The 72,089-nt window shown below is 40.4% G+C and overlaps 1 protein-coding gene, 1 long non-coding RNA gene and 1 pseudogene across 2 annotated transcripts; 1 reads left to right on the top strand and 2 right to left on the bottom strand.

Annotated features, from left to right (window-relative positions):
• Nucleotides 1–38,398: 38,398 nt before the first annotated feature.
• Nucleotides 38,399–39,119, bottom strand: LOC121976176. The gene is made up of 2 exons (XR_006110564.1): nt 38,900–39,119; nt 38,399–38,792 (listed from the first exon to the last, which is right to left on the bottom strand). It is a non-coding gene; the product is annotated as an uncharacterized LOC121976176 (long non-coding RNA).
• Nucleotides 39,120–39,527: 408 nt separating this feature from the next.
• On the top strand, nt 39,528–39,671 carry LOC121994951 (annotated as a pseudogene).
• Nucleotides 39,672–43,634: 3,963 nt separating this feature from the next.
• On the bottom strand, nt 43,635–47,448 carry LOC122039607 (LRR receptor-like serine/threonine-protein kinase GSO1). The gene is made up of 2 exons (XM_042599149.1): nt 44,130–47,448; nt 43,635–44,042 (listed from the first exon to the last, which is right to left on the bottom strand). The coding sequence occupies exons 1-2, from the start codon at nt 47,446–47,448 to the stop codon at nt 43,681–43,683; spliced, it is 3,681 nt and encodes a 1,226-aa protein (XP_042455083.1). The 3' UTR covers nt 43,635–43,680.
• Nucleotides 47,449–72,089: the final 24,641 nt, after the last annotated feature.

Raw genomic sequence — 72,089 nt, 5'->3', positions numbered from 1 at the left:
TTGGGTCACTTCATGACAATCTCTATCTGTGATTACTTTCAAGCTAAAAGTATATAGCAAACATATTGTTTTAAGGGGAAAGTAGCATCCACATCCTACGAATTACAATTGCTTTGCCTGTATATAGCCCACATGCCTAATGATGTACTTCGCCTAACCATCACTTAGGCTAAAGGATGATGAAATGTAGAGACAAGTGTATTAAGGAAAGATCGTCTGTTTAAGGCAGTTTTTTATCTTACAACATAAATCAATATCAATTTCAAATTTCTCCATGCATAGATATAAATATGAACCATTAATGAAAAAAATAAAAAATAAATAAATAAAATGTGTCAAATTGTAAGAACCATTGACATACAACTAACCGAAAACACATACTCTCAAAGGTTGACACTAAACACCTGACTCCCTCTGTTGGGCGTTACACTTGGCAGACGAAAGGGTTCGTCCCTTTCGCTGCTGCAAACGCCAGGGAGACGAAGGGACGTTCTTTCCCCTTCGTCTTCCTCAGCCTTCTTATAAGAGGCGTCCAAGGCAATCAGAGGAGTGTGAGGATAGCTTCTGGCGATCAGAGGTGTGCAGAAGAGCAGTGGATGTGATCGTGTGAGCAAAGGGAGAACATCCGTAGGGACGGGATTTGGTTTGTGGAAGAGTTCGAGAAGGTTCCGTGTGGTGATCTTCTCGGCGACAGCAGAGCGACGTCTCCGGCGGTTCATCGGCGACTTCATCGACCGGCGTCTTCGGTTGCGGTTCTTCGGGAGATCAATGTGAGTGTTTATGGTTTCCGCATTATTATTTTAATTACTTCGTTTAAGTTTTCATGCTCTCAAAACTACCAACAATGGTATCAGAGCATGTATAGTTTTGACAGTATGGAAATCGACGCGATAAAGTTCGCGTTTTTTCTTCTTCTATCGCGAAGAAGAAGATGAACAGTAACACTGTTCATCGATTGAATCGATTGATTAATCGATTCAAAATCACGAACAGTGCGCAATTTTTTGTTTTAAATCGATTGTTCAATCGATTCAAATATTTGAATCGATTGAATATGGAATTGAATCGATTCAATTGACGGCACAGTTCTTTACTCATGTGTCGAATCGATTCGTCAATCGATTGAAAAAAATTCACGCACAGTTATTTGATCGATCGAAGAATCTCAATCGATTCAAACAAAAACCTCATGCACAGTAGTTTAATCGATTGTTCAATCGATTAAAGAAAAAACGGTATGAACAGTGTTGACGAATCACAGTACGTTCGTTTTCTTGCATGCTGGAACACTTGTGCACAGTAAAAAAAAAAAAACGTGTATAAAATGAAGAAAAAGGTGCATATTTTTTTTCCTCATGTACATGAACAGTAGTCATATTTGATTAAATATTTTTATTAATTAATTAAATACATATAGTAAATGTGTTATTAATTAATAAATAAATATTTAATTAAATTATGGTTCAATTTACAGAAAATAGAACCCTACCAACTTGATCAATCAAACCCAGGTCTAGTTTAAATTATTAATTGATTTAGGTAGACCAATTTGATTCATCGATACCTAAAGCTGGTTTAAATTATTTGTTGGTTTAACCAGTCCGGTTTATTATTGAATTAATTGGGTATTCTTGATTACAGAAGTTGGGCTGATCAAATATGACCGGATTAGTTCCGTTGTGTCAAATTTGATCAGAAACATTGGATTTATTCTAATGAGTCAGACTTAATTCAATGGGCAATTGAATAAATCAAACGGACCTGAGTTTGATTAATAAGTCTGTGATTGACTCAAATGGGCTTAAACGAAAACAGAACATAGGTCCAATTAGATTAGTTCTAATAAGGACAATAGATTAAGCTTAAGATTCGGATTTATGATCGACCAATCCAATATGTCAGTCATATAAGACTCCCCAAAATAAGGAAATTTGTTTTTCTTAATTGCTTGTGTATATTGTATATTTTGTTCTATATGTGGGAATTGAATTTGACCGGTTTTGTACTGGTCAGTCGGTTTTGTACTGACATCATGTTTTTCAATTCCATATATAAAGAACGATATACACGATGACTGGTCGCTATGAACGACAACATGAGCTGTGGGAGGAGATCAAGAAGCTGGAATATGACCCGAATCACGGAGTCGGTAGGCTTATTGGTCGGCTCGATTGGTTGTTCTGGAATCTCGAGCAAGAAGGGTATCCCGTTCAGGAAACAGAAAGAAGATTTTCTCTGGTTTATTCATTATCGGAACATCTGAGGCAGATAACATTCCAACTTTGGGATGATTCTGATGGGCACATCTCATACTCAGAGATGTGCAGACAGCTACTTCATCTGCAATGGGGTCCTGATGAATCTGAAGAGGATCCAGAAATGGAATCTGAATATTTAGAGGAGGATCCGAATCCTGTAGAATCTAAAGATGATCCTGAAATGAACCTTGAAGAATTTGAAGAGGATCCAAAAATGGATCCTGAAGATTCTGAGGAAGATCCAGAGATGGATTCCGAGGACGATCCAGAGATGGATCCTGAGGAGGATCTAGAGATGGATCCTGAAGGATCAGAGGAGGATCCTCAGGAGTGTGTAGAAGATCCAGAGATGGATCTGATGGATACATCTGAGGCTGATCCACCTATCATAGAATCTGGGATAAACGGGATGTAATTACCCACTGCTATAACATTTATCCTAGTGGGAGTAGTACTAGCTTATCTAGTTTATTAGTGTTCTGTTACTATCGTTATGTACGAACAGTGTAAGCTCATCTAGTTTTTGAGTCATGTAATAATTTCTGTTGTTTTGTACGAACAGAATTATATAATAAAAGTTAAGTTATATGTTAACTAACTTGGAAATGATTAGTTCATTTCATGATATGATTAGTTCATATAAATATGATTCGTTCATATAAAATGATTTGTTCATTAGTTGGGATATGTGTAATATAATTGATCAGTGTTGATTAGATTAGAACATACAAATGATGAGTGGAAACAATGTTATCACTTGATTTTGTAAACTAACTCTAATTTACACTAAGTCAATAAATAGTTGCACATATATGAATTACACTGAAATAATAAATAATTTGTTTATTTATGTAGATCATGGCAACTAAAAACATCATAGCTGAACTCAATAAGGGTGAAAAATTATATGGGGATAACTACAAAATCTGGCACCTCAAGAATCAATATGTTCTTGAGGAACAAGAAGTTCTGGAGGCTGTAAACCAAATCATGGAGGAACCGGTTGAGGGTTCCACAGCACAGCACAGACGTGACCTTGATGCCTATAAGACATGGAAAAGGAAGGACTCCATTGCTAAGGGCATATTGATTAGTTCAATGATAGATGACCTAGTATTTGAGTATGAGCCATTACCATCAGCTCATGCTGTCTGGGTAGCCCTTAGAGAGAAGTACAGTGGAGTCAGTCTGAGTAAGCTCCGTCAGTTAACTATCAAGTTTAATAGTTGTAAGAAGCGCTCGAATGTTACCATGGCCCAACATCTCAGGGAGATGGGTAACATGATTCGAGAGCTGAAGACTGCAGGTTATACGTTGACCGATGAACAACAGGTTCAGGCAGTTATCCGTTCCCTTCCTGATTCTTGGGAAACGATGAAACAGAACCTGACCCATAGTGAGAGTATCAAGACTTTCACTGATGTCTCAGCCATGTGGAACTAGAGGCGGAGAGGATTGAATCCGCAAGGATTTCGGGTCAAGCTTTTGTAGCTGAAGGTTCTGGTTCCAAGAATAAGAACAAGTGGTTCAAGAAAGGAAAGGGGAAAGGAAAGGAGGTTAATGTTGTTGCTGCGAAAAACCAAATCAAGAAGAAAGGAAAGAAAAATGGACAAAAACCTAGGAGCAAGTTGACCTGCTTCAACTGTGGCAAGAAGGGCCATTTTGCTCGGGATTGTACTGAGCCTAAAAAGGTAAATCCATTTTTATCTTCTTTCCACGAGCAATATGTTGCAAGTACAGTGTTGTTAGCTGATTCGTATCCTTTGTGGATTGTAGATTCAGGAGCAACGAACCACGTAGCTCGTGATCGAGCTACATATGTGGAGTACCGTCGGGTACCAGCTGGCAACATATAGGAAACAATGCAAGAATAGAAGTCAAAGGAATTGGCACTTGCAAGCTCAACCTACGTGGTGGAGGCACCTTGTTTCTACATGATGTCCTGTACGCTCCTGAGATTCGACGGAATCTGGTTTCCGTTATTTGTCTTCTTGATTTAGGTTACAATGTAAATTTTTATAGCCATTGTGTGGAACTTCGAATTAACTCTGTGTTAATTGGATATGGTTATGTAACAAATGGTTTTATGGTTCTTGATGTAGAATCAAATAATAATAGTTGTTTTTCAAACATTGCTCTTACTAGTAATGCTGATGTTAATGATGAAATTTGGCATGCTAGATTGGGACATATAAGACAAGAACGAATGAATAGATTAGCTAAGGAGGGCCTATTAGGCACTCATGCTAAGATTAACTTGTCTATATGTGAGCATTGTCTTGCTGGAAAGGCGACTAGGAAACCATTTGGTAAGGCTATTAGGGCTGATTCACCATTGCAATTAATTCATTCGGATATTTATGGTCCAATGAATGTGAAGGCTAGAAATGGGAGTTCTTATTTCATTACATTTATCGATGACTTCACACGTTTTGGTCATGTGTATTTGATTTCTCACAAATCTGAAGCATTGGATTGCTTTATTTGTTACTTGAACGAAGTTTAGAATCAATTGGAACGTAAGGTTAAAACCTTGTGCACTGACCGTGGAGGAGAATATTTGTCTGATCAGTTCAAGACAATGTGTAATGAGAAAGGGATTATTAGACAGCTAACTATCCCTGGAACTCCACAGCAAAATGGAGTTGCTGAAAGAAGAAATAGGACTCTTCTTGAAATGGTTAGGTCTATGATGGCGCAAGCTAATTTGCCAATCTCCTATTGGGGAGATGCATTACTAGTAGCGACCTATATACTTAACAAAGTGCCTTCAAAGTCAGTTCCATCTACCCCACATGAACGTTGGACAGGCAGAAAGCCGGATCTGAGTAATCTGAGACCTTGGGGGTCAGCTGCCTACGTTCATGATAAGACTCACGAATATGGAAAACTAGGACCCAGAGGTAAGAAGTGTATCTTTATAAGGTACTCTGAGACCTCTAAAGGTTATGTTTTTATTGGTGAGCGACAAGATGGAACCATCTCTGAAATAGAGTCAAGAGATGTTACTTTTCTAGAAACTGAGTTCCCAACACGAGGTGAAGTTGATAAGACAATTCCTCTATATGAGATAGAGGAGGAGGATAATGTTCCTTTATCAACAAATCAGGAGATTCCTGAATCTAGTCAACCGAGTGGGAGTAATTTGCCACTGAATGAGTCAGTTTCTCAACAGTCTAACCTTCGAAGAAGTAGTCGTCAGATTATTCCACGAAGAAGGTTTGATATTGAGAATGAGGCATTAATGGTTCTCCCAGTTGACGATGAGGAACGTCGAACAGTTGATGAAGCTTTGAGCAGCTCAGTTAGAAAAGAATGGAAAGTTGCAATGGATGAAGAAATGGAGTCAATGAGAAAGAATCAAGTTTGGGATTTAGTCGATCTTCCTCCGGGCCGAAGGGCTATTGGGAATAAGTGGATTCTCAAAGTAAAGAGGAAAGCAGATGGATCGATTAATCGATACAAAGCTCGATTAGTTGCAAAAGGGTATTGATTTTGAAGAGACATTCTCCCCAGTTGTAAAGTTTGTGTCAATACGTGTCATCCTAGCTATAGTAGCACACTATGACATGGAATTACATCAGATGGATGTAAAAACGGCTTTCCTTAATGGTAATCTTGACGAAGAAATCTATATGGTACAACCAGAAGGTTATGTTGCTGAAGGCCAAGAGAAAAGAGTATGTAGACTTCGGAAGTCTATATATGGGCTAAAGCAAGCGTCAAGACAATGGAACATAAGATTTAATGAAGTAATATTATCTTATGGTTTCGAAATGATCAATGAGGATCATTGTGTTTACCTAAGAAAGGAAAAAGGAAAGCTTGTCATTTTATCATTATATGTTGATGATATGCTAATAGCTGGAAGTGACATAAAGTGTGTGATAGAAGTCAAAAGTTGGCTTTCATCACAATTTGACATAATAGATATGGGAGAAGCAGAGTACATCTTAGGAGTGAAGATCGTTAGAGACCGATCAAAGAGGCTTTTGGGTTTGTCTCAAGAAGCTTATATCACTAAGATGCTACAACACTTCAATATGTCAGATTGCAACATTGAACAGACGCCTATTGCGAAAGGTACTATCTTGAGCAAAAGTATGTATCCCAAGACTCCTGAGGAAATAGCCGAAATGAAGAAGAAACCATATGCCAGTGCTATTGGTAGTTTGATGTACACTATGTTGTGTACTCGTCCCAATATAAGCTATGTTGTTGGCTTAGTTAGTCATTTCCAGTCAAACCCAGGATCGAGACACTGGAAAGCGGTGAAGAGGATATTCAGATATCTTAAAGGAACAGCTGATTATTGCCTCTGTTTCCAAGGATCGAATATGAGCAGGGGACCTTGATGACAGAAAATCCACATCCGGCTATGTCTTCTTGCTGAATGATGGCGCCATCTCATGGAACAGTAAGAAGCAGGCTTGTGTAGCCTTGTCGACAATGGAAGCCGAGTATGTGTGCAGCGGTTGTGCAAGAGGCTGTATGGTTAAGAAGGTTCCTGAAGCATCTGAGGATTCTTGAGGATAGTGGGAGTCTGTTCTGTGTATTATAACAGTCAACTGCGATAGCTTTTTCCAAGGATCCCAAATATCACAGCAAAGGCAAGCATATAGAAATTAAGTATAATTTTGTAAGGGATATTGTTGACAAGAAAAAGATTATTCTTGAGTACATCCCTACACGAAATATGCTTGCTGATCCTTTTACTAAGCCATTGACTAAAGAGTCATTTCATGGGCATATGAAGTCTTTGGGACTTCGAAGAATGTAACAATTGTAAAGACATTTTGATAAATGAAAAATTCCATGATCTATTCAGTGTATATGTCTTGGTTACATTCGAATAAAAGTCTCGATAAGCATGTTGGCAGATTGGGATTGGTCCACTCACATGGACAATCATCTCTATTTGTTAAGTACGAATAGAGGTAAGACCGTTGCTTATGGGACAGCTTTTGTAGCTGTGAATAGAGACATACCCATAAGTTAAGGTCGCCTTGATATTTGTGTCAAGATGAGATCATTTGTATAATGATTGGAGTAAATGCACCCACCATTTACTGAATCTGCTTGAAGCCAGATTAGAATTCATATGTTGAATTCAGGATTAGACATTGGGAATGTCTAGATCGAAATCTGTACGATGTTAAAATTGAAAAAAACATGCGCTCTTTTTGATAAAGAGAATAACATCGTAGCATGTGATTCATACCACATGTGCTATGGCGACAAGAAGGGTTGTAGGAGAATGGATCCCTGCTTCTCTACTATGTGAGACCCTTGAGATTATAAGTTAATCTCGATTTTACCCTAAGTGACTATTTAGCTGTCTACTTGAAGTTCTGATCAGTGTCTGCTACTTTAGCATGTTTCCTATTGGCTATGGATGATTCGGTCTATGGAGCATAACTAGGAAAGCAACTGATTAGAGTGAATGGATTCTAGCTAAAAAGGAAGATTAAGATTGATTTACATCTGCGACATTTATTCACTGGTACCGGTTACATTTTTAGTTCAGTACATAAAATGTAATTGTGAATAATTTGTTTGATTGGAGATGTTGAACATGCTCTTGACATATGGTCAATATGAGGGATTAGAGATGTTCATGATGATGTAAATAATTTAATCTGGGGTAAAAGCAAGTCATTTATATCTTTGATTCGTTCTATGGACATTTGTGTCTCTGATTTGTTCTATGGAGTAGCTAAGTAAGGTGTGACAATCTTCTTAGCAATTAAATGCTCACTGTGCTTGCTGTCGCACGAACCATTTTCCCTAATGTATGGAATGGATGTTCTGATCTAGTCTTTGTGACTTGATTCTTATAAAGTCTGTGTGACTTATTTGGTTTTTGTGACTAAATTTTGCTCTGGTTTTCGTGACTTGATCCTCATAAAGTCTTCGTGACTTATTTGGTCTTTCTGACTAAATTTTGCTCTGGTCCTCGTGACTTAATCCTCATAAAGTCTTCGTGACTTATTTGGTCTTTGTGACTAATTTCGCTCCGGTCTTCGTGACTTGATCACCTTGTAGTCTATGTGACTAACATGGTCTATGTGACCATATGGATTGACTTGGATGAGTGGGAGATGTTGGGCGTTACACTTGGCAGACGAAAGGGTTCGTCCCTTTCGCTGCTGCAAACGCCAGGGAGACGAAGGGGCGTCCTTTCCCCTTCGTCTTCCTCAGCCTTCTTATAAGAGGCGTCCAAGGCAATCAGAGGAGTGTGAGGATAGCTTCTGGCGATCAGAGGTGTGCAGAAGAGCAGTGGATGTGATCGTGTGAGCAAAGGGAGAACATCCGTAGGGACGGGATTTGGTTTGTGGAAGAGTTCGAGAAGGTTCCGTGTGGTGATCTTCTCGGCGACAGCAGAGCGACGTCTCCGGCGGTTCATCGGCGACTTCATCGACCGGCGTCTTCGGTTGCGGTTCTTCGGGAGATCAATGTGAGTGTTTATGGTTTCCGCATTATTATTTTAATTACTTCGTTTAAATTTTCATGCTCTCAAAACTACCAACACCCTCATCTCATCATCTTCACACAATTCATCAACTTTGTTCTTCTCCCTGTAATGTTTATAGAATTCTTGCAAACGAACAATGTCCTGACCATGATCTATTGATCGACCATCCCTCTTGGCAAGTTTTTGTTGAAAAATTTAAGACCAAAATATATGTTAAATGGAATCAAATATCTAATTGTTCACAAGTAGACAATCAACATACAATAACTAGTACAAGAAGCCAATTTCAGAGTCACAACATGACAATTGGACATGGGGAAGTGCAGATGAAATTGGCTAAGCATCCGAAATTGAAAACTGAAAAAACAAAGCAGACCAATTGAAACCAAACTGAAAAAACTCAATTTATCAGTTTATTATGTTCAGGTCAAGTTTGGAAACTATGAAATATTTCAATTTGAGTCTGGAGAGATGGTAGACTGATACGATCCAAGCAAACATAAAGGATATATATGTATATTCATGAATAAATTAGATATACAGATATAGATAAATATGCATACATGCAAATATAAATACATAATTTATACAAGCATGTATATATAAAGTTTCAGTTTAAAAATTTCTCTAATAAACTAAAGCTTATCAGTTTCAGTTCAATTTGAAGTTTCACTAATAAACCTATGAAAAAGTCCTGCTCGCTCCAACAAGTGATAGCTGGTCCAGATGTACTACAAGGTAGGTAAAGCCTATTGTGAGGAAATTCTAATGAGTTGCGGAAAAAATAGCATGTTAAAAGTTGTACCATTATGACTGACATCAAGCCAGTTTTGGACTGTAGCACACCTCTACCCTCACTGTTAGGATCCAAGTTTTGTGCCAAGGAATATGCATGCTCACATACTGCAGCAGATGCACACCAAAGTCAAAATAGGCAATGTCATCCCTGTCATGTTACTAAGATACAAACAAGTAAAAAATCTCATGATAAAATATTTTAATTCCTAGACAACGAAAATACTATATTGTTCAAAAGATTATTACAAAAGGTTACAACCACTTGAGTAAGATGTGAATTAGTGAAATGGATGATTGATCAGTATGTATTTCGCCATTGGAACATGCATCTTCATTGAAGAATAGAAGAAAGACAAGGCAGGGGAAGAGGAGATGGGTTAAATGATGACCAAAACAGGTGATGCCAATATTGTGTGTCAGTATGATTTGGTACTGGGCTAACAGTCCAGAATGCCAAGATTACTTAGTAATGGTTGCGGTATAACACCTCAGAAAAAAGTAGGGGCTTGAACAAGTTGATATGCAGAGGAGTCGTTCTAAATAAGGGACGAGGATACCCATAGAATTCATCATGAACATATCAATAGCTCAACCAAGTCATAATTGCATCAAAATCATTTAACATAATCAAATATTTTCAACAAAGTATTGTGATCCTGCTCCGAGGTTCTCCGGGAGGACTCGCCGGTGTGTTGGCAAAAGAGTTGACGTCGCCGGGCAATGCGTAGGTTAATCAAATTAGAGAAGAGAAATGATCCTCTATCCCCTTGCCTTTTTCTTATTACTATCCTTTTATACACTTTTCCCTCAAACCTTTCACCTTCCTCATTAATGAGGTTGTATTTATTACAAGAGAGTAATGAACCAATTATTGGTTCATTAATTCCAGGAGATCTTTCGTTTCCTTCCAAACTTTTAATGAGGCTATGATTGATGAGGACATAGTAAATGCACATGACTATTAATTTGCTTCTTCTGTCTGTCCCCTTTCTCACATATCTATGAGCCCATAATGAATACTGAATATAAAAGGCGTTGGGGATTTAATGTAGGTCATAATAACGTATCGAGTTAATGTAATAATTCTACTGATCGGTGACTCAGTAATTTGCCTCCTGAGTAGTAGGATGCACGAGTTATGACACGATTTCCTAAAGCATAGAAAGGGTACCTGAGCGCCAGGCGGTGACTCTACTCTAAACCCGCTCGGTAAGGCTTAGAAACAATTAGGGCTTTCCTAGTGAATGAATTGCCCACCCTCGATCAGTTTGATCATTACCTGAGCAGTGTATCTCCCCTCCTCGACCTTGACTTTAACTGTCACCTCACTTGCTACATTGACTTCTTGATGCCACATGACACCTCCTGTGGACCGCCAAGTCATAAGCCTCCCCCTTTAGTTCAGTCGAAGGAAGTGTACCGATTGGAGATATGGCTTAGTTAAAAGTTGATTATCGCTACCATGTGGAGAGAGAGAAGGAAGCCTTCTGCATTTATTTAATGTAGAAGAATCTGAGAGATTTGTTTATTTATAAGTCGTGACGCCCATTAATGTGACGTGCCATGATTGGTGACATGCCATCGTCAACGAACCAATAACCTTACGAGTCGCCATTTACCGAAATGAGATCGCATCATGGTCACATCAAGTGATGACCCACGTTGAGGAATCAATGCTATATTAGAGTTTCTAAACATTTCGTCTTCTTTGCCGCCTCTATCTGAGTCTCCAACATCTCTATTCATCGTCTAAACTCCCTTATTCTCGTGTAAGTCCTCACTTTCTTTTGGCTCTCTTTGTTTGTTAAGTCTCTTTCTCAAAAACTTCCAATGGCTTTCATCCCATGGTATGAGACCATGCATTCCTCTCCAGGGAATTAAGGGGGGAACTTAGGTTAGACTATGACATTCCTCCTGATTATGTGATTCGGGTACCTAAAGGGGACCACGTGCCCTCGATGCCTCCTCCCGGTTTCACCACATTGCTTTATAGCCAGGTAGAGAGCGGCCTTTACTTCCCTGTTACCGAGTTTTTCAGAGACGTGTGTACATATTTTGGGATTTCTCTTCATCAACTGGCACTGAATCCTATTAGAATTCTGTGTGGGGTGGCTATGATTTTCCGATTATATGACATCCCGCTCACCCTTACTTTCTTCCGCTACTTCTTTCATGTGAAGCGAGTTGAGTTAGGAGCCTTTCATTTTATGTCCTGAGCAAGATGTAAGTTTTTAGAAGGCAACCCCTCGTCTCACAAAGGTTGGAAGAACAAACTTTTCTATTTGAAACCGTCGACCCCTTTCAACTTCCCGACCAGCTGGAGAGGAGAGCTCCCAGAACCACCGCCGCTCGGAAAGTATAAGAAGAATCCCGAGTATCAACGAGCGTTAGAGACACTAGTCGGCATGTGCTTCAATTGCACTGCCATCATTCAAAATGAAGGTCTTCTCTATCGGGCTCGTTTAAGTCCTAACGCAGCTGATCTGGAGAAGTCACTCGGTAAGCGTTTCCTAGTCTTCTTTCATCTTCTATGAGAACAAACTTACTTTTCATGTCGACCTGCTGAGGATACAATGTTGGGTGCTTCGATGTGCAAGCTCCTGAAGGCCAACCAAGCAGACTTTCAGGCTCTAGCGACTCCAGAAGTTTCATCGGATGCCGCTGGTGCTGCTTCAAGCGAGGCCGACCTACCTCCCCCTCGAGAACCCTTGGGCATGGGCGTTGAGATCACCTTGTCCAGCTGAGAGCCACCACCTCTAAGGCGGATTCCGAAGCACCGCCACCTGTGGCTAAGCGAGTAAAAGATATTGTTCACTCGGTCCCTCGACCAATTGCGGATCTAGCTCCCCAAATCAGTAGAGTGACCCTTTCCCCGATCGACAAGGAGATCGAAGCGCCGGCTTCCCCTCTAAGAATTAGGAGGGGCAAGCGCCCTGAGCCTCCAAGCCGAGCGGCGGCCTCACTTGAGAGACGTTCATCCTGACCAAGAATAAGTATTACGATTAGGGAGCCTTTTGGAGAACCCTTAATTAGTTCTCTAGTCACCAGTTCTGTGTCCTCTGTATCTGAGACACCGCCTATCGTTCTAGCAAGCCGATCGAAAGCGACTTCGTACTCGAGCTAGAAGCTTCCTCGAGCCTTGTCTTTCCTCGAATTCCTCCCAGACCTTGTCGATTGGAAGAGATGGCACCAGGTTGGTATGCTACAACTGTTGAAGACGGGTGATTATGCCAAGTCTTTAGAAAAAATGGATCTGCTAGAAGTTCGCCGCCACACTAATGGTACCATGCTTAAGGTACACATTTTACATTTGTAGCCTTTGCTTCCTTACGTGGTTAATTAAGGTAGATAGAAATTCTTCGTGTAGCTATGGTCAGAACACATTCACATCCATAGCCACATTCCCGCGTTGGTTAAGCAGATCGATCAACTGCTACAACAAATCACCGATTTGGAAGCGTGTATTGAAGAACCTACCCGAGCGACTGAAGAGGCTAAAGCAGAAGCCGCTCGGGCAAAAGAAGAATGCCTCCTCCATAGAAACTCAGTTGCTGGGCTCCGCGAGAAACTCGAACTTTCCAGGGCACAAGTATTTTCCCTCCAAGCCGATCTAGATGAAGCAATTTAGAGGGAAAAATCATTGCAGCCCCAAGTTATATCGCTGGAGGTTGGTCGGGTCGAGCTTACTTCTTGACTCATCGAACAGGAGGTCCGACTCGCTGCCTTGGATAAACATGTAGCTAATCTGTAAGGTCAGCTAACACAGGCTGATGGAGAAGTTACCACCCTTCGCGAGCAGATGGCTAACATTATTTAGAGCGAGGCGAAGGTGGTGACTTTGCTGGAGGAAGTTCAATCAGAGATGACTTCTTACAAAGCCCAAGAAGGAGAGTGTCGAACTGCTTTCAAAGCAGATTTTTTAAAATCCGAAGAATATTTCGATCTACTAGCCACTTAAATTTTAAAGAGACTGAAGCAAGGTTTTAAAGGAGCTTCCCAACAATTTTTAAAGCGGGATTGGTTCCCCCGACACCAACCTAGATTTTCTAGACTTAGAAAAAGTGTGGGAGGAGTTACTTGAGTCTGAAAAGACTCTATAAGTAATTTGTAGCTTAGTTAATCTTTGTACAGTTTTCGAGCTTCTGAAGTTTTTAGAGCTTATATAAATCCTTGCCTTGCTTAAATCTGTTCTAATTATACAGACTTGTGTCTCTAAGCTTTGATCGAGGAGAGAATAATGTGTGTCGAATAGGTTGTGGCTGTTAGTGCAACCTTAGGTCAAGGTTGACCTGGTTGACCTGACTCGAGTTGACCTGACTCGAGTTATATTTTGATGTTTGACTTAGGAAGATTGTTGGTGCAACCTTAGGTCAAGGTTGACCTAGTTGAGTTGTATTTTGATGTTTGACACTCGTGGAAGAGTTGTATTCTTGATATGGGACAAGAATAGATGTTTGGGAGATTATTGGTGCAACCGTAGGTCAAGGTTGACCTGGTTGACCTGATTCGGGAAAAAGTCCAAGTATGGAGACTTGGCAACGGAAAAGTCCAAGCAGGGAGCTTGGCACTAGAAAAGTCCAAGTATGGAGACTTGGCTTGGAAAAGTCCGAGGGAGCTTGGCACGGAAAAGTCCAAGTATGGAGACTTGGTATGGAAAAGTCCAAGCGGGGAGCTTGGCACGAGGGAAAGTCCTAACTGGGATGTTAGGCGGTTGGAAAGTCCCGTGAGTGAAGCTAGCAGTGAGAAAGTCCTAACTGGGATGTTAGGCGGTGTGGAAAGTCCCGGTGAGTGAAACCAGGCGGTGGGAAAGTCCTAAGCGGGATGTTAGGCGGTGGGAAAGTCCTAACTGGATGTTAGGCGGTTGGAAAGTCCGGTGAGTGAAACCAGGCAGGGAAAATCCAGATGGATCGGGGATGATCGGACTACGGTGTTGAAAAGTCTAAGTGGGTCAAGGATTGACCGGACACTTAGCGGGAGTGCTAGCGGTCAAGGTGGCGGATGCTAGGCATGATGTACCAACAGGTCAAGGTTGACCGGATGTTGGTATGGAAGCCTTAGGTTTAGGGTGAAAAGTTTGGATCGGTGAGACCGATCCAATGATCATAGCTCATCGATCGGTCCGGTGACCGATCGGTGACGTCGATATGCTGCGTGGTTATCGATCGATGCTGGAGACCGATCGGAGGAGATCGATGGCGGCGGAGAAAGAGCTGATCGAGAGGCCCGATCAGAGGTTCTGATCGGTGCGTGGACCGATCGGAGGTTTCTGATCGGTCCATGGACCGATCGGGGAACGAGAAGCGCATAGGCTTCTTTCACGGTTGATGTCGACCGTCAGGATGTTACTGATCGGTCCACGAGACCGTCGAGGCTTCGATCGCGACACGATCGGTGCGGGCCGATCGAGGGTTCTGCCGTTATGACGCAACGGCTAGTTTCTCTTGTCTTCTTCGCGGTATAAAGGGTCGAGCTGCTCGCAGAAAATTTCTTCCTCTTCTCTTCTGCTAAAGAGCTGCTGTTCTTGTGCTTGAGCTTTGTTGAGCTCTTCTTCGCAAGCTTCGCGTGAGCTTCTCGACTGGGATATCCTGCTGTTGTAGGTGTTCTGAGGAGCTGCTGCTTCAACGAAATCCAGTCGACAAGGAGGCAAGAAAACCTGTGTTTTTACATTCATTGTTCTTGTCTTCTTGTATTTCTTGTTGTATTCCTTTCTTGCTGTTGCAAGAATATTGTGGCGAGGTTTCTCCACCCACAAGGAGTATATTGTATTAGCCGGTTTTCCGGGGACTCATCCACCGACGGATTGATAGGCTTCGTCCACCTTACGGACACGCCGAGGAGTAGGAGTTTCATCTCCGAACCTCGTTACATCCTTGTGTTAAGGTTTGGTATTCTTCCTTTCGTTTCTATTTGTATTTTCCGCTGCACTAACCTAATCGTAGGAAGAAACGAGTAATTTGGGGTCGGCTATTCACACCCCCCTCTCTAGCCGCGTACGAAGGATCCTAACAAGTGGTATCAGAGCGAGGACGCTCTTCGTCGGATCAACACCCGTGGGAGCAAAGCTAGAGATGGATCAATTCGGAGAAGACATCACGATTCCACCCTTCTACAACGACAACTTCACATATTGGAAGGTAAGGATGATGTATTTTCTTAGGACTAATATGTTGAACTGGTTTTGTGTACAAGAAGGGTTTTCTCCTCCAATGGATAAAGAAGGAGAGCCTCTAGAGAAGAACAAGTGGACGAAGGAACAAGTCCACCAATCCACGATCAACAATGAGGTAACTAAAACAATTGAATTTTCATTACCTACTAATATTTTGTGTAAGATAGGTAAATACAACAATGCCAAGGAATTGTGGGATAACTTGGCCAAGTACCATGAGGAGAGCTCCACTTCAAGCCATGAAGAGGAGCCTAGTGAGCCAAGTAGCTCACATCATGGAGGGAGCAAATTGGGAGTTGAGGGCTACTCAACATCCAAGGAAGAAGAGGAGGAGAGTTCCTCTTGCTCAAGTTCGGAGCAAGAAGAAGAAGTTTCCACCTCCGGAAGGGTTGAAGAAGAAAGCTCATCTCCATCCACAACCCTAGGTAACTCAAACACTGTGATTTCAAGCAAATTACACATAATGTGTTTTGAGTGTAGGAAACATGGGCACTACAAGAGTAAGTGTCCAAGGAGGTTAGGAAGACTCCACCGGCACCAAAAGTCAAGGGAGCCGGAGTCCCGACACGCAAAGGCAAGGAGCACGTGGTATGCTTCCAATGCAAGCGAAGGGGACATTATCGGAGTCAATGTCCAAGGGGGAGGCAACCTCACAAGGACAAGGGATGCACATCGATAGGGGGAGCTAAGGCAAACCCTAAGGTACCTTTTAAGGCACACTATTGCAATTCAAATAAGAAACATGCTAGTAGTTTTATTGCTATTGCAAATAATGATGAGCATGTTAACACTAGAAATCAACACATGTGCTTAGGTGCTAAACATATTAGCCTAGGTAAGGATAACACTAGAAATACCAACCCTAGGTTTAACGCTTCTAAAGTTAAGGAAAACCTAGGTAGAAATCCCAAGAAGACTAGACACATGCCTAGGAATATCTCAAGAGAAAATGACAAATTAAAACTTGAGGTATTAGAAAGGGAAAATCAAGTCTTGAGGTCAAGACTTGATAATTTAGAAAAGGCTCTTAAAAACATGGAGAAGTCATCTCTAGGGTTTAAGGGTCAAAACCAATGTCCAAGGACAAAAAGGGTTTGGGTCACAAACCTAAGTCCCAAATGGTCAAGCCCACTTATCACAATGTTCCATTCGATTATGGAACAAAACCTAGGGCTAGGAAGACCATTACCAAGGTTACAAGGGGAGTCACCCCTATAGTTGACCTTGATGAGACCCAAATGACCAAGGCTTCAAAGCCTAAGAGGGTCATTAGGAGGGTTGCTAGGGAAGTTATCCCTAGTGAATATTTAGTGAACCCAATGAGCTCTAATAGGTATTGGGTTCCTAGGAGCATTTTCTCTACCCCATAGATGGGTTAGAGAGTGTCAACTCCAATTAGAAGGGTAGTTAACCCAACTTTGAGGAAATTGACACTCAAGGAGCATTTTCAAGGTTTTGATAACCTTTGAAAATGAAAAAGAATTATTATTTACTCCTTAAAGAGTAAATTGTGCCATATTTGAAAAATATCGATTTCAATCTTATTTGGCACAATTTAAGAAAACCTAGAGAAATATCATAATTGGGATTTTGGTTTTCTCTTAGGGATATATGGGCAATCTAGGGTTAGATTTTAAGTTAGCAAAGTGGTTAAGGATACTTAGATAGGTAATCTAGGTATATTTATCTATGCTAAATCTTGCCATGATTGTTTGCCCTCACATGTCATGACATCATATTTAGTCTTATTATCATTTGAAATGTCATGATAATACTTAGGCTAGTTTATATGTCATGTGTTAGTTTAGTTTCAAACTTTATGCCATGACATCATGACATTGGCACATGTTCTCATTTATGATACCATTTTATGTCATGTCATCATCTCTTGCATTAATAATCAATTGAATTGATTTAAGGATGAAAAACACATTTTGATATTGAGATCAAATTTGTGTTTAGAAAATGCATGAGACCTTAGCCTAAGATACCTAAACCCATATCTCACATCAAAATTGACATGGATGTGCTTGATACACTCTAGATGTGTGTGAGATATTAGGATCATGAATTAGGATCAAGGTGCATAGCTCTTGTACCTAGATGAGCCTAATTCAAGATAAGGGGGATCATAGGGAAAGCTTATGTACATCCCTAAGATTGTGGTCCCAAATTAAAGGGTTTGAAATCATTTCAAAATTGTTTTGAAAAACCTTGATGAAGCTTTCCTAGTGATAGCATTCATCATTGAACATTGTGATACAAAGTTGACTTAACTTTGAACTATTTCAAAGTTTTTGAATTTTGTATCAAGATTTGAAAATGGAAGTTATTCTCATAGAAAACTATTTTTCCATGATAGTATATGTTATGAGGAATGTATCCTCAAAATTTCACATTTTTTCGAATTTTCTGGAATTTTTTAGGAGTTTCTGAATTTCCGGGAAGGGAAATCAGAAATCTCTGATTTCAGAGTGTGGATCGGTCACCGGACCGATCCAGAAGTCTGATCGGTCGGTGACCGATCGGTGACGATCCATGCGATCGATGGCGTGGATCGGTCCGGGGACCGATCGAGGGATTCGATCGGTTTGGGACCGATCGATGCGTGCGGTTCGATTTTTAATTGTTGGTCCGAAATTTCAGTGGAAGTTGGGTTTGTGGATTTCTAAGGTTTGGAACTCTCAAAGACATTGTTGGTGCAATGGTCAAGGGGAGTTTTACGGGGAGTTTTACCTAATTGTCAAGGGAGTTGACTTTTAGGGGAGTTTTTACTCCAAAAGACTCTTAAGGATTAGTGATATGGGATTATCACTAAGTTGATTGTTGGGTTTAGTATCAAGGGGGAAATTAAGAGTTTCAAATGAAAGGTATGAGACTTTCATTAGGAAGAAACTCTTGACCTTGATACCCTCCTTGTTCTTTTTGATGTGTGTCAAAAAGGGGAGAGTGTTCATTGGAGAATTATTGGAGAACCCAAGTTAGGTTATCGGGTTAACCTAAGCTAGGGAAAGAATGTCAAGGAATGTTCAAGGAAGAACATTGGAATTCTTTTTGATGTGTGTCAAAAAGGGGGAGAATTATTGGAGAACCCAAGTTAGGTTATCGGGTTAACCTAAGGGGAGAATGTCCAGAGAATGTTCAAGGAAAGAACATTGGACATTGGAAGATGATTGAAAACCTAAGTTAGGTTATCGGGTTAACCTAACTTGATTATGGTTTTGTCAAACATCAAAAAGGGGGAGATTGTTGGTGCAACCTTAGGTCAAGGTTGACCTGGTTGACCTGAGTTGACCTGACTCGAGTTATATTTTGATGTTTGACTTAGGAAGATTGTTGGTGCAACCTTAGGTCAAGGTTGACCTAGTTGAGTTGTATTTTGATGTTTGACACTCGTGGAAGAGTTGTATTCTTGATATGTGACAAGAATAGATGTTTGGGAGATTATTGGTGCAAGGTTGACCTGGTTGACCTGATTCGGAAAAAGTCCAAGTATGGAGACTTGGCGGGAAAGTCCAAGCAGGGAGCTTGGCACTAGAAAAGTCCAAGTATGGAGACTTGGCTGGAAAAGTCCAAGCAGGAGCTTGGCACGGAAAAGTCCAAGTATGGAGACTTGGCGGAAAAGTCCAAGCAGGGAGCTTGGCACGAGGGAAAGTCCTAACTGGGATGTTAGGCGGTTGGAAAGTCCCGTGAGTGAAGCCAGGCAGTGAGAAAGTCCTAACTGGGATGTTAGGCGGTGTGGAAAGTCCGTGAGTGAAACCGAGCGGTGGAAAGTCCTAATCGGGATGTTAGGCGGTGGGAAAGTCCTAACGGGATGTTGGCGGTTGGAAAGTCCGGTGAGTGAAACCGAGGCAAGGGAAAATCCAGATGGATCGGGGATGATCGGACTTGGTGTTGAAAAGTCTAAGTGGGTCAAAGGTTGACGGACACTTAGCGGGGAGTGCTAGCAGGTCAAGGGTGACCGGATGCTAGGCATGATGTACCAACAGGTCAAGGTTGACCGGATGTTGGTGTGGAAGCCTTAGGTTTAGGTCGAAAAGTTTGGATCGGCTGCAGACCGATCCAATGATATGGCTCATCGGTCGGTCGGTGACCGATCGGTGACGATCGATATGCTCGATGGTTATCGATCGGTCCGGAGACCGATCGGAAGAGATCGATGGCGGCGGAGAAAAGCCTGATCGGTCCGTAGACCGATCAGGAGGTTCCTGATCGCTTCTGGTCCGTTTCTGATCGGTCCATGGACCGATCGAGGGCGAAACGAAGCATAGGCTTCTTTCCGATTGGTGCGAGACCGATCAGGATGTTGCTGATCGGTCCGCAGGACCGATCGTGGCTTCGATCGCGACACTGATCGGTGCGGCCGATCGAGGGGTTCTAGCTGCGCATAGCGGCTAGTTTCTTCACTGCCTTCTTCGCAGTATAAAGGGGTCGAGGCTGCTGCTGAAATTTCTTCCTCTTCTCTTCGCTAAAGAGCCTGCTGTTCTTGTGCTTGAGCTTTGTTGAGCTCTTCTTAGCTGAAGCTTCGCGTGAGCGGATATCCTGCTGTTGTAGGTGTTCTGAGGAGCTGCTGCTTCAACGAAATCCAGTCGGCAAGGAGGCAAGAAAACCTGTGTTTTTACATTCATTGTTCTTGTCTTCTTGTATTTCTTGTTGTATTCCTTTCTTGCTGTTGCAAGAATATTGTGGCGAGGTTTCTCCACCCACAAGGAGTATATTGTATTAGCCGGTTTTCCGGGGACTCATCCACCGACGGATTGATAGGCTTCGTCCACCTTACGGACACGCCGAGGAGTAGGAGTTTCATCTCCGAACCTCGTTACATCCTTGTGTTAAGGTTTGGTATTCTTCCTTTCGTTTCTATTTGTATTTTCCGCTGTACTAACCTAATCGTAGGAAGAAACGAGTAATTTGGGGTCGGCTATTCACACCCCCCTCTCTAGCCGCGTACGAAGGATCCTAACAGTGGCTACCTTCCCGAGAGCGTAACACTTAGAAAATTTGGTACTCTGTATAACTCTAGCTTCTGCTCGAGAAGCTTGAACCCTCATTTTTAGCAAATGACTTTGAATAGCTTCCGTCCAGGAAGGTTGAACCCTCATTTTTTAGCAGATGACTTTGATTAGCTTCCGCCCAAGAAGGTTAACCTTTATTTTTAGCAGATGACTTTGGTTAGCTTTCGCCCAGGAAGGTTGAACCCTTGCCTAAAGGATGTCTTTGGTTAGCTTCCGCTCGGGAAGGTGAACCCTCGTTTAAAGGAAGACAACTTTGGTTAGTTTCTGCTCGAGATGGTTGAACCCTCGTTTTGAGAATGTTAAGACAATTTATCTTCAAACAACATGAAGGAGATAAGCTTCAGTGACTTCTGTATAGTTGCAAATGGTTGGCACTCCACGGTCGAGGTAGCTTTTTCGCATTAAGCTCTTGCAGATAATAACTCCTCGAGCTTAACTCGGCAATCACTTTTTCCATTAGATATACATCTGTTTCATCCATTATCTATATGCAGTAAGTCGAGTGGCCACTTTTTCCTTAACTTCAGTAGTCAAGTCTAGATCAATGAAGCGTTGCTCAGCGTTAAATTCTTCATTATAGTTTTGCCTATGACTTGACTCTTCTCCTATCTCAACCAGCACTACTGCTTTCGCTCCATAAACTAAATGAAAAGAGGAGTTTCACCGGTGTTTTTTCTAGGAGTTGTTCGATAAGCCCACAAGATGCCCGGTAGTTCTTCAACCCAACTGCCTTTCACGTGGACAAACTTGATCTTGAGGCTATGAATAATTTCCCTATTGGCAACCTTTGCTTGCCCATTACTCTAAGGATAAGCTATAAAAGTGAAAGCTCGTTGAATACCAAGTCCTTCACACCATTCCCGAAGTTTGCATCCTAGAAATTGCCGACCGTTATCAGATACTATTTTGTGAGGTATTCCATATCGACAAATAATGTTTTGCCATAACACTTTCATGATTGCTTCTGTGATCCGAGCAAGAGCCTCAGCTTCTACCCATTTGGAAAAATAGTCGATGATGACTAGTAAGAATTTCTTCTGCCTTGGACTGATCGGGAAGGGGCCTACTATATCCATTCCCTATTGGTCAAAGGGATATGACACAGTGGAAGTTTTAAGCTACTCGTTTGGGTAATGTGATAGAGGCTAATGCTTCTGGCAATGCTCACAAGAGGCTACAAATTTAGTTGTGTTCGCCTATAATGTAGGCCAATAATATCTAGCCAATAACACCTTCCGAGCCATCGATCTTCCTCCTATATGATTTTCACAGATGTCTTCATGAATTTTCCTCATGACATAATCAGTGTCATCAGGTCCAAGGTATTTAAGTAAAGGACGAACAAAGGCATGACGATATAATTGCTCCCCGATCGGGATAAACTGAGCAACTCTTCTTTTAAGTATATGAGCTTTAGCTAACTCGGAAGGTAATGTTCCGCTCTGGAGGAAGGAGATCATAGAATTTCGTCAATCTTCTTCCTGCTCGGTAGTATGGCTTATCTGAGCTATGTATAGACTCTAAGAGCTCAGACTATCTAATGTCCACGAGGCTAAAGCACTTGTCATCTTTGCTAGTTCATTAGTTCTCATATTCTCTCTGCTCGGGATATCTTTTGAAGACTTACTTCTTGGAAGTTAATCTTTAACTATTTAAACGCCTACACATATCTTTTCAGTCGGTCATTCCGGACTTCAAAAGCACCTTCCAACTGTTGTGCCACGAACTGTGAGTCAAAATAAATAATTACCCAAGTGACTCCTACTCTTCTTGCTGCCTATAGACCAGATAATAAAGCTTCATATTCAACCTTATTATTAGATGCTCGAAAGTTGAGCCGAATGGCTAATTATATGACATCTCTCCGAGGTGAAATTAACAAGACTCCTACTTCGCTAGCCAGCCGATTGGAAGAACCATCCATATATACCTTCCAGGTCTCATCATAATTTGGATTGGATACCTCTACCATAAAGTCTGCTAGATCTTGAGATTTAATTATTGTGCGAGATTGATATTGAATGTCGTATTCTCCCAGCTCAGTTGTCCATTTTACAAGCCGCCCAGAAACTTTAGGGTTAATAAGAATTCGACCGAGCTAACTATTTGTGAGAACAATAATAGAATGAGACAAAAAATATGGTCTTAACCGTCGAGCGATTAAGACTAATCCTAAAGCCAATTTCTCCAATACAGAATATCTTGTTTCTATATTTTTCAATAAATGACTATGAAAATATATGGAGTATTGAATAGTACCTTCCTCCTGTAATAGGATTGAGCCGACTACCTACTCGATCGCAGATAAATATAGAAACAATGTTTCGCCTGCTACTGGTTTGGATAGCATTCGTTGAAGACATGATCACATTTGGCATCCCACTCAAATTTTAAAGCCTTACGAAGGATTTTGAAGAAGGGCAGACTTTGATCAGCCATTTGGGAAATGAACCTTGATAGAGTGATTATTCAACCCAATAACCTTTGAGTCTCCTGAAGGTTTCGGGGAGGAGTCATATGTTGCAAAGCCTTTACTTTGTCTGGGTTGGCCTCGATCCCCCGCTCGGTCACCATATATCCTAGAAAACGCCTGCTCTTCACTCCGAAGACACACTTCTTTAGATTTAGTTTAAGTACATGCCGCCTCAGAGTGTTACAAGTCTCTTAAATATCAGTGATCAAGTCTTGGCTATGAACTGTCTTAATAAGTATGTCGTCCATGTGGACTTCAAGTTTTCGCCCGATCTAGTGTTTAAATACTCGATCCATCATCTTCTAATAAGTGGCTTCTATATTTTTGAGACCGAATGACATAACATAAAAACATAATAAAATATTTTGTCAACAGTGACGAAACTTACTTTTTCTTGATCATTTGGATCAACGGGACTTGATGATATCTCTAAAAGACATCCAACATACAAATATACTCGCACCCAGAGGTTGAATCTACCATCTAGTTTATGCGAGGGAGAGGATAATAGTCTTTTAGGCATGCTCTATTAAGGTTCTGAAAATCAATACAGACTCGTCACTTACTGCACGACTTTTGAACTAATACTACATTTACGAGCCGGCCGGGAATTGCACATTTACGAGAGGATAATTTGATTCTGTTCTGCACTGAAATGCCTCTTTCTCTATTTGACTGGTGGGGAATCTGGTAATATATTTAACTTGTGCACTATCAGATCGGGAGAAATACCTTTGACCTCTTTTGGTGACCCGGCGAAGACATCATAATTTTTCTTCAAACGGTCTATTAGCTACTGCTTCATCCCTCGCTCCAAATCGGCAGAGATTCTTGTAACCCCATCCTCCCATTCGGGATGTACGCGGATCTCTTCTTGTTCTTTTCCTTCTGGGTGGTGTGGCTTTTCTTCTTTATTTGGTCGAGGTAATGGAAACTCTTGAGCTATTTGTAAAGTCTCCATGGTTTTTCAAGCTTTCCGTGACTTGAGTCGAATAACATCTACATAGTATTTCTGAGATGTTAGTTGATTGCCTCTTACTTCACTTACCCGGTTGTCAATCGAAAACTTGATCTTCTGGTGATAGGTGGAAATGACGGCTCGGAAAGCATTCAATACTGGTCTCCCTAAGATGACATTATACGAGGAGGTTGTGTCTACTACCATAAATGGTGTTCTTCTGGTCCTTTCTAGATCCCGACCAGCATTCCTGAGTGATAAAGGAAGAGAGATCATCCCGAGCAGTTGCACTTGGTGTCCCGTGAACCTGATCAATGGTATAGTCAATGGTAGCAACTCTTCATCATCAATTTGCATCTAGTCAATAGCTTTCTTGAAGATGATATTCACAGAGCTACCTCTATCCACAAATATCCTTTTGATAGTATAATTTGCAATTAAAACTTCTATTACCAGAGCATCCTCGTATGGCGTCTCAATTCCTTCTTGGTTTTTTGGCCCAAGCTGATAGAAGGGTCGACTCTCTGTACGCGACTAGCTTCCACTGTATGGATTTCTAGCCACCAAGTGTGGGTTTTTCTAGCTCGATTCAAATCACCATCAATTGGTCCTCCTAAGATGATACCTATAAGGCCTTTCACAGGCTCCCTAGCGATTGCTTTTCCTTTTTCTTACCTCCTCCGTTCGTCTTCAGATGACAGAGAGGCTTCTCTTGGTCGTTTTGAAGGTTCCCGCTCCAGTTGCTCTCTTTGCATTGATCGACTTTCATTCCGACTGGGTTGGGTAGACCAAGAGGAAACATGCCTTGCATTTCTATGCCATGTCCGAGCGACTGCTCATTTCTACTGGTTCTTATAAGTGTAACAGTCTTCAGTAGCATGGCTTCGGGACCGAAGATAAGTACAGAAACGTTCTTGCTTTGGAGCTAGAGGAGCTGCTTCTATATTTTGAATGACTCCTTCTGCTCGATGATCCTTTGGTTTGAACGAGAGTAAGCTTCTTTTGCCTTCAATGGGAGAGGAGGTGCTTTCTACTCTGGGCTGAGCATCTTGTTGATTCGGCATTTCAGGATCTTTCCTTCGAGCCAACTGAACTTCCTCCACGTTCACATACTTGACTGAGCGGCCAAGTAAATCATCAAAATTGGTTGGAGGCTTTCTTACAAGAGATCTGAAAAAAATCTCCCTTCAGAAGGCCTTGTGAGAAGGGTTCAACCTTCTCGAGTGGAAGCTAACCAAAGTCGTCCTCTAAACGAGGGCTCAACCTTCCCGAGAGGAAGCTAACTAAAGACATCCTCTAGGAGAGAGTTCAACCTTCCTGGGTGGAAGCTAATCAAAATCATCTACTAAAAATGAAGGTTCAACCTTCTTGAGCAAAAGCTAGAGTTATACAGAGTGCAAAATTTTCTAAATGTTATGCTCATGGGAATGCAGTCGTAACCTATTCGACATGCATTATTCTCTCCTTGATCAGATATACAACACACATACAGAAGCTTAGAGACACAATTCTGTATAATTAGAACAAATTTAAGCAAAGTAAGGATTTATATAAGCTCTAAAGACTTCAGAAGCTCGAAAGCAGTACAAAGATTAACCAAGCTACAAATTACTTACAGAGTCTTTTCAGACTCAGGTAACTCCTCCCACACTTTTTTTAAGTCTAGAAAAATCTAGGTTGGTGCCTGGGGGAACCAATCCCGCTTTAAAAAATTGTTGGGAAGCTCCTTTGAAACCTTGCTTTAGTCTCCTTAAAATTTGAGTGGCTAGCAAATCGGAATATTCTTCGGATTTTAAGAAATCTACTTTAAAAGCCACTCAACGCTCTCCTTCGACTTTGTAAGAAGTCGTCTCTGATTGAACGCCCTCCAGCAAAGTCACCACCTTCACCTCGCTCTGAATAGCGTTATTCTCCATCAGCCTGTGTTAACTAACCTTGCAGATCAGCTACTTGTTTATCTAAGGCAGCGAGTCAAACCTCCTATTCGATGAGTAAGGAAGTAAGCTCTACCTGGCCAACCTCCAACGAGATAACTTGAGACTGCAATGATTTTTCCCTCTAAATTGCTTCATCCAGATCGGCTTAGAGGGAAAATACTTGTGTCCTAGAAAGTTCGAGTTCCTCGCGGAGCCCAGCAGTCGAGTTTCTCTGGAGGAGGCATTCTTCTTTTGCCCGAGCAGCTTCTACTTTAGCCTCTTTGGTCGCTCGGGTAGGTTCTTCAATATGTGCTTCTAGATCGATGATTTGTTATAGCAGTTGACCGATCTGCTTAACCAACGCGGGAATGCAGCTATGGAGGTGCATGCGTTCTGACCATAGCTACATGAAAATTTTCCATCTACCTTAATTGACCATGTAAGGAAGCAAAGGCTACAAATGTAAAACGTGTACCTTAAGTATGGTACCATTAGTGCGGCGACTAACTTCTAGCAGGTCCATTTTTTTCTAAAGACTAGGCATAATTACTGGTCTTCAATAGTTGTAGCATACCGGCCTGGCACCATCACTTCCAATCGACAGGGACCGGGAAAAATCCAAGGAAAGACAAGGCTGAGGAAGCTGTTGGGTTTTTCGGGCCGCGAAAATCGCTTTTCGCGTCACAGAAACCCCGAATCACCCAAAGCCGTAGATCCGTGCAAGGAAAACCGAACGAAATACAAGTACGAGTTTCAAAAACTTTAGATCTACTCCTAGATCTATGTGTTAAGAAGTATACCTTGAAGCGTGCCCTTTCGCGTTCCCGCTCGTCCAAGGAATTGCCGGATCTCTAGACCGTCAAGCGTCGGTCCTCTAGAAGTATCCACACGGACATGTAGGTGGAGAAAACCTCACACAAAGGTGTGCTAGCACCTTGGTGAGATTCGGCCAAGCAAGGAGGAGAGGGAGAGGGAGAGCTTGAGGAAGAAGAAGGAGTAATCACTTGAATGAGCAAATTGAATTTCTCATTCAATCAAAAGTGGTCGGCCACTCTCTATTGTAACTCCCCTCATTAATGCATTAAGTTATCATCAAGGAGAGAATGTAACCTCCATGAGGTGGCACTCACTAGTAACTCCCATGAGGTGGCACACCATGATGATGTGGAACATCATCATTGGTCCACCTAATGCCAACTCACCAATGAGGTGGCAAAAGGTCAAGTCAAAATTAACCTTTGGTTTTCCTTCTTAAGTCAAGTCAAACTTGACCCAATCTCTTCCATGGTTGATCTAATCTAACCATTTGATTCAAGCCAACTTAATATAATGAATCTAATTCATTTAATTAAATTGATTCAATGAGTCAAAATCTAAATTAGACTCATTGAACACATGAATCAACTTGAGTCGAACTCAAGTTAGCCCAATTAGGATTACTCTTAATCCAATTTGATTCATCAAATGAATCTAATCCTCTTGGTTCATCATATGAACCTAATCTCCATCTAATTGTCCTAAGTGTGTGACCCTATAGGTTCTTGTAACGTTGGCAATGCCCTAAACCCATTTAGGAGCATAAGTAATGAGCGGTATCTAGCAATACATCATTACTACCCAAGTTACAAGAATGTCGAGATCCGACATCACCTTGTGACTACTAATTGTGACTCCTCACAATATATGACAAGTGTCCTTCTATCCTAGACATCTAGATTGGTCAATGTGAGGCATAGACCGTGTCATCCTCTGACCAATCTAAATCTTGAACTCCAAGTAGACTCACTAAATCAAATGAGCTCAATATCCTATATTGACTCATTTGGGCATGGTCATGCACTTCGTGGTCTCACTCTATCAAAAATACCGATGTCTCTCCTGTCATATAGGAGGGATAGATCCCATCTACATCACTCACATCCCTCTGCATAATTTGTTATATACCCAGTAATCGCCTTTATAGTCCACCCAGTTACGGGTGACGTTTGACGAAACCAAAGTGCATAACTCCTTATGTAGGGATCTATGGTGACTTCAGGTCTAAGAACTAATAGTCATACTAATAGCCATATGAGAAAGTATATGACACTCATATAACGATCCATGATACTTTCTCATGGCGGGTCATTCAGTATACATTCTCTAATGTATACCCATGTGTCAACTTGATATCTCTATATCCATGACTTGTGAGATCAAGTCATCAAGTTGACCTACATGCTAGTCTTATTGCATTAACATTGTCCCTGAATATTAATACTCGACTAGGAATGATTAAGAGTAGTGTTCCCTATATCATCTCACTATCGGTTCAACTAACCGATTGATATAGGTGAGAACCGTCTACTCAGGGACATTATTATACTTAGTTTATTTGGCACCAATACAAGTAAGTATAATAACCAAAATCCAAATGCCTTTATTTATATAAAATATGATACAATAAGTCCAAAATATAATCATCAAATGATTGGCTCTAGGGCTCTAGCTAACAATCTCCCACTAGCACTAGTGCCAATCAGTGTAGGCTCTATGCCCAAATGACCTAGTGTGACCATCATGCTTCTTCTGTGCCAAAGCCTTGGTCAAGAGATCTGCGATGTTAGCCTCTGTAGGTACTCTACAAATCTTCACATCTCCTCTCTCGATAATCTCTCGAATGAGATGGAAGCGCCGTAGTATGTGTTTGGTCCGCTGGTGTGAGCGAGGTTCCTTCGCCTGTGCTATAGCTCCATTGTTGTCACAATAGAGCTCAATGAGGTCAGCAATGCTAGGAACCACCCCAAGTTCAGTGATGAACTTGCGGATCAGCGCCTCCTTTCTTGCCTCGATGCGAATGTACTCGACGTTGTAGAATCGACTCGTATCACCTTGAACTCTTCGGTGTGGCACCACCATTAATGCAAAATACGAACCCCGATTGCGATCTATAGTCCTCATCAGTTCGGAAGCTAGCATCACTGTAACCCTTACAGCTAGCTCATCATTGCCTCCATATCAAGAAATATTCTTTAGTCCTTCTTAAGTACTTAAGAATATTCTTAACCGCTATCCAGTGACCTGGATCTGACGAGTATCTGCTCGTCATGCTCAAAGCATACGAGACATCAGGTCGAGTACATAGCATGGTGTACATGATCGATCCTATGGGAGGCATAAGGGATCGATCCATGCGGTCTCTCTCTCTCTAGAAGAGGGACCTTGAGTCTTGAAGACTCACGCCATGTGACATCGGCAAAATCCCTTGCATGGCAAACCGAAGGAGTACCTTGTCAATGTATGTACTCGGACTAGGCCAAGCAATCTCTTAGATCTATTTCTATAGATCTGTATCCCTAGAATCGGGATGCCTCACTTAAGTCCTTCATTGAGAAGCAACTCCTAGCCAGGTCTTGCAGACTGAAGCATAGGATGTCCTTCCCAATGAGTAATATGTCATCCACATACAATATGAGGAAGACAACTATATCCCTACCTTCTTGTAGACACAAGGCTCATCTTCGTTCTTGATGAAACCAAACTGTTTGATTGCATCATCGAATCGAAGATTCCACTCGAAAGCTTGCTTTAGTCCATAAATGGACCTATGCAGCTTGCATACTCTATGTTGTGGATCTACAAAACCCTCGGGTTGTGTCATGTACACATCCTCGAGTAGGTTTCCATTCAGAAACGCGGTTTTGACATCCATCCGCCATATCTCATAGTCATGGTAGATAGCAAGCATGATCCGAATGGATTTAAACATCGCTCTTGGAGAAAAGGTTTCATCATAGTCAATACCATGAATCGCTTGAAACCTTTAGCTACCAAGCAACCCTTATAGATAAGTCCATCCATGTCGGTCTTTCTCTTAAAGACCCACTTGCACCCTATGGGTTTTACCCTTTGGTGGATCAACCAAAGTCCATACTTGGTTGGTGTACATGGATTCCATTTCGGATCTCATGGCTTCTAGCCATTTCTGGAATCTGGTCTCATCACGGCTTCGATAGGTGGTAGGCTCATCCTCTATGAGCACAATGTCATCATGGTCGACAAGAGAAATGAATATCTCTCGGCTGACGACCTATCGGACTGCGAAGAGGTATGTCTACTTGAGGTTGTTGTTCCTCAACTCCTTGTGGAACATCATCCACAACACTTTGTGGTTCCAGTTCAATTTCCATCGAGTGCTATTGTTCGCATCTTGAACTTCTTCAAGATCGAGCGCTCTAGTCTTTCTAGAAACAAAGTCCCTTTCTAGAAAGACCCCAGTCTTCCTGTACTATCTGGGAATGTAGAAATAATATCCTTAGTTTCCTTGGGATATCCAATGAAATAGCACTTGTCGGATTTGGGTCCTAATTTGTCCGAGACTTGTCGTCGAACGTAAGCCTCACAACCCCAAATCCTCATGAAAGACACCTGTGCATCTCTCCTAGTCCATATCCTATATGGTGTTCTTATCACGGCCTTGGATAGAACTCGGTTGAGTATAAAAGCTGCCGTGTTTAGAGCATAGCCCCAAAGGAATGTCGGAAGATCTGTGTGACTCATCATAGACCGTACCATATCTAATAGGGTACGATTCCTCCTTTCAGATACACCATTCCACTGTGGTGTTCTAGGAAGAGTGAGTTGGGATAGAATCTCACACTCGGCTAGATAGTCACGAAACTCATGGCTAAGGTATTCCCCACCTCGATCTGATCGAAGTATCTTAATACTCTTGCCAAGCTGGTTTTGTACTTCATTCTTGAATTCTTTTAACTTTTCAAAGGATTCTGACTTATGTGTCATCAGATACACGTAACCATATCTACTGAAGTCATCTGTAAATATGATGAAGTACCTATAACCACCCCTGGCAGCGACATTGAAAGGGTCACATACATCACTATGTATAAGTCCTAACAAGTCAGTCGCTCTTTCGCTGTATCCACTAAAGAGAGTCTTGGTCATCTTGCCCAGTAGGCATGACTCGCATGTCTCAAAAGATTCAAAATCAAATGAGTCCAGCAAACCATCCTTATAGAGCTGGGATAAGCGCTTGTCATTTATTTGACCTAAGCGACAGTGCCAAAGGTAGGTTTGGTTCATGTCATTTGACTTGAACCTCTTGGTATTTATGTTATAGATAAGGCTCTCAAGGTCTAGAATATAGAGTCCATTTATCAGAGGTGCACTACAATAGAACATATCGTTTAAATGGACGGAACAATATTTGTTCTTTATTATAAACGAAAAACCTTTCTTATCCAAACAAGAAACAGATATAATGTTCTTTGTTAAAGCAGGCACATAACAACAATCGACTAACTCTAGTATAAGCCCAGAGGGCAGAGATAGAAAGTAAGTCCCTCCAGCAACAGCAGCAACCCGTGCTCCATTGCCTACTTGTAGGTCCACCTCGCCCTTTGTCAATATCCTGCTATTTCTCAGCGCCTGCACATCAGTACAAATGTGAGAAGCACATCAAGTATCTAATACCCATGATGTAGAAATAGATAGATTGACTTCTATAACATATATACCTGAAGTGGAAGTCTCACTTCGCTTCTTCTTAAGATCCTCCAAGTATACCTTGCAGTTCCTCTTTCAGTGCCCGGTCTGACAGGTAGCATCCTTGGCGACCCCTCCTTTAGGCTTCAGTGCCTTGCCTTTGCCCTTGGCTTGGGACTTTCCCTTGCCTTTGGGCTTGCCCTTGCCCTTATGTTTCTGAACCATCAGAATAGTGTTGGGCTTAGCCTTCTTAAGGTTCAGCTCAGCAGTTCTTAACATGCTAAGCAGCTGTCATCGTTCATATTGTAGTTTAGAACGAATCGACTATAGCTATCCGGCAAGGATTGCAAGATCAGATCAATGGCCAGCTCTTGGCCAAGAGGGAACCCCAACCTTTGTAGGTTCTCTATGTACCCAATCATTTTGAGTACATATGGGCCTACTGGAGCTCCGTCGGATCGTAACACCTTGAGATCTCAAATCTCTCATGCCTCGCTTGACCTTGATACATTGACGAAGATGTTCAACCATATCGTAGCGCCCATTAACTCGTGTTGCTTACTCGGAGTTCATGGTCGCGAGCATTAGACAGGACACATCTAATCGTCATCTTGATGCTTCTGAAAGCATCTCGGTCAGCTTGGCAGGAGGAGCCTCGGAATGGGCTGCTCAGTTTACATTCCTGAGTGAGAACTATTCTCGGGTTCCTGTATCCAGGAAATTCGCTCCGTTGAGCTTGTCCTTCTCAAGGACAGATCGCAGGGAGAAGGTGTTCGTATTTGACGTCATGGTTATCTACAACAGAATAAAAGCAGAAATAAATATCATATTCTTTTAAAATCATTTAATTAGGCCTTTAATTAAATGATGCTCCCACTGAATTCTATAATTCTTGTGGGACAAGATCCACATCATACTAACCCTTGAGTTAGCTTTGGCTAATACGCCCAAGGCTTAGTATGATCGGTAGGTAACGATTACCAATTACATCTCTATGCAACTCTTGTTTATAAAATCAATATCCGCATTTATATTAAAACTCGAGTTAGCTTTGGCTAATACGCCCAAGAGTTAATATAGATGTGATTTTGACCTATCTTTTCCAACCGTTGGAAGAATGCCTATAGTTGACTCGATCTAATCGAGTAACTAGGAATACTCAATCTAATTGAGTTAATTTGTATTCCCTCCATATCCTACCAAGATAATATGTATTGCTCTGCTTTGGCAGATTCAACAATACATGTGATCGAGGTAGTGATAGGTATCACGGCACGGTTAGGCATTTAGAGTTGGTTCGATCGAGATCTAATCTAATCGAAAAGGATGCATCTTATGCACGACTTAGATCTAATCTAATCGCAAGGGTGCATCATGTGCACGACTTAGATCTAATCTAATCGTAAGACACTAATTAATTAATTACTTATTAAACATGCATCATATACATAAGCAATTAACTAATTAATCTATTTGTGATTTAGTCATGGCCCTACTACGATCTTCTCAAGCCAATGAGAAGATCGACTGGTCAACCTAGGGTCAACAACTTCTCCCTTTGACCACCTTGTGTTGCTCGTGCCCGCCTCGGAACTCCGTCTCGTGTGGACCCTCCACCGCTCCAATTTGTACATTACAATTTGAAACTCGAGTTACATTCGAGTCTAAATCTAATTTACAACCAGAATATATGAGAAAGGCACGACGCGCAAAAACATACAACACGCGCAAACACATAACGGCACGCAGGCCGTATTATGAATTACAATACAATCCAATCATATTGGGTTTTTGGGCCATGACTATCACAAAATTAATATATAATTCAAAATTATATATTTTCATAATTTTCTATAATTTTAAAATTAATTTTTTACAATTTTTATGAGTAAAATTTCCCGGCGGTCCCGTTTAACGGTTTCGGGCGCAATCGCGGAACGGATCCCCTTGCGGGGCCAGGGGCAGCGCCCCTACCCGCGATCTAACCATCGCGAGGGTTCCTTTGCGATCCAACAGTGCCTAAACTCGCTGTCCCAAAACAATTTGGGACGAAACCTTTGAGAAGAATTTTCCCGGCGATCCCGATTAGCGATTTCGGGCGCAATCGCGAAGCAAATCCCCTTACGGGGTTAGGAGAGTGCCCCTACCCATGATCTAACCATCGTGAGTTGCTCCTAAGCGATCCTACAGTGCCTTCGCTCGCTGTCCCAAACGGATTTGGGTCGAAACATCACCGTTTTGGAAAAATCTTCCCGGTAGTCGAAGCCTACAAGCGTCTAAACACTTGTGCTTCGATTACTCGAGAAAAATACTCATAAAAACCCAAAAAACATAATTTTACAGAAAATTACAGAAACTTTAGTTTTCATAAACCAAAAAAAAAACAAACTCGTATTAGCCTTGCACGTGGCTATGATACCACTGTTGGGTTTTTCGGGCCGCGAAAACCGCTTTTCGCGTCGCGGAAACCCCGAATCACCCAAAGCCGTAGATCCGTGCAAGGAAAACCGAACGAAATACAAGTACGAGTTTCAAAAACTTTAGATCTACTCCTAGATCTATGTGTTAAGAAGTATACCTTGAAGCGTGCCCTTTCGCGTTCCCGCTCGTCCAAGGAATTGCCGGATCTCTAGACCGTCAAGCGTCGGTCCTCTAGAAGTATCCACACGGACACGTAGGTGGAGAAAACCTCACACAAAGGTGTGCTAGCACCTTGGTGAGATTCGGCCAAGCAAGGAGGAGAGGGAGAGGGAGAGCTTGAGGAAGAAGAAGGAGTAATCACTTGAATGAGCAAATTGAATTTCTTATTTAATCAAAAGTGGCCATCCACTCTCTATTGTAACTCCCCTCATTAATGCATTAAGTTGTCATCAAGGAGAGAATGTAACCTCCATGAGGTGGCACTCACTAGTAACTCCCATGAGGTGGCACACCATGATGATGTGGAACATCATCATTGGTCCACCTAATGCCAACTCACCAATGAGGTGGCAAAAGGTCAAGTCAAAATTAACCTTTGGTCTTCCTTCTTAAGTCAAGTCAAACTTGACCCAATCTCTTCCATGGTTGATCTAATCTAACTATTTGATTCAAGCCAACTTAATATAATGAATCTAATTCATTTAATTAAATTGATTCAATGAGTCAAAATCTAAATTAGACTCATTGAACACATGAATCAACTTGAGTCGAACTCAAGTTAGCCCAATTAGGATTACTCTTAATCCAATTTGATTCATCAAATGAATCTAATCCTCTTGGTTCATCATATGAACCTAATCTCCATCTAATTGTCCTAAGTGTGTGACCCTATAGGTTCTTGTAACGTTGGCAATGTCCTAAACCCATTTAGGAGCATAAGTAATGAGCGGTATCTAGCAATACATCATTACTACCCAAGTTACAAGAATGTCGAGATCCGACATCACCTTGTGACTACTAATTGTGACTCCTCACAATATATGACAAGTGTCCTTCTATCCTAGACATCTAGATTGGTCAATGTGAGGCATAGACCGTGTCATCCTCTGACCAATCTAAATCTTGAACTCCAAGTAGACTCACTAAATCAAATGAGCTCAATATCCTATATTAACTCATTTGGGCATGGCCATGCACTTCGTGGTCTCACTCTATCAAGAATACCGATGTCTCTCCTGTCATATAGGAGGGATAGATCTCATCTACATCACTCACATCCCTCTGCATAATTTGTTATATACCCAGTAATCGCCTTTATAGTCCACCCAGTTACGGGTGACGTTTGACGAAACCAAAGTACATAACTCCTTATGTAGGGATCTATGGTGACTTCAGGTCTAAGGACTAATAGTCATACTAATAGCCACATGAGAAAGTATATGACACTCATATAACGATCCATGATACTTTCTCATGGCGGGTCATTCAATATACATTCTCTAATGTATACCCATGTGTCAACTTGATATCTCTATATCCATGACTTGTGAGATCAAGTCATCAAGTTGACCTACATACTAGTCTTATTGCATTAACATTGTCCCTGAATGTTAATACTCGACTAGGAATGATTAAGAGTAGTGTTCCCTATATCATCTCACTATCGGTTCAACTAACCGATTGATATAGGTGAGAACCGTCTACTCAGGGACATTATTATACTTAGTTTATTTGGCACCAATACAAGTATAATAACCAAAATCCAAATGCCTTTATTTATATAAAATATGATAATTGGCTCTAGGGCTCTAACTAACAGAAGCTTCTAGCTCGGGTACGAAGTCGCTTCCGGTCGGGCTCGCTGGAATGATAGGCGGTGTCTTAGATACAGAGGACACAAAACTGGTGACTGGAGAACTAATTAAGAGTTCTCCAAAGGCTCCCTAATCATAATACTTGTTCTCGGTAGGGAGGAAGGTCTCTCAAGCGAGGTCGTCGCTTGGCTTGGAGGCTCAGGGCGCTTGCCACTCCTAATTCTCAAAGGGGAAGCTGGCTCTTTGATCTCCTCGTCGATTGGGGAAATGGTCACTCTACTGATCTGGGGAGCTGGATCCGCAGTTGGTCGAAGGACCGAGTGAACAATATATTCCACTCGCTCGGCCACCAGTGGCAATGCTTCAGAATCCGCCTTAGAGGTGGTGGCCTCTCGGCTGGACGAGGCGATCTCAACGCCCTTGCCCAAGGGCTCTCGAGGGGGAGGTAGGTCGGCCTCGCCTGAAGCAGCACCAGCGGTATTCGATGAAACTTCTAGAGTCGCCAAAGCATAAAAGTCAGCTCGGTTAGCCTTCAGGAGCTTGCTCATCAAGCGCCCAACATTGTATCCTCTACAGGTCGACAAGAAAAGTAAGTTAGTCCGCACAGAAGATGAAGACTAGAAAAAGCTTATCGAGCGACTTCTCTAGATTAGCCACGTTAGGACTTAAACGAGCTCGATAGAGAAGGCCTTCATTTTGGATGATGGCGATATAGTTGAAGCACATGCCGACTAGTGTCTCTAACGCTCGTTGATACTCGAGATTCTTCTTATACTTTTTGAGCGGCGGTGGTTCTGGGAGCTCTCCTCTCCAGCTGGTCGGGAAGTTGAAAGGGGTCAGCGGTTTCAAATAGAAAAGTTTGTTCTTTCATCCTTTGTGAGGGGTTGCCTTCTAAAAACTTACATCCTACTTGGGACATAAAATGAAAGGCTCCTGACTCAACTTACTTCACATGAAAGAAGTAGTGGAAGAAAGTAAGGGTGAGTGGGATGTCATATAATCGAAAAATCACAACCACCCCACATAGAATTCTAATAGGATTCAGTGTCAGTTGATGAAGAGAAATCCCAAAATATGTACACACGTCTCTGAAAAACTCGGGAACAAGGAAGCGAAGGCCGCTCTCTACCTGGCTATAAAGCAATGTGGTGAAACCGGGAGGAGGCATCGAGGGCACGTGGTCCCCTCTAGGTACCCGAATCACATAATCAGGAGGAATGTCATAGTCTAACCTAAGTTTACCCCTTAACTTCTCGGTCATAGAGGAATGCATGGTGTCATACCATGGGATGAAAGCCATTGGAAGTTTTTGAGAAAGAGACTTAACAAACAAAGGGAGTCAAAAGAAAGTGAGAACTTACATGAGAATAAGGGAGTATAGACGATGAAGAGAGACGTCGGAGACTCAGACAAAGAAGACGAAATGTTTAGAAACACTAATATAGCATTGATTCCTCGATATGGGTCGTCGGATCAAAAGTTGCTAAAGGGTAGGATTTAATTGGCGTCGATGGATGTGGTGTAAACTTCAAGAAGTGTGCACATCACTTGATGTGACCATGATGTACCTCATTTCGATAAATAGCGACTCGTAAGGTTATTGGTTTGTTGAGGATGACACGCCTCATTAATGGGCACCAAGACTCATAAATGAACAAATCTCTCGAATTCTTCTGTAATAAATAAATGCAGAAGGCTTTCTTCTCTCTCTCCACGTGGCAGCGATAATCAGCTTTTAACTAAGTCACATCTCCAATCAGTCAGCTGTATACTTCCTTCGATTGGACTAAAGGGGGAAGCCTATGACGTGGCGGTCCACAGGAGGTGCCACGTGGCGTCAAGAAGTCAATGTGGCAAGTGAGGTGGCAGTCAAAGTCAAGGTCGAGGAGGGGAGATACACCGTTCGGGTAATGATCAAGCTCATCGAGAGTGGGCAATTCATTTACCAAGAGAGCCCTTATCGTTTCATAGCCTTACCCAGCGGATTTAGAGTAGAGTTATCGCCCGACGCTCATGTACCCTTTCTAGGTTTTGAGAAATTATGTCATAACTCGAGCATCCTACTGCTCGGGAGGCAAATTACCGAGTCACCAATCAGTAGAATTATTGCATTAACTCGATACCTATTATGACCTACATTAAATGTCCAACGCCGCTTATATTCCGTGTTCATTATGGACTCATAGATATGTGAGAAAGAGGAACAAGCAGAAAAAATAAATTAATAGTCATGTGTATTTACTTTGTCCTCATCAATCATAACCTCACTAAAAATTTGGAATGAGACGAAAGATCTTTTGTAATCAATGAACAAATAATTGGTTCATTACTCTCTTGTAATAAATACAACCTCATTAATGAGGAAGGTGAAAGGTTTGAGGGAAAAGTATATAAAAGGATAGTAATAAGAAAAGGCAAGGGGGTGGAAGATCATTTCTCTTCTCTAATTTAATTAACCTACGCATTGCTCAATCATGTCAACTCTTTTGCCAACACACCGGTGGTCCTCCTGAAGAACCTCGGAGCAAGATCATATTGATTATGTTTGCTAGGTCAGACAACTCTCACAGGAAAAGTGTATAACATTGAGCAGTAACAGCAGCAACAATGAAAATAATTTTAAAAGATCTCAGAACGAGTTCAAGAAACTTCAATAAATTAGAGAATCAAATGTGAAATGGGAAGTATAAACAAGTAAACGATTCCAAATAAACTGTTGGGCCTTGCAACTAACGTACTAATCAGCAGTAAGGAGACCGCACAATCACAAACACCAAGATCAAAAAGATAGAACTTACAAATTCTCGCAGTGTTATGGACTCATCATCAATCTCATCTGCTGCTCGTCCTCTCTTTGATATGGGTATTGTTTGTCTGGGAGGATGGGGCATTTCCTGCACCGCCACTGATGGGCTGCTGCTCGCTAACGACGCTCAACCGCTCCCGGCACAACGCTTCCCTGACCAGCCTCTCCCAGTTGGTCTCCGGCGTCCCCGTTTCCCCTGACGAACCTAGAACGACAACATATAAGGGCAAGAATGCTACACAAAAGAAGAAACACGAAAGAAACAGACTCTACAGAAGGGGGAAAAAAAAAGGAATCTTGAAGGAAGATTACGAATGCTTGGGAAAACCCTAGAAAAGAAGTGATTTCGCAGCTGAGAATGACAGGGGATGTTCAGTGCAGCAGAGCGACGAGCCTTGCAAGGAAACAGATCTGGTAGCGAGAAGGGGACGGGATCGGAGGAGGAGAAGGCAAGTGCTTCCTTCGCCGGCCCGAAGCTTTCGCAGGAGGAGAAATGAGTAGAAGCGGGGATATTTTGCTAACGTGGAGGATGAAAAAGACGGGAGGGGGGGAACGAAGGAGGATTGACACGTTGAGGAAGGTCTAACGGTCGAATTTAAATTTATAATATTTTATTTAATTTATTTAAGAATAGTTTCATTACTAATCTTTCTTTACTAACCAACTTAGATGAAGTCCAAAATAAAAATATATTAATATTCTTTTATTATTCATACTTAAAATAATTTTAAAATTTATTAATAATTTTTATAAACATATTAAATAGTATAATTCTAAGATTTATTAATAATTTTTATAAATACATCAACTAGTGATTTAGAGTTCGAGACTCAATTATGACGTAATATTAAAAAATTTTCTTAATAAATTAGAAATCTAGAATTTTCTTTAATCCTACATTTTAGAATTTGTAATATTACGACAGACAATGTTAGAAAGCATGCTTTTTTTAACTTTTTGGCTAAGATCAAGTATGATATTAAATTAATTTTTTATAAGGGAAAGTCCGTTATAATAGCTTGCTGTTGGAATTCTCGAACGTCACCCTAGCATTGCACTATTACATGGGTCTGGTGCACCCTTACCTAATTTATAGATGTTCTTTTGATTAAAATTAAGTGTATATTTATTCTTATCAGTTTAAAATATGATATAAAGAATTAAATTAATTTTTTATAAAAGTATGTTTTCGCACGCGTTCATATATTATATTACATACACAAGTAAAGAAGGAGTCACGTATGAGTTGAGATAGGGATGTAAACGAGCCGAACCGAGCCGAACAGTATTAGGCTCGAGCTCGACTCGTTTAAGTTATATTCGGGCTCGAGCTCGGCTCGAGCTCAAATCAAACTTTTATTACAAGGCTCGAGCTCGGCTTGATTTGGAATTATCAAGCTCACGAACAGTTCGAGCTTGGCTCGTTATTAACTCGATTATCATAGTTAACGAGCCTAATTTGTTAAGCGAGTTCGGGCTCGTTTTCGGGCTAATTTTAGAGCTCGTTTTTTTTGCTCATTTTAAAGTTCGTTTTAAGGTTCGTTTTAGAACTCATTTTTTGGCTCGTTTTAGAGCTTGTTTTTTTGCTCGATTTAAGGCTCGTTTTTTGGCTCGTGAGCCTATAACCGAACATGTTCGCGAGCTTACCGAATATCCTTAAGCTCGAGCTTGGCTCGATAAAACTGTCGAGCTCGAAATCGAGCTCGAGCTCAACTCGATAAGATAAACGAATGAACTCGAACGAGCTTTTTATCAAACCGAGTTCCGAATAAGTCATGAACCGTTTGGTTCATTTACATCCTTAAGTTGAGATCCTCTGTCCCAAAAATGATGTGTCCCCATGTCCCCTCGTCGATCGGACGAGTTAGATCATATCTCAAGGATGCAGTGCACATCACGAGGATGTCATGACCATCTGATTGATGAGGAGACATGGGGACACATCATTTTTGGGACTAAGGATCTCAACTTGCCAACTCAACTCAACATCATCATTCCTTTTGGTTCGAGAAATCAAAAAATTATTCTATAAGTTTACAAGAAGATAAACAAATAAGGAATTGTATTAAGAACTATGTATAAAAAAATAGGATAATATCCTCGGGTTTCGAAGGAATTACACGGATAGAAATTTAAAAGAGGATCGATTTGATTCAGATCATAATCTATATTGGATTTCCTAATTTCTTAATAGAGGGTCAAATAGGAACCATCGAAGAATTATAGGTGAATATATAAAAAAAAATTATATTCTATGAATTGGATAAGGATAATCCTCAAAAATTATAACTATTTTTTACATCTAATATAAGGAGTCTAGCTCACATAACGTGTGTACACAATCGTTAGTATTTATATAAAAATCTAATATAACAATACTTTTAATTATTTTGAGCTATAATTTAATTTGCTCAAACAACTCAATGAAGGAAAGTTTGAAATATACTCTAATTAAAAAAAATAACTTCAAATATGAATATTTTTTAAGTTTAATTTAGAAATTAATATTTTTTAAGTTTAAATATAGAAATGACCTATCCTTGGGAGAAATGTGACCAAGGATAGGTCATTTCTATACACTTCTCTCTTTACATCTCATTTAAATCTATGTAGAGAATATATTAATATTATTTGAGGTTTTTCCATCTCTAAAGGAGACTTTTATTAGAGAGAATTTTGGATTTGTAAACCACATATGACAATCGTGAAAAATATTATTATTTGTAAACCACATATTATTATTCCTTTCCACTCTTGCATAAATTATATTACTCCTAGAAAAAAAATTACTAGACATATAATCAAAATTACTTGATTGATGTAGCAATTTTGGTCAATAATTTTAGTTAAAACTACATTATATGTATAAAATTGTTATATTATCATAAGCAATTTAGTCACTTTAAAAATATGGTAGGACTCCATTGGCCTTTTAAGTACATCATATATTCCTATTCAATTTTTAAAATAAAACTAATATATAATCATTTTAGATAAAATTATTATATAATCAATTAGGAGTAATTTGATGACTTTTGAAAGTATTGTTGAACTCTAATCTCGATTAAGAAAGCCAAAAGGGTGTGCATTCGATTATAAATCAAGATGATTTAGTTTTGAATCAAGCTTAATGATATCGGATTAGATTGCTAATGAGTATTGGGTTTAAAAGACTCAAGTCATTAAGAAGAGGTATACCTCTTTAATTAAGTCAAGGGGTTGTGATAACCTAATTAAATTAGATTTTTTCTTCCTCTTCTCTCCCTCTCCCTCTCCCTACCGCTGCCTCTAAAGGGTGTTGCCAACCCTTGCCGTCGCCAAGCAACCTTGCTGTCGACATCCATGCTGTTGGACCTCTAGAACAGGCCTAGCCTCCTATCGACCATCTAGCAGCCTCAAGGGGTCGCCGAATAACAAGCAAACTTGTTGGTTTTGCTTGTCGCTGATCCTTCTTCCTTGCCGTTGGACATAAGTCCTGTTATCGGTAGTGATTTCTAAGGATGTCAGGCAGCGACAAAAAGCGGCTAGACAACAACCTTTTGTCATTAGACAGTAGCCTCTGCGGCTGCCCCTTTCCTCACTTTGTGTCGTCGAGTTGTCCTCGCCACCGAGCACAAAGTCAAGCCGGGGATTCCTCTCTCAGATCGCCAATGAAATTTTGTCTTTAGGGTTTATAGATTGGATTATAGTATTAAGTAAAAAAAAAAACAAATCTAAAAAATTTTAAGGGGTGCACAAGTGTGTGACATAAGGTATATAGAATAACATTGCTCTATATATACATATATAAACACACAATAATGATATGTTGCACGGTGTATGCCTGCGCGTGACTGCATGTTGCATAACATTTTTTTTATTTTTTTAGCATGGGGTTTAGCCATTTAGGGTTTTGACTTTAGGGTATAATATTAAGTCTAAAAAAATAAAATAAAATAATTACATTAGGTACTCACGGGGTGTATGACATAAGTTGTGTAACATTACATTTCTCTCTATATATATATAAAGTTTCTAGCTTTTCAAATAGATTAATCTTGAAGCTTTTCGAACCGACTAATCTTAGAGTTGATACAATTGGACACATAAGTTTCCAATTGGTCATCAAAATAAATTTGAGAAGCTATCATGCCATATACTCGGCATTGGAGGTTCAATGTCCATAACACAGTTCGTAAGATCGTGATCTTACGCAGGATCAATTTGGAGTTAGGATCGGATTCTACATTTGTATGATCTTATCAAAAACTTTTAAATTTAATTTAGTATTTGATCAATCAATTAAATCAATTTGATATTTGATTATAAATTAAATCAAATTAATAATAATATATTAATGTTAATAATAGGTTTTTTTAAGGTAATGATGGGATGGTTAGGTCCTTTGACGGATAATCAAAAGATTTAAGATTCGAATCTTAGTTGCGGTATATTGTAAGGGATTTTCCTTTCAATGAGAAGCGAATCTAAAAATATTGATCATATGGATGAGCTTCCATTAGTATTTTTTGATTTATTTTGATGACTTTCATAAGGTCATACCGGTGTGTATAGATGCTGCCCTCCTGATGTCCTTCCCATTGTAAGTGTCGGTTGGATGACTCCGTGCTTCCGGTGTCAACAATTTTAAACTGTATGTAGAATCGTTTGTCATGTAAAATTGTACTGATTTCCTCGATTATGTACTATCTCATCAATCCTATTTTAATTTCTTCTCAACCTGTCTCAGGGTCGACACGGAGGAGGTAAATCACGGACGACTACTAGCCTTTGGAATAGTGACTAACATATAAAAGGGATATTTACTTCAATTTTATCGAGATTTGAATTCCAAATTTTATAATGATAACATCCCATGTGTTAATCATTAAACCGAGAGATGACGATTTTACAAATTCTGATTCATAATTCTACTCTAGGCAGATACTAATCCTCTTCTCACGGAAATGTATTAGTGCTGCACCGTGCCCCGGGCAATTGTATCTTTTGTTAAAATGACAGACGGAATGATCAAGAAAGATCATAAAAATCAACAACAATCTAAACGTGAATCGAAATCTAAAATTTATTTTTCAATAAAACACCAAAATAGTTTACACTGCAATTTTCTTCACTCTGCTTTCGATCTTCAAAGCAATGTGGTGCAACAGATCGGAGACACGCCGTGAGCTCGGCCTCTCCGCCGGCGCCGTCCTAGTGCACTGCAGCGCCACGCCGAGCACCTCGAACGCGCTCTCCTCCTCCACCGGCGCCATCGGCCTCAGCGCCGTATCCACCAACTCCTCCTGCTCGGCCGCCGACAGCGACGCTATCCGCGACTCCACCCACCGCACCATGTCCATGTCTCCGCCGAAGCGCCGGTCGGTCGGCATCAGACCGCACACGAGCTCCATGAGGACGATTCCGATGCTGTAGATGTCGCTCTTCTCGGTGGCCTTCATCGAGTACGCGTACTCTGAAAAAAAAAATTATAAGGAGGTTCAATCGACGGAAAACAGAGCAGTAGTAATCATATCGTTCAACAGCTCGCGGGAGTAGTTACCGGGAGCGATGTAGCCGTAAGATCCGGCGAAGCAGGAGGCGGAGTCGGTGTATCCACCGGAGTTCTCACCGGCGGCGTCCTTGGCCAGGCCGAAATCACCGAGGTGCGCCTCCATGTGGCCATCGAGCAGCAAGTTGCTGGACTTGATGTCCCTGTGAATGATGCAGGGGACGGAGTCATGGTGGAGGTACTCGACGCCCTTGGCGAGGCCAACGGCGATCCGCAACCTCGCCTCCCAGCTCAGCTCGCGCTTCCTCTTCTGGCTCACGCCGGGCTTGTGGAGCCAATCCCACAGGCTCCCGTTTTCCATGAACTCGTAGACCAGGAGGTGCTCGCTGGTGTCTCCGCTGCTCAGGAAGCCAAGGAGCTTGACGAGGTGACGGTGGCGGACGCGGCCGAGAATCTTGACTTCGCGGAGGAAGCTCTTGTCTTGGAGCAAGGAGTCTCGGTTTCCGAAGAGAATGCGTTTGACGGCCACCTTCTCTCCGGTGGCAAGCTCGGCCTTGTACACGGTGCCGGACCCGCCGGAGCCGATGACGAATTCGTCGCTAAGGTTGCTGGTCGCCTCCATGATCGTTTCCCACTTGATCTCCCGCCGCATCGAGCCCTTCATCAACGGCTCTCGGCGCGTCGCAGAAGAGCTCTTCGAGGAGTAGGCGCAATTCACTTCGCCGGACTGCTTCCTGCAGTGCCATCCTAACGCCGCGGTGATGATGATGATGAGGATGACTAGCGTCGCCGAGGCGGAGATGGCGGCCACTGCCGCCGAGTTTAACTTCGAGAGGTGGTGGCCGGCGATGTTGCACGGCGGCAGCGGCCCTCCGCAGAGCGGTCGGTTTGGCACGAACGACTCCGGCGGCCAGCGGTTGAATCGTTGGTCCAACTTCCCCTGAAGGTCGTTGTGCGAGAGGTCGAGCGTGATCAAGCTGCTCATTGCGGCTATCTCCGGCGGGACATCGCCTGTGAGGGAGTTGTGGGAGAGGTTGAGGTCTTCAAGCTTGGCGAGCGACGCGAGGGACGGCGGAATTCCTCCACTGAGCTGGTTGAAGCTGAGGTCAAGCGCGCTCTGCAGCTCTTGAAGCTGCCCGAACTCGACAAGGACCGTACCTGAGAACTGGTTTTCCGACAACCGGAGCTCGTAAAGCTTGCTCAGCTTCACAATGGAGACAGGAATCGCACCGGAGAGCCTGTTGCGGGACAAGTCAAGCACATTGAGAGATACGAGCTTGCTGATCTCTGGCGGGAGAGTGCCAGTGACTGAGTTGCCATCGAGAGAAAGCTTTAGTAGATTCGAGCAATCGAAGAGCTCAATTGGAAGATTTCCTGTGAACCTGTTCGAAGAGAGCTTGAGCTCCCCCAACTGCCGCAGCCCACCGAGCCAAGCCGGGACTTCGCCGGCGAGCTGGTTATTGTTTAAAACAATGTGCGTCAGCTTCTTGCACGAGGCGAGCTCTTTCGGTATCACTCCGGTCAACGAATTGCTCGACAAATCAAGCAACCAAAGCGCGCTGATTTCCCCCAGCAGCGGCGGGATCTCGCCGGTGATACGGTTGCTCCCGAGCCGTATTCGCTCGAGCGCCGGTGAGTTCGCCAGCTGCGGCGGGATCTCGAGGTCGAAGGAGTTGTTGGTGAGATCGAAGGAGAGCAGGGAGCTCGACCCGCAAAGTGGCAGCATGCTTCCGGTGAGCTTGTTGTTGGAGAGGTTCACTCTTGTGATGTTCCGGCAATTGAACAACTCGTCGGGAACGCTTCCTTCTAGTGAATTGTTGTAGAGCAGGAGCTGTTGGAGTGCTCGTAAGTTGCCGAAGGTTGCTGGAATCCTGCCGGATAGCCTGTTGTCGGCCAAGTCGAGAATTTGAAGGTGACGGCAGTTGCCCATCGAGGCAGGAATCACGCCGGAGAAGTCATTTTGCCTTAAGTGGAGGAAATTGAGCTGCCCCAGACTGCCGATGGAAGCCGGTATGCTTCCGGAAAACTGGTTCCCGAAGAAATCTATCATTTGCAAGCTGGAACAGTTGCTGATAGTGGCCGGAATCTCGCCGGAGATCTGGTTCTCGTACAAATAAAGGATCTGGAGCTGCTGCAGCCGGCCGATCTCCTCCGGTAGCGGACCGCGCAACTCGTTGTGGTACAGAGTCAAAATTTGGAGCTTGCTGAGGTTTCCGAGTTCACGGGGAATTGAACCAGAGAAGGTGTTGTTGTTGAGCAATAGATCGGTGAGACTGGCGAGCTCACCGAGCTCGACCGGGATTGCCTCGGCGAAGCTGTTGTTGGCCAAGTCCAGCTGCGTCAATGATTGGCATTGAGCTAAGCCGGCTGGAATTGTACCGGAGAAATTGTTGTTGGACAAGAACAAGTGTTCCAAGCTGGTCGCATTCTGGCACAGTGTCTCCGGCAGACGGCCGGAGAGGTGGTTGTTGGACAAGACAAGGTAGCTAAGTTGACTCAGTTGGCCGAGTTCGTCCGGGAATTCGCCTTCGAGCTCGTTGATCGACAAGTCCAGATTGTCAAGCCCGGAGAGCTTGTGGAATGACCTCGGAATGCCGCCGTGGAGCCGGTTGGCCATCAAGTTGAGGTAGGTGAGTTGACTCAGTTCTCCTAGCTGAATCGGAATTTCTCCACGGACCGAGTTATTGGCCAAGTTGAGTATCTGGAGGTTCGACAACTCGCCGAGCTCCGGCGGAATGGGGCCGTCGAGCCGGTTGTGCTGGAGCACCAGGTTCTCGAGCCGACTCAGTCGGCCTAGTTGACTGGGGATCGGCCCGGAGAGGTTGCAGAGCGCCAAGGCGAGAGTGGTCAAGTTCCCGAGCTTCCCCAGCGAGTCCGGAATCGTTCCGGATAGTCCCGGGTTGTTTCCGAGACGCAGGACTCGGAGGCCGGCGAGGTCGCCCAGTTCGAGCGGGATCGTCCCGGAGAGATCGTTGGAGTGGAGAACGAGAGCAGATAGCATGGAGATCCCCCCGAGCTGACTCGGGATGCGGCCGGTGAGGCGGTTGTTGGAGAGGTCGAGGGCAGCGAGTCGACGCAGCCGAGAGAGTTCAGCAGAGACGGAGCCGGCGAGGGAGCAGGAGGAGAGGTTAAGCGCCACCACCTCCGGGACGACCTCGTCGCAGGTGACTCCGCGCCACGAGCAGTAGTCCGGGCTCCCCCTGCTCCATTCCTCGAGCACTCCGTCGGGGTCCTCCGCGAACGAGTTCTTGATCTCCAACAGAGCTTCCATGTCGACGCCACCATGGCAGAGAGCCAGAGGCGGCCAGAAACAGAGCACCACCGTCACCACCAGAACCACCGGGCACATCCTCCTCTGATTTCTATCCATCTCTACAACCTAAGGGCATGGAAAAAGAAGATGAAGAATGCATGCATGCATGACAGGGAGTTATTCTGGGGAATCGAAAGATGGAAGAAGATAGAGGAGAAGAAGGAAGAGATCTTTAATGGATTCTTGGTCCGCTCGTCGAGCGCTGAGAGATTAGCGAGCGGGATTGGGAATTGGGGGAATTGAAGGTGGTGCAGCCAAATCGTTGGGCGGAGTGTGGGTTGGGGTTTTGAGAGGGAGCTGTTGAGCTCCTGCCATGGCAGATGCAGTCTTAATTGGTGGTCTGCAACTATTTTTTTTTTCTTCTTTTGTGTTTTTTTTTTATCTGCAACATAGATGATAATGCTTGCAACTTGCAAGGATGATTTTTTTTTAATAAAAAATAATAAATTATCCTAAAATCTCTAATAACAAATTTAATTTTCACTTTAATGCCTCCTGCAATAAAACTTTATTATCACTTTGCATGTAAACTTTTCTTACTTCAAGTCATTAATGCATATGGAGGTACCTAATTATATTAAAAATTTAAAATAAGATATAATTTCTCTTAAGTGTAATATATTTAAATTAAAATATAATATATTTGTTATTAAATTGAGTACGTTTTTTCCGTCTTATCAATTTATTAATATAATCGATTCTAATTAAATAATATTAAATTTAGAAGAAATTATACATCATTTTAAATTTTTTATACCTATAAAATTCAACACTATTTAACTATAATCGAATATATCAATCAATTGATTATAAAGAAAAATAGTTGTACTTAATTTGATAAAAAATATACTAGATTCTAATTTAAATGTACTAAATTTATGAAGAATTATACCTCATTTTTGACCTTTTATACCTAAAAAATAAGGAAATTGAGTTTGTATGCAAGAAGTTTAGAACAATTTACTTAATAAAATTATGTTTTTATTATTTCCATATTGAAAAAGAAATACCTAAATGAAGGTTTAGATTAGACTTGAGAACAACAAAGTATTTGGGTTGAGGATATGTTTATATTCATTATACAACAATATTAGTCAAATGGACTCCAGCGTTAAGGGACATCTCTCCTCAATTGATATTGAGTTTTATGATTTAGAATTTGGAGTGTACATCGATGATGATGATGATGATGATGATGATGATGATGATGTAGTTTTGCAAAAAAATAAAATAAACGGATTGAATGAATCTCATATGACTAATGCTTTGTTTACCTGGAGTGGACGATGAAGGGATGAAATAAACTTAGGGGCATGGGAAGAGAATAGAAAGGAAAAGAAATATCTTCCTCTGCATGCTTGTTTACCTTGATTGAGGAAAGTTGATACAGGCGATGTAATTTTGTAACTAAAAAAGGGTACATGCGTCATTTTTTTGGATATATGATGTAATTTTATGAGCCAAAAAGGGTACATGTGTCATTTTTTGATATATGGTGTAATTATGTGAATGAAAAGGGATACATGCATTATTTTTTTTCATTCGTTGTTTTCCGTCCAATTTTGAGATGATCGATTTTAGTTCTAAAATTATCTGCTGATGGATTATGTTTCTCTTCCTTCTTAAAATTTTAATAAAATAAATGACGAAAACTTTTTCACTATAATTTTTTTTTCTTAATTTTACTTTCTGCTCTTGCTTTCCCAAGTAAACATAGCATAAATGAGGAAGATTGATAAATATGAGAGAGATTCCTTAAGAGAAGAATGTGAAGACGAGTTATCATTGCAAAAAAACTAATAATAAGAATAAGGTCTCATATGAGCCCTCGAATATTCAAGTTAGCTTGAGTCCAATAGAACACAAATAAATTTCACAAAAAATACAAGAACTAAGTGCTAGAGAGAATGGGTGTCACTGGCCATTTGGGATGAATAATATCACATTTTACCCTAATAGAAAATGAGTGCTACCTAAATTAAAGAATGAGATTAAGTAACCACTATAGGTATGGAAAAGTAAGGTTAAGTGTTTTTTTTTTAATATCGGTAATTCTAGTTGGTCAGAATCTGGTCAGCTAGAATTTTTTATCCTCCAATAAAAATGCATGCATGTATATGTATGTAATTAATGTACACATACGATATTACTAAAATACCCATGTGTACACTTGCATGTATTAATTCTAGCTGACCAGATTCTGACTATTTAGTATTACCCTTTTAATATATGATCAATATGGTCATACCATGCTTGGGTGTTTAGTAGGAAATGTCTCTTTATTTTTATTCAGCCCATGCATTGAATGTGATATGAAGTTATTGCATTAATTGTAATGTCATCTTCACAACTAATGTCATATGTGAGACACACTTACTTTCACAAATTTCATTGGCTACAAGAGATTTTATGGGGTTATGAGCTTTGCGCGGATGTATATTCTTGCTTCTATTTATATTTTGGGTGATGGCTAGACCCGCTAGCTAGAAAATGAATCTAAAGAGTTTAATTAATATATATCATTTTAGAAATATAATTAATTATTAATATATAGAGATATTTTTTAAAAATTAAATCTGTGATCTATAAAATATACTTGGATACCCTTAACAATGATCCTAAAAATAAAATCTATTTTAGCCGGTCAGATTCTAACCATTTAGCACTGTTTTTTTTAATATTTTTCTACTTCTAACACGTGTTTGTGACCTTAGTAGGATGACAATAAAAGAAGGAAAAAATTATTTGCAGGTACGATTGCTATTTACCTCCCCTTCCCTTAGCGCTCACTTCACCCCATCACTATGATCTAATAGGTTCAATTTAAATTATACCATTGTCTAGAAAAATATACTCCAGCTACTCCCTCTCACGTAGTCTATTTAGGCTCCTCATGAATCTATCAAGTAAAAAAAATAGAGCAAAAAAGTGTTCATGGATCATTTTAAGGAGTTCTAATCCCTTCTCCATTTGCATTTAAGTCTATGCCACTCTATTATGCATTTAAGTCTTACACATTGCCTTCAAATTAATCAAGGCTCATGCTAATTCTCCAACTTATTCTAGAAGACAAGTTTTAAAAATATTCCTCGACCAACTGACGACTATAAGCAAGTACAAACCGATCGAGTAACTTACCCTCGCCTCAAGCTTCATCTAATAACAATATTGCATCAATAAGTAAACATTGCCACTACATACAAAGGTCCAAAACATTGCCCAAATACAATATGTGCAACCCCTCGTTGTGTTTGTTGACTTGTAGCAAAATGCCACCTTCAATTCTTAATAGCAAGGGGCCGGGGGTCCCTTAGACCCTTATCGACTAATAAGAAAGGGAATAACTTTGCGAGTCACGGACTTATGAAGCAACCCTACAACTCCCATATCACTTTGACACATAAAAAAAACAAGCTAGCACACAATTTCTCTTTTGAGTTGTTTTTTGTTCCCTTCCATGTCTTCTTCTCCTTCACTTTTGAATTGTTTATATATTTTTCTTTTCATGCAAACTAACACTCATTGGGACGTCATTGGAGCTGATCCACCAAACACAAGTGTCCTTTTGCTTCCATTAATTTCTTCTCCATCAAGTGGAGGAGGAATAGTGGATATATGAAGAGTCTAGGAAGCAACAACTCAATTAGTGTGTGAAAAAAGTACTTGAATTCTTTCTCTTCTCTTTGCTATTGGTTTTTTTAAGTTGATGACCAAAGAGAGATGGAGGATTGGATATATAAGGTCCATCACGGTTTGTTTGGACTTATCTCTAGACTTAAATTTAGGGTTGATAGTATTAACTATAGGAAATATTCACTTTGTCCTCAAATATCTCTCAAGGTTTCATCCATTTCAATCGATTTCTTTTTTTAAAAGTAACTAGATACATCATTCCTTTCGCGATTATATATAATGAGAAGAGTTGGATCCAAAAGCTAAAATACAATTCCATCTATGAATAGGGACGAGATTAATTTTATTTGACCATCCAATTTGTCAAAGTAACACCGACCTTAATCATGCTTAAATCATTCACTCGTGGAGTTAGGTGCATGCTTCGACTTAAAAGATTTAATTTTTAAAAAAAATGAAAAGACAAAAGGGTTAAAGTGAAGGTCAATATGCTACCCCACAAGATTTGGCATTTAATTATAAGGAATTATAAAACATAATGAAGCCAAAGTATCTCATCAATTAGTCAATGAGACTGACTATATATATATATATATATATAGCAATTGTGTTTCATTAAACAAATCATTTAATTTAATTTGTTGTACATTTACTACTTGCTCTCTATAAACTATATATAGATAGATATTTCCTACTTGCTCTCTAGCAACTAATCCTTTAGTTAGTCGTCGAGAAGATTTCCTACACGGTATACAATATGAGCGCGTAGCATATATCATTTTCCCTTTTGTTTGAAACGCAATTGCAAACAACGAACGGAACAAAAACTATGGAACCGACAGAGCTAGCTACTCACAAGTTAGTCCACGTAGTGTGACCGCAAAGAAAGACAAGGCCGAGACCATTAAGCTTTCGAACAAGATGTGCAAATAAGGGAGTCACATGGAAGCTTGAGCATCGGATCAAATCGAATCGCATCGCATCACGAGAGTTTGTTTCATTAATTGTGACCTATGACTCCTTGGAAATATTGCATGTAATGGGACCATCAAAGTCAAGCTGGCTGATAGATACATATATGATGAGAGATGACATGATTTATTACAAGTGATTATCCGGACCATATATATATATCTATATATAGTCTTAATTAATATCGTGCCAAGGTTACATTTATGGTACGTAAGATACTGCAATCTTGACATCCAACGCCAAGGTTTAATTGACGGGTATTGCTAAATGGTCAGAATCTGGTCAGCTAAAATATATGCATGCATGCATATGTATGAGTATTTTAGTAATTTCATATGGTCATATTAATTATATGCATGTACATACATGTATTTTAACTGGGAGATAAAAATTTCTAGTTGGTCAGACTCTGGTCAGCAAGATTTACTCTTAATTGACTCCTGTGAAGAGTGACAAAGATCTTATTTGCTTGTTGACTCGCAGTTTCTTAGCTTGTATTGAACGGAGGCAGGCAGGCAGCTTGTTGGCAGACCCGTGAGCTAGCTTTGACTCGTATATTGTTGATGACCAGGTTCTGCATTCAATGCCCCGTACAGCGGTAACCCCCCGGCAATAATTAATTAATTACCAGCTTAATTCATTTGACTTGGTCAGTATAAGTTCCACGTAGTGTGTCATTGACTTTGTCTATAGAGACTCGGACCCGAATCGATTGGAGTCAAACCATGCTTGGATTAAGTTGGATAGGGTCGTGTTGACCTCAGAAGAGCTTGGTGTTGCTTATGATCAGGAGCTCAACACGTACCACTTACAAGGAACTCGGTAGTACAAAGAATACTTCGGCCAAGTTTAGTAGAGTTGGAACCGAGTTAGTTAAAAAGACTTCATCCAGTTATGAGTTATTAGCTTTGTAAATGTCAAGTTAAGAGGCTTTGGCGGTACTGATGGATGACAGTTACAAATACAGAAACGCGAAGAAAGGGATGCCAGCCACCACTACAAGGAAATTACCGTCTCCTCCTCCTCCCCTCCCCTCCCCTCCCCCTCCTCTTTTTCGTCTAATTGTTGGGATCTTATATTAATACAATCTAATCTAAGCATGGACAGAATGACAGTATATCATCATTTTACGATTCTATCTTTTTAAGATGAATTTGCTCAGTACACGGTACTCACGGAACATGACAATCGTCTCCTAAGATACAGTAACTTTATCTTACGATAATAACACTGCAAATCGTAAAACCTCCGAATCAAAGAAACTTCTCGAACTCTCCAATGTAAGTATGGAATGCAATGTTTGCTCCGTTTGGAAGGAATTGAGTGATTTAAATAAAGATGTGAGGAGTCTTATTTATACTAAATGAAGAGGTATAAGAATCTCTTGGTTTAATTAGATCTTATCCATCCATTTTGAATTGGATGATGTATATCACATCCTTTCCTAAGAGATACACTACCTCTTCATTAGATGCCACCCTTTAGAAATCAATAAATGATATTTAGCTATCCAAAGACCACTTAAACATTTCAAGTTGAATGAACAAGATTTGTCAATCTTGATTCAACAATCAAGATTTAATTTCTCATTTACATTAAATTTCTAACAATTCTCCATATGAATGAAAATTAATGCATGCATATTATCACCTAAGGAGAGTTCAATTGAAAAATTATTATTACATTAGAAGAGGTAGTTTGTGGCTTTGAACCTTCCATAGTAGAGTACCATCGAATTTACTAAGCTGCTTAGTGAATATAATGTCTTGAATTACTCAGCCGTTCGTGTAAACCTAAACAATGGTACCTACACAATAACTTCTCTCACTTTTTATAGTTCTCACTGTTTTGTCTGTTTTGGTCATGGACAACACCTTGCATTCATAAGTATTTCATTGAAGTTGTCCGTCTTCATACTTATATAGGTGAACCTCCTATAAAGAGTACCCTACCATACTCTACTTTTTCAAGTATAAGAGTCATTAAAAGTTTATAACTTTGCCTCACTACATATCGTAGATAGCACTTTCCATCCTAAGAATGAGTCCAAGTGCTGACAATTTTCATAATTTTGTTGTCTCATTGAACCAAGATATTGGGATCTCCAATCAACAAGATTGGGTTACCACTATAAATGTTCTTATTTGTAGATTTTTTAATCACATTTCTCTTGATGTGCAGTATATTTGATCTCTATTCGGAAATGTGATCTCTATATTTGAGTCTAATGGAGTTATCTTCAATTGTTGGTTGCTACTCGGAAAACCTATCGGTTCCACTGTACAAAAATTTTGTACAAAGGTCTGAACCTTTTCCTAGCTACCATGTGTTCTTTTAAATTAAACTCGGATCGCCTGCGGAACTTAACACGTTTGATCCTAAGTTTAATTTATTTGTTCTTTTAGGTTTAGACTTGGATCTCCTGTGGAACTTAACACGTTCGATCCAAATCACCTAGGTCACGAAGATAATTAAATATCTATTTCCAAAATCGGCTTCCAGTACTGCATGGCGAGACACATGACCTTCTTGGATATGGGAGCAACCACCACCGATTAGACAAAGCTTTTTAAGGAAATTAAATATTTAACCTTCCCATAGTAACCCTAGGTTAACCTCTAAGAACAATCAAATCACAAGGAAAAGAAAAAAAAACAAAAGAACACAATTTCGAAAACTAATTCGAAAAACTAGAATCGTATGCCTCTTGTATTTGGTATTTTTACATGAAGATAAAACTAACATGATGCGGAAAACAATATTAGTTATACCTTTCTTCGTAGATAATGACCTCTTGATCTTCTACCGTATTCCTCTTCTAATCTCGGACGTTGTGTGGGCAACGATCTTCCGAGACGAGAACCACCTAGCACCTTATTCTCCTTCCTTCAAGTTTCGGCCAAGCACAAAACTTCCAAAGGATGAAGATCTTTTTCCACCAACCAAGCTCCAAGGGATGCAAGCTTTCTCTCCATCTTCTCCAAGCTAAAATCCGGCCACCACTTGATCTCCAAGAAGGATGAGAGGTTCGACCACACCAAGGAGAGAAGAGAACTTGAAGGGGTCGGCCACACCAAGGAAGAAAAGAGGGAGAAATTAGAATAGAGGTTGTTCCCACAAAGGCACCAAAACCCCCTCTTTTATAATCCTTTAGCCTTAGCAAATAAAGAAAATTTAATAAAAACTTCCTTAACTCTATTGCCATTGAAAAGGAAAATTTAATAAATTAAAATTAAATTCCTTTTCTTAGTTTATATGGCCGGCCACCTCATGTAAGCAAACAAGGAAATTTTTCGCTAGAAAAATTAAAGCTTCCTAATTTGCTTCTGGAGAAATTTTAAAATAAAATTTCTCTTTAATAATCCCTTCATGATTGATGCTATAAAAGGAAATTTCTATAATTTTAAAATTTAACTTTTCAACATGTGGATGATAAATAAGTAAAGTTTTTACTAAAATTAAAATCAACCTTTTAATCTACAAATAAGGAAAGAGATTTAACTCTTCTCTTAATCTTTTGTAGAATCTTATAAAAGGAAATATTTTAATTTTTAAACTCTCTTTTAAATCATGTATTCCACATAAGAAAAAAATTTAAAATTAAAATTCCTTTTGTATTTATAATGGCCGGCCACCTAGACTTGGGTTCAAGCTAGGGCCGGCCACCCATAGACCAAGGCTTGGCCGGCCCTAGCTTGGTCCCCAAGCTAGCTTGGCCAACCCCTATAACTGTTAGGATGTATACTAAAAGCCTAACTTTTGGTATAAATATTTATTTAGAAATAAGAATCACATTGGTCAAATGTCTACATTTATGATAAATGTAGTTGTTCAATTAATTTATATTGTAGATAACATGGTGTGTGGTGTCACACACAGAAGATCATGTTATCAGTACCTTATAAATTATAAACAGTAGCTCACGACCAAGATGGAAAGGAACAAACCATTGGAAGGTCGTAGTGTAATTAGGTATTAGTTTATCTTAACTATATAATTACACTAGTACACTTAGATTGTATTGAGTAGGACCATTAGAGGTTGTTTCTTTTATACTGACTTTATAAAGGAACAAAGACCTCAGTTATTATGGAAGTGTATGCTCTTAATTCTAATATAATAACAAGCACATATATTTCATATTTATTTCTTTAATTTATCAATGGGTGAGATTTAGTTCAATAAATCAATAAGCCCGATAAGTTGGGAAATGATATCACTTATAGTGTGTGTTGTTGATTATAGAAGGAAACTGTGTCCTAGTAATCTAGGTTGAGAATGTCCCCAAGAGGAGCTCATAAGGATTGTCATGTTAAACCCTGCAGGTGGACTTAGTTCGACATGACGATTAGGTTGAGTGGTACTACTCTTGGACTAAGATATTAATTAAATGAGTTGTCAGTAACTCACTTAATTAGTGGACATTCGACATCTTAAACACAGGGAGACTAACACACTCATAATAAGAAGGAGCCCAAAATGTAATTTGGGATTGGTGCGATAGTTCAATAATAGTTCTCTAGTGGAATGAATTATTATTGATAAAATTAAGTTGTGTGTTCGGGGCGAACACGGGATGCTTAATTTTATTAGGAGACCAAAACCAATTTCTCCTCTCGGTCCCTATCGTAGCCTCTTGTATAGAGAGATTTATACCCACCACATACTCACCTTCTTACCCATTCAATGGGGCCGGCCAAGACCAAATGGATGAGCCAAGATTGGTGGCCGGCCAAAGCTTGGGTCCCAAGCTTAGGTGGCCGGCCACTAGAATATTAAAAAGAATCTTTATTAAAATTATTTCTTATGTGGATATCATGGTTTTAAAAGAGAGTTTAAAAATTAAAAATTTCCTTTTATAGCTTTCTACAAAAGATTAAGAGAAGAGATTAATCTCTTTCCTTATTTGTAGATTAAAAGGATGGTTTTAATTTTTGGTAAAAACTTTCCTTATTTGTAAATCATCCACATGATTAAAAGAGAGTTTAAAATTTGAAATCTTTCCTTATTTGTTGATTAAAAGGTGGATTTTAAATTTTAAGAAAACTTTCCTTTTTAACCATGTTCATGATTTAAAAGAGAGTTTAAAAATTAAATATTCTCTTTTATAAGTTTCTACAAGAGATTAAGAAAAGATTTGATATCTTTCCTTATTTGTAGATTAAAAGATATTTTAATTTTTAGAGATAACTTTCTTTTTATCCACATGTTTAAAAGAAATATTTTAATTTATTAAATTTCCTTTTTATAAACCAATCATGAAGGGATAAAATTATTGGAGAAATTTTTATAAATTTTCGGAAACAAATTAGGAAGTTTTAATTTTTGTTTTAATTAAAACTTTCCTTGATTTGGGGAGAAGAGTGGCCGGCCAAATAAATTGGAGAAGAGAAAATTATTTTTAATTAAATAAATTTTCTTTTTCAATGGCAAAAGAATTAAGGAAGTTTTTATTAAATTTTCCTTATTTGCCAAGACCAAGGATTATAAAAGAGGGGGTAGAGGAGGCTTCATAGAAAACAACCTCTATTATTTTCTCCCTCTTTTCTTCCTTGATGTGGCCGGCCTCTTGCTCTTCTTCTCTTCTCTCCATCCTATGTGGCCGAACCTCACATCTTATTTGGAGATCAAGTGGTGGCCGGATTCTAGCTTGGAGAAGAAGGAGAGAAAGCTTACATCCCTTGGAGCTTGGTTGGTGGAAAAAGATCTTCATCTTTTGGGAAGCATTATGCTTGGCCGAAACTTGAAGAAAGGAGAAGAAGGTGTTTTGGTGGTTTCTCATCTCGGAAGATCGTTGCCCACACAACGTCCGAGGTTAGAAGAGGAATACGGTAGAAGACCTAGAGGTTTTTGCTTGCAAAAGAAAAGGTATACTAGTATTTAATTTCAGCATCATACTAGTTTTACTTCTTTGTAAAAATACCAAATACAAGAGGCATGCGATTCTAGTATTTCGAATTTGTTTTCGATGTTGTGTTCTTTTGTGTTTTCTTTTCGAACTTGTGCTTCGATTGCTCTTTTTGGTTAACCTAGAGTTATTTAAGGAAATTAAATATTAGCTTTCCTTAAAAGGCTTTGTCTAGTCGGTGGTGGTTGTTCCCATATCCAAGAAGGTCATGTGCCTCGCCACGTCAGTACTGGAAGCCAATTTTGGAAATTAATATTTAATGGAATTAATAACCTAAGTGATTTGGATCGAACGTGTTAAGTTCCGCAGGAGATCCAAGTCTAAACCTAAAAGAACAAATAAATTAAACTTAGGATCAAACGTGTTAAGTTCCGCAGGCGATCCGATTTTAATTTAAAAGAACACATGGTAGCTAGGAAAAGGTTCAGATCTTTGTACAAAATTTTTGTACAGTGGAACCGTTAGGCTTTTCGAGTAGCAACCAACAATAACATGGGTATGAAGGTGGGCATAGTTGGGTATAGTACTCTATAAATAAGATGCTACGATAGGGACCGAGAGGAGGAATTGGTTTTGGTCTCCCGATAAAATTAAGCATCCCGTGTTCGCCCCGAACACACAACTTAATTTTATCAATAATAATTCATTCCACTAGAGAACTATTATTGAACTACCGCACCAATCCCGAATTACATTTTGGGCTCCTTCTTATTATGAGTGTGTTAGTCTCCCTGTGTTTAAGATGTCGAATGTCCACTAATTAAGTGAGTTACTGACAACTCATTTAATTAATATCTTAATCCAAGAGTAATACCACTCAACCTTATTGTCATGTCAGACTAAGTCCACCTGCAGGGTTTAACATGACAATCCTTATGAGCTTCTCTTGGGGACATTATCAACCTAGATCACTAGGACACAGTTTCCTTCTATAATCAACAACACACATTATAAGTGATATCATTTCCCAACTTATCGGGCTTATTGATTTATCGAACTAAATCTCACCCATTGATAAATTAAAGAAATAAATATCAAATATATGTGCTTGTTATTATATTAGGATTAAGAGCACACACTTCCATAATAACTGAGGTCTTTGTTCCTTTATAAAGTCAGTATAAAAGAAACGACCTCTAATGGTCCTACTCAATATACTCTTAGTGTACTAATGTAATTATATAGTAAGATAAACTAATTCCTAATTACACTACGACCTTCCAATAGTTTGTTCCTTTCCATCTTGGTCGTGAGCTACTGTTTATAATTTATAAGGTACTGATAACATTATCTTCTGTATGTGACACCACATACTATGTTATCTACAATATAAATTAATTGAACAACTACAAACAAATGTAGATAATTTGACCAAATGTGATTCTTTATTCAAAATAAATGTCTACAAAAGCTTGTTAGGATCGATGTACTCGGCTAGAGAGGGGGGTGTGAATAGCCGACCCCAAATCGTTCGTTTCTTTCTACAAATCAGGTTAGCGCAGCGGAAAATAAAACAATAAAAACGAAAATAAGGAAGAGCAAACCTCAACGCGATGATGTAACGAGGTTCGGAGATGAAACTCCTACTCCTCGGCGTGTCCGTAAGGTGGACGAAGCCTACCAATCTGTCGGTGGATGAGTCCCCGGAGAACCGGCTAATAAATACTCCTTGTGGGTGGAGAAACCTCGCCACAATAGCTTGCAACAGCAATATGGAAATACAAAGAAGAGCAAGAACAAAATACAGAATGAATGTACAAATACTCGCTTGCCTTCTCGTCGACTGAAGTCCCAGATGAAGCACCAACTTCACGGACGAATGCCAACAAGCAACTCAGTCAAAGAAGCTCACACTTCGGAGCTCAGCAAAGCTCGATCACAATCAGGTAGAAAGAAGAAGAGTTATCTCTGTAGAAGCCCTCGATCTCCTTTTATATATCCTGCGAAGAAGAAGCACATAAACTAGCCGTTGTGTCGCAACGGCTAGGGCCTGGACCGATCAGGCACACTCCTGATCGGTCCAGACCTTCTCTGATCGGTCTTGGGGACCGATCAGGCTAAGCCTGGACCGATCAGGCTATATCCTGATCGGTCCAGGAAGACCCTGATCGGTCCTGGGGACCGATCAGCCTTTCTCCTTCTTCTCTTCTGTTTGCTTCCTGATTGGTCTTCAGACCGATCAGATAATCCACAGAAGCATTCTGTTTGGTTACTGATCGGTCACCAGACCGATCAGCCGTATCACTGGATCGGTCCCCAGATCGATCCAGAGCTTAGTTTTTCCCAAACCAAGTCCCAAGCCTTCCAAACCAACATCCGGTCAACCTTGACCTATTGGTACATCATGCTTAGCATCCGGTCACTCCCTTGACCTGCTAAGACTCCCCACCAAGTGTCTGGTCAATCCCTTTGACCCACTTGGACTTTTCTCTTCGTGTCAAGTATCCGGTCACTCCCTTGACCTACTTGACCTTCTCAACACCAGATGTCCGATCACCCTTGATCCATCTGGATTTTCCCTTGCCCGGCTTCACTCACCAGGACTTTCATCTAGCTTCACTCACTAGGGTTTTCACCTGGCTTCACTCACCAGGATTTCCAATCTGCCCGGCTTCACTCACCAGGACTTTCCAACTGCCTGGCTTCACTCACCAGGACTTTCCCACTGCCTGACTTCACTCACCAGGACTTTCACCTAGCTTCACTCACTAGGGTTTTCACAACTGTCTGGCTTCACTCACCAGGACTTATCCGTCTGCCTGGCTTCACTCACCAGGACTTTCCACATCCGGTCCAGAGAACGAGCTACCGAGCCCTCTCTGACCACAGTTCGGAGAACGAGCTACCGAGTCCTCTCCGACTTCCATCCGGTCCAGAGAACGAGCTCCCGAGCCCTCTCTGACCACAGTCCGTAGAACGAGCTACCGAGCCCTCTCCGACTTCCCATGTGCCAAGCTTCCATACTTGGACTTCTCCGTGCCAAGTCTCCATACTTGGACTTTTCCCGTGCCAAGCTCCCTGCTTGGACTTTTCCGAGTCAGGTCAACTCACCTCGGGTCAACCAGGTCAACCTTGACCACGGGTTGCACCCACAATCTCCCAAGCTTGTATCCTTGTAAAACATCAAGATACAACTTTTCTGTTCACGTCAAACATTGTCAAACATAACTCGTCAAACATCAAAACACAACTCGAGTCAAGTCAACTCGAGTCTGGTCAACCAGGTCAACCTTGACCTAAGGTTGCACCAACAAAGCTTAGGCTTTCAGTATACACTTTAACAATCTCCCACTTATAATGACTAAGCTGCCATATCTTCTGCCATACATCTGATTCTCATCCCCTCCACATGCCGATCGAAAGCTTTTGCTAGAAGGGCCTTAGTGAAAGGATCTGCCAGGTTATCTGCTGATGCAATCTTGGCGATGACAACTTCTCATCGCTTCACGATATCTCGTATCAGGTGGTACTTGCGCTCTATATGTTTACTTGCCTTATGGGCTCATGGTTCCTTCGAGTTTGCAACTGCACCGCTATTATCACAATAAATTGTGATAATTTTGAGCAAACCAGGAATCACATCTAAGTCCATTAGAAAGTTCTTGAGCCATACTGCTTCTTTAGCTGCCTCAGAGGCTGCCACATATTCAGCTTCCATGGTTGAGTCCGAAACGCATTTTCGCTTAACACTCCTCCATGCAATGGCTCCACCTCCTAAAGTAAACACATAGCCTGATGTAGACTTACTATTGTCCCTATCCGATTGGAAATCTGAATCCGTGTAACCCACAGGGAGCAAATCGTCTACTTGGTAAACTAGCATATTATCTCTAGTCCTTCTCAGGTACTTTAATATATGCTTTACCGCAGTCCAATGTCCTTGTCCAGGATTACTCTGATTTCTGCTAACCATGCTAACGACAAAACAGATATCAGGTATCGTACACAGCATTGCATACATAAGGCTTCCTACAGCCGAAGTATAAGGAATTCCTTTCATGTCCTCTATCTCCTTTGATGTCTTCGGAGACATCTCTTTAGATAGAGCTACTCCATGCCTAAAAGGTAAGAAACCTTTCTTAGAATTCTGCATGCTAAAACGAGCAAGGATTGTATCTATATATGAAGCTTGGGATAGACACAACATTCTTTTCTTGCGATCCCTTATAACTTTGATCTCAAGAATGTGTGCACAATCTCCTAAGTCCTTCATATCAAATTGTTTGGACAACCATACCCTTACGTCCGATAATACCTTGACATTGTTGCCAATTAATAAAATATCATCTACGTATAGTACAAGAAATACCACCATGTTTCCGTTACACTTCTTGTATACACAAGACTCATCCGGACACTGAATAAATCCATATGACTGGATTACTTCATTAAACCGGATGTTCTAAGACCTTGAAGCTTGCTTCAGTTCATAAATGGACCGATTGAGCTTACACACTAGATGCTCTTTGCCTTTTTCAATGAACCCTTCTGGTTGCTTCATATGGATGTTTTCTTCAAGACTTCCATTAAGGAAAGCTGTCTTGACATCCATTTGCCAAATCTCATAATCCATATGAGCAGCAATGGATAAGAGTATCCAGATAGACTTAAGCATGGCTACCGGTGAAAAGGTCTCCTCATAATCGATTCCCTCTTTCTGAGTGTACCCTTTTGCAACAAGCCTAGCTTTGAAGGTTTCTACCTTCCCGTCTGTCCCTCTTTTCCTTTTGTAGATCCACTTGCATCCAACGGCTTTTACACCATCAGGTGGTTCTACAAGCTTCCAGACCTTATTAGAGTACATAGACTCTATTTCAGAATTCATTGCCTTTTGCCAAGATATTGCATCTATATCTTGGAGTGCTTCGTCATATGTTCGGGGATCAGGTTCATGTTTACCCGGGATCAAGTCCGAAGACTCTCCCAAAAATATGAATCTCTCAGGTTCCCTCACAACTCTCCCACTACGACGAGGCACAGTCTGTGGTTGTGTATCATGTGTGACACGTGTTGCAGTCTCTTGTGGTACTTCATCTTGTACTGTTGGTACTAAAGTAGACGTGTCCTCTCTAAGTTCTTCTAAAACAATTTTGCTACTGGGCTTGTGATCCATTATATAGTCTTCTTCTAAAAACTGGGCATTGGTGCTAACAATGACCTTCTGGTCTTTAGGACTATAAAATAAACCACCTTTCGTTCCTTTGGGATAACCCACAAACACGCGAACTTCTGTACGGGATTCTAACTTATCAGCATCTGGTTTCAGCACATGTGCTGGATTACCCCAAATCCGAATATGTCTTAGATTGGGTTTTCGCCCATTCCACAATTCTGTGGGAGTAGAAGATACTGATTTAGAAGGTACTAAGTTCAGAATGTGTGCTGCCGTTTCCAGAGCGTATCCCCAAAACGAATTTGGTAATTCTGAATAACTCATCATCGATCTAACCATCTCCATAAGAGTCCTATTTCTTCGTTCTGCCACACCATTTTGTTGGGGTGTACCAGGTGCGGACAATTGGGATTGAATCCCGGCCTCTGATAAGTATTTCCTAAACTATCCTAAGAGGTATTCGCCACCACGATTAGACCGTAGTGTCTTGATACTTTTACCTAGTCATTTCTCCACATCAGCCTTGTACTCTTTGAACTTATCAAAGCACTCGGACTTGCGGCGCATTAGGTAAATGTATCCTTATCTTGAATAATCGTCTATAAAAGAGACAAAATATTCAAAACCACCTCTCGCCTGGATAGAGAAAAGACCACAGAAATCAGAATGAACTAATTCTAACACTTCTTTGGCTCTATACCCCTTGGCCTTAAAAGGCCTCTTGGTCATTTTACCTTCCAAGCAAGATTCACAAGTTGGAAAATTTTCCAACTCTAATGAACCCAAGAGTCCATCGGCTATAAGCCTTTGAATCCTACTTAAGTTAATATGTCCAAGCCTTAGATGCCAAAGATATGCTTGGTTCATTTCCGAAGGTTGTTTTCTCTTATTAGTGTTAGAAGATGTGTTATAAATTTCCATATTTTGCTTTGTGGGAGAAATTGGATTTAAAGTATATAAATTGCCAACTAATTCACCATAACAGATAATCACTTTATTTCTCTTTATAACTACATTGTTATTAAAGGAAACAGAATATCCATCCAAAAAAAGTTTAGAAACTGAAATTAAATTCTTTATAAAACTGGGTACATAGAGACAATTTCTTAAAACCAATTTTCTATTTCTATCAAAAGATAAGTAGACGTCTCCCACTGCAACAGCCACCACCTTAGTAGCATTGCCCATGTAGATGGTTATCTCTCCTTCATATAGTCGTCGGGTTTCCTGGAACCTCTACAAAGAATTGCAGACATGATCAGTGACTCATGTATCTACACACCAGGTGCTGGTAGATAACACCGCTAAACATGTTTCAACAACTAGAGCATGAGATATATCTTTATTGTTTTGATTCCTACGAGGACAGTCTACCTTCCAATGCCCTGACTGCTTGCAGATGAAGCACTTGCCCTTCGGCTTCTTCACTCCAGCTTTAGGTCCTGTACTTTGAGATTTATTCACTTTCTTTGCTCAGCTAACTTGTTTCTTCTTCTTTCCTTTCGGTTTAGAAGTAGAACCATTTTCAGCATAGTGAATCTGAGAATTGTGACGAAACAACCTTCTGCTGCCTGAAGTTCTGTTAGTAGTTCCGCCAATGAATATACCCTTTTATTCATATTGTAATTCAGGCGGAATTGCTCAAAACTTCTAGGTAGCGTTTGGAGGATCATATCGATCTGGGTTTCCCCATCAATTTCTCCTCCAAGGATTTGTATTTCATTTAGATAAGCCATCCTCTTTAGGATATGATCCCTTACGGGAGTACCCTCTTGCATGGTGGCCGTCATAATCTTTCTCATGGCTTCTTGCCTAGAGGCCCAATCCTGGTGACCAAAGAGTTCCTTGAGATTGTTCATAATATCATAAGCTGTTGGTAAATCTTGATGCTGATGTTGCAATACATTTAACATTAAAGTCAAAATGTAACACCACGCCATCTCATCTGCTTTTACCCATTTCTTATGATATTCAATCTCCTCTTGGGTAGATTCACCAGTGGGTGCATCAGGACAAGGCTCAGTCAGTACAAACTTATAGCTTTCAGCAGTAAGAACAATGTCCAGGTTCCTTTTCCAATCTATGTAGTTAGGACCAGTAAGTCTGTTCTCTTTTAGTATGATGGTCAGTGGGTTAAAAGTCATCCTAAGAATGACAAATAACTTTTGGTCAGAACTTTAAATTTAGAATAATATTGATTCCTCAAACAATACTATTTTAAATTAACCAACACCTCAAAACACCGTGAATTTTGTATGCCACGATAGTGTGGACGTATATAAATTCAACATTTGTAAAAGGAGGGTTTAACCCATTAATTTTATTATCTTATCAACCTAACTTTTTGACAAATAAAATTAATAGTTGGTTTCCTTTGGTCACACGAATAATAGCAGTGACTCCGATGGGGAGGATACTAGTAGACGTGCCTAAGTGTATACCATTACTTGACACTAAGTCCATTAATAAGATTGTGCCCCTTCCGATGGGGAAGATCACACGCTCTTAATTAATTTCCTATAGTCATCCAAAATGGAAGTTTGATCTAGTGATCCACAAACAAACTCATCCGATATGGAGGAAGGCACTCAGAGCCAACGCGTAAGTTTGTTTGCATCACTTACAAACCAGTAATGGAGACCGTGGAATTTATTTAAAATCCCTCTCCCACTTAGTTATTTAAAATGAGGAATTTTGACTATGCTAGCCTACTTAACATGCATACTAACAAGCACACATAGCACATCATAAAAGCAATAAATAGAAAAACTAATTTTCAACTATTATGACTTTTATCTATTGTTGTCCTCAGTGTGTCGTCATCCCTAGCTGCTGCCATTTTTGGCCACCGCCACTGGGTCTAGTTGTCGCATCCATCTTGCTCCTTGTTCCGCTGCGCCTCTGGTCCTCAAAAGGTTCCACGCCTTGCAAGATTCGATCCGCGACATATATAGAATTTTACATTTTTCGATCCTATATTCCTCGAAGGAATGTACATATATCTAGATCAAAAAAAATAAAATCCTAATAAAACTAAATACAGATCCTGCTGTATTTTATAATACAATCATGCACACACAATAAAATGCCCTTAACATGTCCAAGGGTCCAATCACACACATAATAACTATAAGTCATAATAGTTGGATCCTACATCCACAAAGTTAGCACATCTTACTATTATCCTGCCTAAATTATGTATGACATGTGCATAATTAAACTAATACCAAATACACAGAGGCAAAACCCTAGCTCTGATACCAATTGTTGGTTGCTACTCGGAAAACCTATCGGTTCCACTGTATAAAAATTTTATACAAAGGTCTGAACCTTTTCCTAACTACCATGTGTTCTTTTAAATTAAGCTCGGATCGCCTGCGGAACTTAACACATTTGATCCTAAGTTTAATTTATTTGTTCTTTTAGGTTTAGACTTGGATCTCCTGCGGAACTTAACACGTTCGATCCAAATCACCTAGGTCACGAAGACAATTAAATATCTATTTCCAAAATCGGCTTCCAGTACTGCATGGCGAGGCACATGGCCTTCTTGGATATGGGAGCAACCACCACCGACTAGACAAAATCTTTTAAGGAAATTAAATATTTAACCTTCCCATAGTAACCCTAGGTTAACCTCTAAGAACAATCAAATCACAAGGAAAAGAAAAAAAAAACAAAAGAACATAATTTCGAAAACTAATTCGAAAAACTAGAATCACATGCCTCTTGTATTTGATATTTTTACATGAAGATAAAACTAACATGATACGAAAAATAATATTAGTTATACCTTTCTTAGTAGATAATGACCTCTTGATCTTCTACCGTATTCCTCTCTAATCTCGGATGTTGTGTGGGCAACGATCTTCCGAGACGAGGACCACCTAGCACCTTCTTCTCCTTCCTTCAAGTTTCGGCCAAGCACAAAACTTCCAAAGGATGAAAATCTTTTTCCACCAACCAAGTTCCAAGGGATGCAAGCTTTTTCTCCTTCTTCTCCAAGCTAAAATCCGGCCACCACTTGATCTCCAAGAAGGATGAGAGGTTTGGCCACACCAAGGAGAGAAGAGAACTTGAAGGGGCTGGCCACACCAAGGAAGAAAAGAGGGAGAAAATAGAATAGAGGTTGTTCCCACAAAGGCACACAAACCCCCTCTTTTATAATCCTTTAGCCTTGGCAAATAAGGAAAATTTAATAAAAACTTCCTTAACTCTATTGCCATTGAAAAGGAAAATTTAATAAATTAAAATTAAATTCCTTTTCTTAGTTTATATGGCCGGCCACCTCATGTAAGCAAACAAGGAAATTTTTCGCTAGAAAAATTAAAGCTTCCTAATTTGCTTCCGGAGAAATTTTAAAATAAAATTTTTCTTTAATAATCCCTTCATGATTGATGCTATAAAAGGAAATTTATATAATTTTAAAATTTAACTTTTCAACATGTGGATGACAAATAAGTAAAGTTTTTACTAAAATTAAAATCAACCTTTTAATCTACAAATAAGGAAAGAGATTTAACTCTTCTCTTAATCTTTTGTAGAATCTTATAAAAGGAAATATTTTAATTTTTAAACTCTCTTTTAAATCATGTATTCCACATAAGAAAAAATTTAAAATTAAAATTCCTTTTGTATTTATAATGGCCGGCCACCTAGACTTGGGTTCAAGCTAGGGCCGGCCACCCATAGACCAAGGCTTGGCCGGCCCTAGCTTGGTCCCCAAGCTAACTTGGCCGACCCCTATAACATGGGTATAAAGGTGGGTATAGGTGGGTATAGTACTCTATAAATAAGAGGCTACGATAGGGACCGAGAGGAGGAATTGGTTTTGGTCTCCCGATAAAATTAAGTATCCCGTGTTCGCCCCGAACACACAACTTAATTTTATCAATAATAATTCATTCCACTAGAGAACTATTATTGAACTACCGCACCAATCCCAAATTATACTTTGGGCTCCTTCTTATTATGAGTGTGTTAGTCTCCCTGTGTTTAAGATGTCGAATGTCCACTAATTAAGTGAGTTACTGACAACTCATTTAATTAATATCTTAATCCAAGAGTAGTACCACTCAACCTTATTGTCATATCGAACTAAGTCCACCTACAGGGTTTAACATGACAATCCTTATGAGCTCCTCTTGGGGACATTATCAACCTAGATCACTAGGACACAATTTCCTTCTATAATCAACAACACACACTATAAGTGATATCATTTCCCAACTTATCGGGCTTATTGATTTATCGAACTAAATCTCACCCATTGATAAATTAAAGAAATAAATATCAAATATATGTGCTTGTTATTATATTAGGATTAAGAGCACACACTTCCATAATAACTGAGGTCTTTGTTCCTTTATAAAGTCAGTATAAAAGAAACAACCTCTAATGGTCCTACTCAATACACTCTTAGTGTACTAGTGTAATTATATAGTTAAGATAAACTAATTCCTAATTATACTACGACCTTCCAATAGTTTGTTCCTTTCCATCTTGGTCGTGAGCTACTGTTTATAATTTATAAGGTACTGATAATATTATCTTCTGTATGTGACACCACATACTATGTTATCTACAATATAAATTAATTGAACAACTACAAATAAATGTAGATAATTTGACCAAATGTGATTCTTTATTCAAAATAAATGTCTACAAAAGCTTAGGCTTTCAGTATACACTCTAACAAGAGGATGCTGGACGACTCACCCCCGTGACGCTCACCAAAGATGAGCTCGTCATGCTCGTGCAAACCCGAGCAGCGAAGGTGTTCAAGTAGTAGTAACAGCAGGCACTAGCTGATCGGCTAGTACAACAACCGGTGACATCGGTAGCAGGAGGGCGAGTGGGATTGGAAGACCGACCAGAACTAGTTTCTATATAGGGACAAAATAGAGGTCCGACCGGTATGCAGGAAGCGCCGCCCGCCCCCATTCCATTTCATCGCGTCTTGTTCCAACCCCCCTTAGAAATAGCTCTGGCGAACCAAGAAAGGGGGGCATCTTCGGATGACTCTCTTGTTCGGGATGCGCAAAAAGGAAAGGCGCACAGAAGTCACACATCGCCCGAGCAGATCAATCTATAGTTTTCTCAGGCGTGTTGGTTGGTCCTAGGAAGATCGTACCGACTCCACTGTACAAAAATTTTGTACAAGTGTCAAACTTTTCCTAAACAACCTATTGTGTTCTTTAGAAATTAAATTAGAATCGCAAACAGAACTTAACATTATTGATTCCAAATTTAACTTCTCTGTTCTTAATGGTTTAGATTTGGATCACAAACGATGCTTAACATTATTAATCCAAATCCACCTATGTTATAAATTCAATTAAATATTAATTTTCAAAATTGGCTTCCAGGACTGCATGGCGAGACACTAGTCCTTCTTGGGTATGGAATCATCCACCCCCGCCTAGACAAAGCCTTTTAAGGAAAGCTAATATTTAATTTCCTTATATAACTCTAGGTTTAACCAAAAAGAACAATCGAATCACAAATTCGAAAAACAAAAAAACACAAACTCGAATCACAAATTCGAAACTCTATAATCATATGTCTCTTGTGTTTGGAATTCATACAAGGAAAAACTAGCATGATGCGAAAAATAATTACTAGTTATATCTTTTCTTTGTATGCTAATAACCTCGAGATCTTCTGCTGTATTCCTCGCCTCCTCTTGGACGTTGTGTGGGTGACGATCTTCCAAGATGAACACCACCCAAAACTTCTTCCTCCTTCTCTAAAATCCGGCCACCACCACCACCAAGGAAAAAGAGAGCAAGGGGAAAGGAAAAGAGAGGGGGCCAGCCACAAGAGAGAGCACAAGCAATAGAATAAGAATTGATATCTCATGAGGCCTCTCCTCCCCTTCTTTTATAATACTTGCCCAAGGCAAATAAGGAATGATTTTTACAAAAATTAAAATCTTCCTCTTGTTTTTTCTTTTCTCCTTTTAATTTTCCTTTTCTCCTTTTAATTGATAGTATGTCCGGCCCCCTTGCTTGGGCACCAAGCAAGGGTGGCCGACCCTTAAAAGAGGAAGGAAATATTTTGTAAAAAATTTTATAAGCAAAAAAAGAAAGCTCTTATAAAATTTTACAAGCTCTCTTTTAATTTCTCAATGTGGATGTTAAAAAAGGAAAGTTCTAAAAATTAAAACCAAGTTTTAAAATTTAAAACATCTCTTCTAAAATTTCCTTTTTTAACATGGTTACAAAAAAGAGAAAGTTTCAAATTTAAAACTCCCTTTTAAAAAACCATGAGGATGGTTTAAAAAAGGAAAGTTTTAAAACTTTTAAACTTTCTTTTAAACCATGTGGCCTAATTCAAATAAGGAAAGTTTTATAATTTAAAATTTCTCTTTTAAAACTTGTAGATATCTACAAAGAGAAGATTTTAAAAATTTAAAACACCCCTCTTAATTTGAATTATGGTGATATCTACTTGCTTGGACACCAAGCATAGGGCCGACCCCTATGAGAAGGAAGTGGTCGACCCCTATGGCTTGGTCACCAAGCCATGGGTCGACCCCTCTTGGACACCAAGATGGACTTTTCATGAGTAGATTTGAGGCTTTATTGAGGCTACGACAGGGACCTAGAGGAGAAATTAGTTTTGGCTTCCCGACGAGTTTGAGTTTCCCGTGTTCGCCCCGAACACACAACTTAAGTTCATCAATAACAACTCATTCCACTAGAGAGTTATTATTGCACTACCGCACCAATCCCAAATTACATTATGGGCTCCTTCTTATCATGAGTGTGTTATTCTCCCTGTGTTTAAGATATCGGATGCCCACTAATTAATTGAGTTACTGACAACTCATTTTAATTAATGTCTTAGTCCAAGAGTAGTACCACTCAACCTCATCGTCATGTCGGACTAAGTCCACCTGCAGGGTTTAACATGACAATTCTTATGAGCTCCTCTTGAGGATATTCTCAACCTAGATTACTAGGACACAGTTTCCTTCTATAATCAACAATACACACTATAAGTAATATCATTTCCCAACTTATCGAGCATTTTGATTTATCAAGCTAAATCTCACCCTTTGATAAGTTAAAGAAATAAATACTAAATATATGTGCTTATTATTATATTAAGATTAAGAGCACACACTTCTATAATAACTAAGGTGTTGTTATTTTATTAAGTCAGTATAAAAAGAACTTACCTTAAATGACCCTACTCAATACACTTAGAGTGTACTAGTGTAATTTATTAGTCAAGATAAACTAATACCTAATTACACTAAGACTATTCCAACAGTTTGTTCCTTTCCATCTTAGTCATGAGTATCTGTTTATAATTTATAAAGAACTGATAACATGATCTTCTGTGTGTGACACCACATACCATGTTATCTACAATATAAATTAATTTAACAACTACAAATGTAGATATTTTTGATTAATGTGATTCTTTATTTTAAAATAAATGTTTACAAAAGTTAGGCTTTTAGTATATACACTAACAAGGCGATCTTGTGTGACCCTTTACCCAAGCACTATACCCCATTGGCGATCGAGGAATACAATGGAACAATCGATCCAAATGATCATCTAGATAAGTTTGATAATGCGACCACGCTGCACCAGTACACAGATGGGGTGAAGTACCTAGTCTTTCTCACAACTCTCTCCGGTTCGGCGCAGCGTTGGTTTTGAAGACTGTCAGATGGCTCAATACGTAGCTTCAAGGACTTCTGAGCTGCGTTCCAGCATCATTTCGTCTGCAGCCGACGCTATCAGAAGACGAGCGTCAACCTCTTTTCCCTAAAGCAAGGGCCCAAGGAAGCGCTCCGAGCGTACATCAGGCATTTCAATCAAGTAGCCATGAATATTCCCTTGGTCTCATCCGAGATGATGATGAACACCTTCACTCAAGGGCTGCTGAAGGAGAGTTCTTCCGATCGCTCATCCAGTAGCCACCCAGGGACTTCGACCACTTGCTCAGGAAGACCAATGAATACATAAATGTGGAAGAAGCCTAGGCAGCAAGGAAGAAGGAGACGCTGACCGAGCCCGCGTCGGCGCCCGAGCGGTGATCGTCGAGCAGCCA

Source organism: Zingiber officinale, chromosome 1B (assembly GCF_018446385.1).
Source record: "Zingiber officinale cultivar Zhangliang chromosome 1B, Zo_v1.1, whole genome shotgun sequence".
NCBI classification, from domain to species: Eukaryota; Viridiplantae; Streptophyta; class Magnoliopsida; order Zingiberales; family Zingiberaceae; genus Zingiber; species Zingiber officinale.
Note: the sequence above shows the minus strand (reverse complement) of the source record. Positions and strands in the feature narration are given on the sequence as shown.

What these genes read in the sequence shown, in the direction of transcription:
- LOC122039607 (XM_042599149.1), bottom strand. Translation starts at nt 47,448, where the DNA reads ATGGATAGAAATCAGAGGAGGATGTGCCCGGTGGTTCTGGTGGTGACG. An exon ending in TTACGGCTACATCGCTCCCG is followed by an intron (nt 44,043 to 44,129) that starts GTAACTACTCCC and finishes TTTTTTTTTCAG; the next exon opens with AGTACGCGTACTCGATGAAG.